Source organism: Zalophus californianus, chromosome 8 (assembly GCF_009762305.2).
Source record: "Zalophus californianus isolate mZalCal1 chromosome 8, mZalCal1.pri.v2, whole genome shotgun sequence".
Classification (NCBI taxonomy): Eukaryota; Metazoa; Chordata; class Mammalia; order Carnivora; family Otariidae; genus Zalophus; species Zalophus californianus.
The window spans coordinates 132,893,580-132,965,668 of NC_045602.1; positions in this window are offsets into that span (position 1 = coordinate 132,893,580).

The following is a 72,089-nucleotide window of genomic DNA, read 5'->3' on the forward strand; positions in this document are numbered from 1 at the left end:
TCTGCTCTGTCCCAGCCTTGAATCAGGCTTTACTCCAAGAAACTTAGGTTCCTTTTGGCAGAAAATGATATGTAAAAGTAAAATCTGGGCATGTGTGTGTGTGTGATTCAACTACATTTTTCCTTTTCCGTATGTGTAAACTTTTTCTCCAACAGTGAAAAAAACTAGCTGCTATTATTCTTAACATATTTATTCACTCGATTATTACCCCTTCTGTGTAATTTGGGGAGGATGTAATCATCCATCATCACCTTCCCTGTTTGGGTGTCCATCCTTGGTCTCTGAGGCTTTGTTCCAGACCACCACTGTCTCTCTCAAATCTCCCCTTTCAATCTCTTGGTCATCAGATATCTGTGAACCGTATTCTGTGTGGCACCACTCACTGTTCTAAAGGCAGGAGATGGTGGGGTGAACAAAATGAACCTGGTTTCTGCTCACAAGGAACCTACCTTCTAGTTGGAAAACACCAATATATTTTTTAACTTTTAATATTTTTTTAGTAGGCACAAAATTTTATCAGTCACATAAACCATATCAGAGTTAAAGGCTGACATATATGGGAACATTATAAACATTCAAACTTAGGCCAACACAAGCCAGGATTGTCCCAGAATAACAGTTCTTTGGAAAAGATTTATAAAAGATGCAGGTCAATTTGAATAATCATTATCTATCTGTGTTAATTCCTCACTACCTAGAATATTTATCAGAATTATCAAAGTACTAACCTGTTTTCATAATTTTCCTTTCTTCCAATTAGGTCTTCATTGTCAAGCTTCATTTAGATGCAAATCCTCTAAGTTAAATCTTGCCTAGAAGCCTAAATTGTAAAAGACATGTAAGAGAAGATGTTCTGTTTGAAGTGGGAGCAGGGTCCCGGAAGCTTTGCCTATTTTCTTCCCCTTTCAATGCAACCCATGGGATAACTCGGCAAATACCATTTGAAACCCTTGGTCTACGTGGCTGCCATACTTTTCCCTCAGTGAGTCTTCTGAAAGACTGCATTCTTTTTTTTTTTTTTAAAGATTTTATTTATTTAAGAAAGAGAGAGAATGAGAGATAGAAAGCACGAGATGGAAGAGGGTCAGAGGGAGAAGAAGACTCCCTGTCAAGCAGGAAGCCCGATGCGGGACTCGATCCCGGGACTCCAGGATCATGACCTGAGCCGAAGGCAGTCGCTTAACCAACTGAGCCACCCAGGCGCCCTGCATTCTTTTTTTTTTTAATTTTTTTAAGATTTTTATTTATTTGACAGAGAGAGCAGAGGGAGAGAGAGGGAGAAGCAGGCTCCCTGCTGAGCAAGGAGCCCGATGTGGGACTTGATCCCAGGACCCTGGGATCATGACCTGGGCTGAAGGCAGCTGCTTAACCAACTGAGCCACCCAGGTGTCCCTGAAAGACTGCATTCTTTTATGTGTACGACAAATAGTTATTGAGCATCTTTTCTGTGCCTCGTATTATACACAGTGCTAGAGAAACAACAAACTGGATAGATCTGCTGTCATCTCCCCCAGCTTGCGGACTACTGAGGAATAGGGACAGTGTACAGATCAACACACACCAAGTAAACAGGTATCAGGGAAACACATACCAAGATATTTCCAGGCCATTGGAAGAAATATGAAGTGAATATATGAATCTGCTAGAGAGCCCTGTGGCAAAAGGTGAGCTTTTGATGATAGCATGATGTGGAAAGGCCTCCCTAACATAGTGATATTGAAGCCAAGCCCTAAATCATGTGGATCCAGGCATGGGGAACGGTGGGCAGGAGTGCTAAGGGAATTTCAGGCAGAGGGAAAGGCATGCTTAAAGGCCCTGAGATAGGGGAGACCTATTGCACTCTCAAGAACCTAAAGAGGCCACTATGGCTAGGAAAGATCTATCAAGGGTGAGAGGAGAGGTTGCAGATATAGGAAGGGGCCACTTCTTGAAGTGCTCTGGTTAGAAGTATGGATTTTATTCTTAAAGACGTGGAAATTCAGGAAAAGATTTTATGTAGCGAAGTGGATTTAATAGATATTTGTCATGTTTTGGCCACATGATATCTCATCTACTTTCCTGTATTTGTGGTGGTGGGCGGTGGTTCTCTCTCGTGTGGATCCTGTGATCAGTGCTCTCCCCCTGCCAGCTTCCCCAGCAGATTCCTTCCTCTCTCCATCCATCGTTGTCATCGGCCACAAGCGTGGGGCACAGGATCCTGGCTTGGTCAGTCACAGGACTTTGGCCCTGGAGAAGGGGGGGGCCTCAGGACTTAGGGAATTATTTCCAACAGTATGGTCTTAATCAAATGGCTGCTTCTGGGCATGACCTTGGCAATGGGTCTTGTGGCTTGTTTTCCCTTGAGTCCTCTTTATTTCCTCCTCCTGGCTCCCCAGCCTTTGTGTTGATCTGGTGAACTCTCCAACATCTCCTAAGCAGTTTTTTTCCGCTTAGATTACTGTCTTGCTTGCAGCCAGGAACTGTGACTGATGTGTATCTGAAGAAGATCTCTTGGGTTGCTGGGGACAGGAAAGGTTAGGACAGAGGAGAAGGTGGCCTTGATTAGGTAACGAGGGTGATAGTAACAGAAAATCTTGTGCAGAGATGAATATCCAGGCATAGGTAAAGGCACCTCTCCGAATGGGGCAGGAAATCACAGCCATGAAGACCTTGCATTTTCCTTCACGCGAGAATTCCGAAGTCATCCTTTGCCTGCAACCGACGTATACTCAGTTACCATTTTGGTAAAAACAAGGCAACTGTTTAACAAGCTCCTTTGTTTTTCCATTTACAACAGATATTGAGAAAAATAGATATTGAGAAAAATAGAAGTGAGATAGGAAGAGCAGCACTCTTAGAGGCAATTAATTCTTCATACCTTTGCATCTCTTTGAAAGCAGTCCTGTAATTCAACTCAGCACAAAGATGCACATTCAGAATGATAACCCTCACCAGCAGTTATAAGTACTCTGAGAGATATGCTTTGTTTGGCTTGTAGGGCATTAAAAAATGACTAACTTGTCAATATCAACAAATGGGAAGACTAGATTTCATTGTGAAAATCCTTAGCTTTTCTGTTAAAGAATTTTGAGCAGCATCCTTTAAAAAGGAAATGAGTACTCCCCATTTTACCACAGTCCCCATCATTCCTTCTTGTCTCTTTCACCTGATATGTATTTATGTTACCTGCTTAATCCCATGAGTGTTTAATTTTGAGATTCCCCAGCAACATCAACAAAAGTTTAAATTCTGTTCCATGGATGTTTAAAAAGATGAGACCATGAATGAAAATGTTGGAGATATTGCCATTAATTTTACTAACATACTAATATGGTAGGATTTAAACTTCAGTATCTTACTCCTTAATAATACAGAGGAGATAAGTGTTGCTCTGTGGCTATATTCCCTAAATAATTATTTATGAGAAGATATTTTTTATAATCTAAAAATGCAGGGAAATGAACATGTCATCACATGAGGCAGATTTGGGGACAGGCAAACATCATTGTTTTTGCAATTTGGAAATTAAATTATTATTATTATTTCTGGAAATAATCCAAGGGTTGTTCTGGTCTTTCTTTTCTCACCAATATTTAACTCCCTTGAGGCCTGGCTGGTATGTCTTTTGATTTTTCACATTATTTTGTACTTTTCTGCATTGTTAGAAGTGTTCACATTCCTCTGAACTTTACGGATACAAGATAACTCTTTAAAACATCAAGCATCGTGGGAAAGGTGAGGTTGCTGGGAGATTTTGTGGATCACTGTAGAGGTTTCAGGTGGAAAAAATTAGATCTCTCTTTCTGATCAGCTCCTTACGTGGGCACTGGGGAGCTGAAACATTAATTTTTGGGTGGTAAGAGATTGCTTTGAAGTCAGAGTCATATTTGGTGCTATTGTGGGTGGTGGGTGGTGGCAAATGGACCAGCCACTAGTTTTCAGATTCAGGATGAAACCTCTCTTTCAATCCCTATCTAAAGGCCCTACAGGATCTAATTCTTGCCCACCTCTCTGATTCTTCTACCTTCTCCTGTCATGACTCATGAAACACAATTTTTACTTAACTCCCCACCCCCTGTTTTTAGAACATATTAATGTGTGGGACTGGGATTAGGGTGAGGCAAGTAAAGCACCACCTTAAAATTTTATTCCTCACCCCCATCCTTCACCCCTACCCCTGCCCTTGCCTTAAATTCTGTGCCTCCGTAAGTCATTTGCTTCAAGTACAAAATTTAAGTGTGTGTGTGTGTGTGGGAGGGAGGGGGGTACAGAAAGTCAGTAATCGAGAGAAATAATACTGTAATGCAATATTTAAAAAAAATTAAAGTGGAGGCAAAAGGAAAATGTGGATCCTTATACACACTTTAATGTATTTTTAACACTTAATTTTTTCCAAAACCTTAAAGTAGTTGAAAATCTATTGAATAATTGAAACGTAGGTATATTAAAACTCATAACTTTAATATAATTTTGGACACATTACTTATACTGATAACAAAATTTATTATAATTTGACTTTTCTGCTCTAATGGAAGGAAAATCATGGATGCTGTTGTCAAGGTCCACTTTATTTACCTTGTAAGAATTGGCATATTTGACAATTTCTCTTTTCCAAGTACCTCTCTTAAATAAATTTGAGTGAGCGGAATGTAAACTTAATATGGCCTCTGAGAGGGGGAAGGATACTTGCCCATCTTGGTTCTGAACAAACCAATGCAATGAGGCAGTGTTCTTGTGGCGATCAACTAGCACCTTGATTCCTATAGAGCCCATGTGGGAGGACTTGGCTTGAAGTCTGTTAGTCAAGAAGGCTTAGTGATTCTGAATTCCACAGTTGGGTAGACTAAACACAACCAGTCACAGATAACACTTTATGAGGGCAGAGTTGCCTCTGGAGAAGCCCATCAGAAGAAGGCTGCTCCCATAGAGCAGGCAGCTTGCTCCTGAGAGAAAGGGTACAAATGAGTTGAACATGAACAATTGTTCTGCCTAAATTTACCACTCAGATGTCCCTGCACTCACTCCAGGGCAAAGAGAATGGAGAATGGAGAGATGCTGAAGATGACACCAAATGAGCGGCTTTTGCAGGAAGGAATATCAAGAGTGGAGAAGAAGGAATCCCCACTAAAGCAGAGAAAGCATGTTCTACCCCAGGATATTTCTATCTGCTGGCCTCTCTGCCTGAACCCTCTTGCTCTATGTCTTCACACAGCTGGATGCTTCTCAGCATTTCAGTCAAAGCTCAGTTGTTGCTCCTCAGGGAGGCCTCATCCTCACCACTCTAATATTGATCACCTGTTCCCAGGTAGACCTTGTGTGTTTTAATTTATGGAATGTGTTTCTAAAGTTATGTTATCAGTACCAACTGAGTTCCATAGTGGCAGTAACCGTGCCTGGCTGTTGAGCACCTTAGACTGACTCTAGACCATAGTAAGCAGGCATCTTAGGTTGGGTTTTCCAGATGCAGAGTCTGGGATGAATTTTCTTGGGCAAGTGCTTCATTGAGGTGGTGTCCTGGAGAGAAGTGAGAGAACAGGGACAGTCCCAGGGAAGCCAGAACTGTTGGCCACCTAGCCTCAGGCTGATCCCATGGGGAGCTCTGGAGCATGAATGGCATCACACCGTTGTCCCACTTGGAATCCAGCAGACTGGGTTCTCACCCCACTTCCCCAGGATGAGTCAGTCATTGACAAGAGAGGAGCTCCCATGAGCTGTGGGCGATTCTCAGAGAAGGGTACAATTGTGAGCAATTAGCAGGGCATTAGTACATTTTTTGGAAAAGAGGATCTATGTGAGCCAACAACAGAGTAATGTACATGTTCCTAAGTGTGCAGTAAATCTCTGGTCAGCGGATGAATGAAATATACGAAATTTACAGTCTCATCCCAAGTTAATCAAAGTGACCCAACCGTTGTTTTCCATTTAGGATTTTGTGTGGCTGAGATGGTATCATTTCCTCAAGCTCTTCCACCATATATCTTGGTGATATTTTATGCCTTACAACCAGAACATTCCCTGCCACCACAGTTCTTCTCTCTTGTTTGTGTATATGCAAAGTTTAAGACTTGCTGATTCAGAGTCCCTCAGTCTGTTAATACACGCTGGGGGTAAGTTAGGGGCTTTGAGAGAATGCGCTAACTTCTTAATGAATCCAGAATGCCTTGTAGAAGATTTTGGTTCTATTCCAATGTGACAAATGGTATCCTGGTGGGTAATAGAGACGTTCTTGCCACAGCTCCTACACAACAGTGGAAAAGTTGTAAAGAGGCAGGTAATCAATTGGTCTTTTCTGTTTAACTCCAATTGACTTATTTTGGGCTCCTTCTACTTGCTGCTTAAATTCAAATTCCATTTAAATAACCACGTAATTCCAAATACAGAGTGTATCTATCTGCATTTGTATGTGCTATTTATACGTATATATGCGCATGTGAGTGTGTGTATATATAAATATATGTGTGGATATATAAAACCTCCCACCTTTAGACAAGATTAATGGCAGTTTAGAAACAATGTATAAAGCAACAGGATTGTAAAAGGAATAGAAAAAGGAGGAAATACTAACATCCACCGTCATCAACACAAAAGGAATGGAGTCGGTGATGAGTTTGATACAAAAATGTATATTATCAAATCCTATATACTTGTTAGATAGGATGAGGCCCAGGTTTCTCTACAGGCATCTAACATAAGGGAAACAAAGGCATCTATAAGGCATCTTATAAAGCTTCTAACAAAGGGAAATTATATTTTTTACAGCACTAGGATAAAGGCAAACTAAATTTTTATGAAAGGTACTAGCATTCTTGAATGGAAGGAAAGGCAAATGTCTCATGAGAGTCTTCATATGATCTCTGTGCAATATTGTTCATAGATATTGCTCTATTGCAATATATGTGTTCTTGAAAAACGTCACAGAATTACTCAGTAAAAATAATGGGACTTTGGGGGAAAATAATATTAGACAGACCACTCAAACCATGCAAGTATGTAATCGTGACAATAATAATCATACTAATCCTAAAAAAAGTATATGAGCACAAAGATATTACTTCTTAATAAGGAAATAGTACAGTAAGTATAGGACTTTATATCTTGGATGAATAGTAAAGAAAATTCATTGGAAGAGAGTGTGAAGGAAGGGTTGAAGCTGCAAAATTAAATGAATAAACACATAAAGAGTGGAAAGAATCATGCAAGAATCATTTTTAAGACAAACGCCAAGGTCAACCAATTATAGAGAATAACTTTAAGTGAACAGATACCATCCCCCCACCCCAACTGGCTCTTTGTAGTCCAGCTAGGGTTAAGGGGCCCCCATGCCCTGAAGGCTATGTTGACATCATCTCTTTATTTCCAGGTTGCCTAGGAGCTAATTTACATCACAGAAGCAGGCACTTAGGGAGAAGAGACTCTTTTTTTTTTTTTTTTTAATTTTTTTTAAAGATTTTATTTATTTATTTGAGAGGAGACACAGCGACAGAGGGAACACAAGCAGGGGGAGTGGGAGAGGGAGAAGCAGGCTCCCCGCTGAGCAGGGAGCCCGGGCTGGATACCAGGACTGCTTTTTTAACAGGGCATTGCATGTGGGTATTTTAAGGGCCCTGAACCAACCACCTTTCCGAAACATTTTAGAAACTTTGAATCAGCACACATTTTGTTTGTTTTTGCACAAATAACTCATAATTTAAATTACCTTGTTTGTGTTTCCTTGTGTGGTACTCAATTTGCCATTTATTGAATCTACATAATAGATATTCTACTAAATGACAAGTTCACTGATGTTTGGCAATTAGCAAAGTGAGGTGCTTTTCATAATGGAAAGTACCGTGTTTTCTGATTTTAAAAAAAATTCATCGATAGGCTTTGGCTGTTCCCGTCTGAATATGAATTGGTGAACTAGGTCGGGAGTGGAATACTATTTTTCTCAAAAACTGCACTATTTACAGTGGGGCTTTCTGAGTATTTCACACTGCTATACTTGTATCACAATATTGTTAAGATAAGTAACAGGAAATAAAACACTTTCAACTTGAGTAGGTTTATCATGAGATTTTGGATAAGAGTTTAGAATGCAGTAGGTTTTTGGCAAGTTTTCTCCCTAACAAAGATTGATCCTCAGGAAAAATCAAGGTTAGTATATTATATGGGCCATTCCGTTAACAGCTCTTGAGGAAAAACCAAAAATGGGCTAGTAGTCTAAATGTAAATGGCATACCCAATTTAGAAATAAATGGCTGAAGGATTGAAGAACTATTGGAATATATGTCTGCCTTGTGTTTGGCCATTCAATCCAATATTATGAAGTAAGTGCTAGGATTTACTAGTGGCACTTATCATTTTATGACTATGTGGGAGCTCTGCAATATTATTTTTGTGTCCCTTAGAGGGAAAAAATGCACAGAACCTGCAGAAATACAAACAGAGAGACATTACAAGAACAAAAAGAGGAGATTATCAAGCAGTGGCCAGTAACTTAAGACTGCTAGTATTTTCCTCTTGAAATCAAGTTAGTTCAGTGATGCCATGCCGCATATGTTAAATTTATAAATCTGTGTCAGTTTAAGGTTCAACAAGATTTTTATTGTTGTTTTCTTTCTCTCTTGAACAAATTTCTTCTGAGAATTTATTTCTGAGATTGCAGAGAAATAGCAATCTGCCAATCACTGGCTGACTTGATCAGTGAGGACAGCTGTGTCCTCAAGGAATTTTTAATCCACTCTGGATTGAGGAGTTGGGAGTATGGAAATTGGGGTTTGGAGTTAAGTATACCGCCCCCCTCCCCCTGCTATATTCCTTTGACATATGTCATTTAAGGAAATGATCCCGAGGTGTGACTTTTTCCTGTACATTAAAGGGTGGGGGACAAAATTATGATTGAAACCCTAGCTTCTGAAATCTGGCTGTCTGAGTTCTAATGCTGGCTTCATCTTGTAGGAATGTGCTAAATCTCTACCAGCCACAGCTCCTGCTGCAGAGCAGGGATGACTGGATAAGACAAGGCACATAATACCCCTGGATAGAGCCCTTACTGCCTCCCAGGGAACTCAATACATCTTAGCTTCCTAAATTATCACTGCTGTTATTACACTGTCTTTAAACCCAGGCTACGGCAAGATTGATTTATTCTTTCACAGCAGTGGAAGCTACCCTTTGGCATGTAGATACTAAGGGTAACAAATATCATCATTGATCTAAAGCCTAGAATTTCTTCACCACTCATTTGTGTGTATCTGAATGGGTTTGCATTACCCTGCAACCAGATGTGAGCGGGGGCAATTTGCATATGAGTTTCTGCTGTTGAAAACCATTTTGGCAGCAAATTCTATATGAAATTGTCACCATCATAGTAGGTCGAACAGAGACAGATTCACGGGATATTAGAGAGCATCTCAGAGTTTGCTTAGATGCTGCCACTGTTTTGAATGGCACAGGGAAGGATCTATGCTTGTTTGTGAATCGATTCAAATGTTTGATTCAGTAAAGACAATCAAGTGCTGATCTTTTTTGAAAAAAAATTAAACTTGTCTCCGGGTAGGATTGGTTTAATCTAGATGGAGTGCAGAGCTTCCCTGTTACTTGGTGTACAAAAGTCCAGCCTCAGTTCTAGAAACAGTACAGGCCACCAAAGTGGAAAGAGGCAATTTGGAGATAGATAAGTAGCATATTTCATTTTGATTAATTAAAAGAAATCATAGCATGGTGCTGTATATTTTAATATTTTGGAATGAATGCATTTTAAAAAATAGCCTACCTCTGTAATTGGCTGGATTGATCATTATTTCCTTTCAGATGAAGATATGTTCTGGGAGATTTATTGTTTCAAAACAAGCACATACTAGTAATTACATGTGTGAGTTAAGTATATATATTTTTTTTTTCCAAAGGAAAGGCATTAAAATTATCTTTAAATTCTTCTTTGCAGATTGCTCTCAGCCCCCCACAGTGTTTTCTTTGTATTTTCAATACCCTCAGTGGTGGCCGATTTTATCCTTTTAGTGCAGATAGCCACTGTCTTACAGAGAGCATCTGTCCCCCCTCCCCCCCCACCCCATTAAATTAACCTAGCATAGTCCAGTGTGGTTGAACTCAAACATCCACCATCTTCATGTGGCAGGCAGAGCCAACTGTTTAGCACATAATCATTCTCCATTCTTCTTTCCTAAGGGAACCCTAGTTTCACTCAGGGCAACAACATATAGCTAGAGACTCCCTTCTGCCGGCTCCCTTGCAGCTAGAGCTGGGGACATGCTGCAGGTCCACTGACATGTGAGTAGCAGTCTAGTGGACGTTTCTTGGAAATCCTTTATTTTCCTAAAAGAAACTTACAGAAGCTGGTGAAGCCCCTCTCTTCTTCTCCTTGTTATGAATGCTGCCGTGACAAGGTAAAGACAATAGGCTGAGCATGGTGGCAAAGAAAGACAGAAAGCCCCTGCATTCCTGATGACATTATTTAGCAGCTACTGAAGCAATGCCAGTAATCACATTATCTCCAGGCTTCCTATCATGTCAGAGAAAAAGAATTCCCTATTTGTTTAACCCACCATGCACCAGTTATTGTTTCTTGCAGCTTACCTAGCTAGCCACATTCCTACAAGCACAGCTATTAAGCTGAACATTGTGAGAGAAAATCAACCTTTGTGATTGGTCTCGATTTTAACTTGTGCTTATAAAGCAGACAACGTCACACTTTTCATCCTAAGATTCTTCTCTTCTCTTTTCTCTCTCCCTCCCTCCCTCCCTTCCTTCCTCCCTCCCTCCCTCCCTCCTTTCTTTCTTTCTTTCTTTCTTTCTTTCTTTCTCTTTCTTTCTTTCTTTCTTTCTTTCTTTCTTTCTTTCTTTCTTTCTTTCTTTCTTTCTTTTTCTTTCTTCTTTCTTTCTTTCTTTCTTTCTTTCTTTCTTTCTTTCTTTCTTTCTTTCTCTCTCTCTCTCTCTTTCTTTCTCTTTCTCTCTTTCTTTCTTGTCTTACACCCTTTAGTCACTATCTTCTCTCTACCACAAGAAAAAGTCACTCAAACTTCATTCAGAACATGAGACTCCTCAGGAACATTCTCTATGCCTATGTCCTCCACCACATCTGTCTCTCCCTGCATCACTACTCACCATCCTTAACTGGCCACAGGAAAAGATATGCTCCTGCATCTCTCAAAGGGAGTACTTCCGTCGTTGCTCTGCACCTGCATCATGTCTGTCCTTCACCATGACGTTGCTCCTTTCTCTTCTCTTCTTTCTTCCACATCTTCAATTTCTCTCTTGATTCTAGATCACTACATCAAAAATAAAAACATTCTAGTACTTTTCATCTTCATAAAAACTTGACTTGACTGTCTCTTTTAGCTTCTGACCCATTTCTCTGCTCCCCTTTCCAGACAAACAATTGGATGAGACTTTATTCATACTGTCTCCATTTTCCAAAGTCATTGGCAGCCCACTACAATCCTGCTTATCTTCCTACCAGCACGCTAAAACTAATCCCTCCAGGTCATCAGTCTTTGTGTAGACAAATCCATTGAACAGTATTTTTTTTTTTAAACCTATTGGCAACATTTGGTACAGCTCGCCAAACTTTCCCTGAAGTTCTTTCTAGATTGTCTGTTTGGTGGTTTTTTGTTTTTGTTTTTGCTTTGTTTTTTAACACTGTATTCTCAGATTTTCTTTCTTCCTTCCTTACTGTCTGCTTTCTGTTTTTTTCCATTCTCGCATGGTCTCTAAAAGTTACAGTTCCTTAAGACTAAATTTTGGACCATCTTTCTTGTGTGTCTATATTTCTCCCCAAATAATATCATTCCCCAAATAGTGAAAATGTACTTCTGCCTATGCCCTCTCCTCTGAGCTCCAGACACATTGAAATACCCATTTGACATTAGGTGGGTATCTAATAGGTATCCCATACATAACACATCCACCCAAAATGATGAGCCCCCCCCCCGACTCTCTTTGCTTCCCATCCTTTCTATCTCAGAAAGTGTCATCATCATCACCCAGTTATTAAAGCTAGAAATGGGGAAGTCATACTTGATATTCCCTTTTCTTAATTCTCTACATCCAGTCTATCAGCCAGTCCTCCTCGTTAGAACCTACCTTGGTTCTAACCTGCTTTACTTGGACTTATCACACAACGTCCATAACATTCTTTCAAAAATAAAGCACTCATCATAAGAGCTAAAATGGAAAAGAATGACAATACCGATTGGTGGTGAGACATAAAGCAATGAGGTATCACACACTGTTAGCACAAGTTTTAACTGGGGAAACAACTTGGGAGGGAAGAAGCATTGCCTATTAAATTGAAGGTACACCACAGTCCTATGGCTAAAGGCCTGCCAGCCAGCAAGAATGAGTGGTGTTTCCACCAGGAAACATGTACACAAATGTTTATATCAGCAGACCCAAAAAACAACCCAGTGGACATCCACAGAATGGATGCAAACATGAAATTGAAAGTAAACATTAAATGGAAGCTATAGAGAATAAGAGTGAATAACTTAAAACTACATGTAACAACAGACATGAATTTTCAAAATTATATTTAAATTGTATCAGTAATACTTCTTGTGTTTTTTTTTTAAGTTTATTTATTTTAAGTAATCTCTGTACCCAACATAGGGCTCAAACTCACAGTCCCCGAGATCGAGAGTCACATGCTCTTCCCACTGAGCCAGCCAGGCACGCCCGTACCAATAATACTTAGGAAAATAAGCCAGACACAAATTGATACAAAGAACAATTCACTGACGTTTAAAAACCTGGAGAGCTGAGCTGTAGTGTTTAGCAATTCATACTTCCGGTGGGAAAAGTATAATGGAAAGCAAGAAACTTATTATTATAAAAGTGAAACTGTCATTTACCATGGAGGGAGGGAAGGTAGCTTTGAGTGATAAGGGGTAGGCAGGGGGTTCTGGGGTGCTGGCAAGGTTCTGTTTTTTTGTCTCACATTTGATTTGACAACTGCACACCTTATACCAATCTATACCTTACACCTTTCTGTATATGCATTATATGTTACGACAAAATATACAAATAACTTCCCTGAATGAAACCAGCCTGTGCAGGACGAAATCCAGATTCCTTTGTGTCCACAAGACTCTGCAGGAGCTGGCTGGACTGCTTTGCAACCTCACCTCCCAGCTCTTGGCTGCTTGTTAACCACACGGATGCTCACCAGCTTGCTGCCAGTTCCTTGAACACACCAAGCTCTCTGATAGCTCATGGCTTCTTTACCTGCTGCTTCCTCATAAAGAAAGCCCTCCCCTGGCTTTTGTTTAGTGAGCTTCCTCTCCTTCGAAGTATCAGGTTAAAATGTCATCTCTTCACAGAAAAGATCCTCTATAAAGGTTCTCCCTTATATGCTCTGGCATACCACCCTGTTTGTTTCCTTTGTAGCTAGCACAATTTGTGTTTCTTTTGGTGCTACTAATTTGCCGACTAGATATATTTCAGCTATGCTGGAGATCCTAGGACGGCAGAGATCTTTGTTTGTTTGTTGTTTCTTTATCATTGTGATCCCAGTGCTTGGCAGGCAGTGTGCTTGGTTATGCAGGAAGAAAATCAACAGATTGGACTTGAGGAAGATAGCATATTTGTTGACCTGTTTGAGGAGTATTAACTATTAAATGAGTAAGCACTTTCTCCTCTGGTTCGTGAAGTGACTGTAAGCAATTAAAAACTTGTTTTTTTTCCATGTTCTCTTTCCACACATGCAAATACCATATTGAAAAATGACCCCATTCTAGTGACAAGTGTGTTGTCTTCCAAGGTGACTGTATGGAAGAGATGATGCCTCAGTGATTATTCAACTCTTGGTTTGAATAAGGGATGGTTAGAATTAGAAGATGCTTTAGGGACCACATAGTAAATAAGGAAACTGAGGGAGGGAGAGGTGAGATAGTTTCTTCACCACAGAAGGGAAAGGCGGGTTTTGTTTGCCTTAAGGAAAGGGCACCATTTGTCCTCAGGACCGTGTTCAGGTGACTGACACCTGCCTGAGGGGTGAGATGCTCAGAGCCCAGGATCCCTCCAAATCTTGCACATTCAGACACTGCCCTGGCCTCTTTGCCGGAGTGGTCATCTAAGTTCCCAATCTCTCCACAAATTACAAAACCACAGGAGCTTTGTCAATCTACATAAAACATCTGAATGCTAATGAAATGGCCCAGCACATTAATTAGATAGTCAATAGATCATTCAGTCTTAACAGCTCAGTTCTCTTCTCTTCATTTATTTTTCAAACAATAGAGGTGCAGCACATTAGGAATGAAATCAGAATACCAATTAATTCCAGTTCAGTACATTTCCAAACAAGTTTTTGTAACCACACACCAGAAATATTTAAAAAATACTTTCATAATATTAAACTTTACCTCTTTTACTTCTAATCCAAAACCAGGAAAAGGACATTGATGCTGTCTATGCATATACTCAAAAGAGATTTCCACAGAAGTGGATCAGCAACACTAAGCCACTAAAATATGAATCTCAGGAAGAACAAAATCATTTGCCCACGTTAACTAGTCATCAGGACTGATAACTGGTATGAAATGTCTATAAATTTAAATGGAGGGGATGCCAATTTTGTTACAAATAAGATTATAAAATGCAATGGGCAAATTTTATAGGACCTCTTTCAGGCTAGATAATGTAGTCCAAAACTCATTAAGAAAGTGTTTTTTTGTTAAAGGCAGAAAGTTTAGCGTGAAATATCAGAGTGTTAAGTTATTTATTCATTCCAGAAATCACTGGGGACCTTTTTGGAGGAAAAAATAATCACTGACATTCATTTTTTTTTCTGTTTAATCAACCTGCAATCAACTGACTATCATTAAAGGAGAGTATGAAGGATCAAAACTAAATAAAAAGTAATGTGTAAGACAAGATTTGGAGACACTTTTGAGATTGCTGGTTCATTTCATTGCTTTGCTGTTGCTGATTAGGGTAGTATTTCCAGGCTTAAGCCACATTCCTAAAGAAGCTTATATACTGACACATGTCAAAAACAAAATTACTAAAGAAGTTGTTTTGTTTGTTTTTCCTAAACTACGCACATTTGATTGTTTAATTCCTATTGAGGATCTGAACAGTGATGCAGATGTTTTTCATCATAGTATTATGATGTCGTTTTATATTGTTGGCAGATGATTTGAGAACTACAAAAAATAAAAACACAAAGAAAAACATTGCCTATAAATCTCTCACCAAACATTTTGTTATATTTCCTGTGGTCTATTTGTCCATGCCAACTTAGTGTACATATTTTATTGTATATATACATATTTGATATGATTATATAGTTTATAAATATTAGACAATCTCATATTTTAAAGATAATAGGCTTTATTGAGGTGTCATTTACATGAAATAAAATTCAGTCATTTTAAATTTTGAATCATTCTTCATTCCTTAAAGTAGCCCTGTTTGGTAATGGTTTATCATCTTTAATATACTACAAAATATAATTTGCCAAGTTTTGTTACGAGTTTTGCATCTGTATTTATAGGTGAATTGGATCTGTACTTTTCTTATTTTTTCTATGTCAGGTTTTCCATAGAGATTTTGACTGGAGAATCTTTTAAAAAATTCTGGAATAGCACATACAATTAGGATCAATATTCTTGGGAATGAGAAATTAAAACCAAAAAGAAATTAAACTCATGTGGGCCCAGAATTGTTATATTACTGTATATGTATGTACAAATCATGGGTGTGTGAATGTGCATGTGTAAAACCTTAATGAGCAGTAACTTAGAAAAAAATATTTCTTAAGTTTCCAAAATTGAGTTTTCATAAATCCATGTAAATTTTGGTTGTTTGCATTATCCTTTTAATGATTAGTGAATGAAAACACTATATTCAAATTTATTAGCACAAAGTTGCATGTTATGTTTTTTATAAATGTTTTTGTAACATTTATAAGCTCCTACATATTTAATTTTTCTTTTAACTTAAGTTCCTTTGACTTTTCTATTCCTCTCTTTTGACTGGAAAGAGAACTTCTTTAATGGTTGTCTTGAAGTCATCTCTTAAGCTTATAGGTCACGGATTTCTTTATTTAATACGCTAATCAGCCATTATTTTTATTCCTTGTTTTGTTTTCTTTAGATAGTTCATTCTTTTTCAATCATCCTCCATTTATAATACAACCATGTAAAACCATAATATACCTCTGAATATCCTGTTCATGAATTTTTTTTGTTTTTTAAAGATTTTATTTATTTGACAGAGAGAGAGACAGTGAGAGCAGGAACAGGGAGGTGGGAGAGGGAGAAGTATGCTTCCTGCCAAGCAGGGAGCCCGATGTGGGGCTCGATCCCAGGACCCTGGGATCATGACCTGAGCGGAAGGCAGACGTTTAACGACTAAGCCACAGTGCCCCCTGTTCATGAAATTTTTTAAAAAATCTTTTTTCTATGTATAAATATTATATTAAAAATTAGTCAATGACTGTCACATACTCTTCACCTAGATTCACTAGTTAATAATATTTTCCACTTCTTTCTCACTCCCTCTTGTGCTGTCTCTCCCTATTTGCTTTTGCTGAACAATTTGTAATTTGCAGACATCATGATCCTTCTTGACCTATGTCATCACCTTGTATTTTCAAAGTAAAAGGACATTCTCTTACATAAATTTAGGTACATTTATCAAATTCAGGGTATTTAACATTGTTCAAATTTCATTGTCTAACATATACTCCATATTCAAATATTTAAAATCATGTCCCAAAGCACAAATTTGTATGTTAAATTTCCATAACTTTCTGTAAGTGGTATTTTTTCTAGCTCTAAGATCTGACCCAGGGCCATGTATTTCCTTTCACTGTTGTGTCTCTTTAGTTTCTTTTAATTAATACTTTTTCAACCTTTTGTTGTTTTTCTTGATATGGGCAATGTTGAGGAATATAAGTTAGTTGTTTTGTAGAGTTCCCCTAATTTGGGTTTTTCTGATTTTTCCCTGTGATTGGATTCAGGCAGTACATTTTTAGCAGGGATACTTACAAGTGATGTTATGTTCTTCTCAGTGTATTAAATCAGGAGGTAAAAGATGTCCATTTGAGTCAATTTTTATAAGATTACATTTGCTCACTTCTAGGTAGTATCTGCCAGATTTCTGCACTATGAAGTTACCTCCTTCCTCCATGTGTAATTACTAAATAATCTATGGGAAGATACTTTAAATTGTGTGAGTATCCTGTTCACAGAAAGGGTTTTAAATCTCTACTTTTGATTTTTGCCTATTATTGCTCTAGTCCTTGCAAAATAGTGAACTTATAACTCTTTCATTACTTCATTTATTAGTTAGTGGTATGAATATTCTACTGGAAAACAAGTAGACAAACAAAAACCCAAAATCAAAAGCCCTCCCTTCTTCCTTAATGAATGTGTATATTCCCATCCCATATAGTTGCGTGGGTTCATTTTTATTTAGTATGTGACTGCTGTCATTATTTATTGAAATGCCCCCAAATTTCCAGATTTGATATGAAGCTGTCACTTACGAACTTTTGGCATGTTCTCATCAGTTTTCAACACTTCCTTACATCTTGGCACAGAAATATGTTCAAAAATTTCCTTATTTCTCTGTCCTGGCCATTTTGGGGCATACTGATATGGAGCAAATGATATAGACAGTAGTTGTCAACACATGTATACATTTATGTATATGTGGCATCTTCAATTCATGCGGATGCTTCTAATTCCAGTTCAGAACCGTAAGAATCTTTTAGGATCTAGGAAGGGAGAAAAGAACAAGACAAAATGAGATCTGCATTTTGGGTAGAGATGCCGTTCATAGGAGTGTCTGTCTACCTTTCATTGGACAGAATTGGGATGCATGCAAAGAGGGGTTAGGAAAGAATACTTTTTTGTAAATGACCATAATGCCTACTTAGACAAAATGAGGGTTCTGTTAATTTAAAAAAATAGTAACTATTGGGGTGCCTGAGTGGCTCAGTTGGTTAAGCGTCTGATTTCAGCTTGGGTCATGATCTCAGAGTCGTGAGATTGAGCCCCATGTGGGGCTCTGTGCTCAGCAGGGAGTCTGCTCGAGATTCTCTCCCCTCTGCCCCTCTCCCTGCTCACGCTCTCTCTGAATAAATAAATACATAAATACATAAAGTAAATCTTTAAAAAAATAGTAACTATGGGGCGCCTGGGTGGCTCAGTCGTTGAGTGTCTGCCTTCGGCTCAGGTCGTGATCCCAGGGTCCTGGGATCGAGCCCCACATTGGGCTCCCTGCTCGGTGGGAAGCCTGCTTCTCCCTCTCCCACTCCCCCTGCTTGTGTTCCCTCTCTCGCTGTCTCTCTCTCTCTCTCTCTGTCAAATAAATAAATAAAATTAAAAAAAATAAAAATAAAAATAAAAACATAGTAACTATAGAAATGAACATTCGGTTGGCAGCTAGCAATGGTTGCTACAATATGACATATCAATCAACCAGCAGGAGAACATGTATGTTGTTATGCTCTCTTAATTCCAGAATAACATTAGTGCTCAGCTCCTCATGCTTGAAGAGGAGCATAGTCTCCTCCTTTAGTTTCAATTTATAGTATCCTAACACTCATCTTTTTTTTTTCTTTAAATAAATATAAATACAGTGAAAACATTGAAAAGTCCCAACTGAATATTTTTGTGTTTATAAAGTAGCTGATAAGACAGTTACTGTAGCACACTCCTTTGCCTGTACAAAGGATGCGGTCTAAACCTTAAGTACACATCAGGTCCAAGAAGGTATTTTGGATAGTGTCACTATGGCTTCTGCTTCAAAGATTATCCTAACACGTGCCCTCATCCGTACTCAGTTCTCATTTTCATGTCTGGTTATGCTTTGTTCTGACTCTTTCTTGCTTTCCTGAGCCTTAATTCATCATCCTCTGAATTAGGCAATTATGCTCAAAAGAAACCTACTTTTAGGAAGAATAGCTTCATTCCTAAAAGATCTTATAAATGATCTCAATCTGACCCCTATAAAACTGCAACCGAAAGAGGTCACTATATTTCTATGAATAGAAGGGACTCTTTTCTGCTTTCCCGCCATGAAATGTCTACCAATATGTCCTCTGGGGGTCTACCATTGAGTCTTTGACTTATGGTTTGGAGAATAAGGTTAAAAAGCCAATGGGATAAAGCAGATACATGCTAGAGAACCACTTTTCAATCTTGTGAGTATTGACTTACAAACTGATCATTGGTGGAACCCCCTTTTTCTCTTGGAGAAAAATCACAACACATTTTCTGAGTCTGGGGGGAGAAGGTGCCAAGAGGAACTTGTCATATTATCTGAAGCAGACCCATCAATTATGTTCAATCCAAGACACAGTTTGTCCAATTCCCTCCCTAAACACATGTGTATTATAAGGAAGGAAATAGTGTAAAATGATTTGGACTAGATGGAAAAGCATAACTCTGCTTTCTTTTTGCCAGAAAAATAATTCCCTTTTGAGATTGTTTTTGTTTTAAGAAAATTTTGAAGATATAAAATGTCTCCACTCTGTTTGATTGGGTCTCAATTACTCAATTATATTCAGCTGTCATGGATCCTGGAACACTATTCCAGGGGCTAGTGACTCTTTTTGGTACTTTGGACTTGGCCATAATTTGCCCTGTGGTCATGGTCATCTAAAGATTAATGCCACTAGGTTCAAACACTGAAACTTTAGTTTGGCTAGATATTTGCCATATACCTATCTAGCCTAAGATGACTTCATTAAAGACAGAAAATTTAGATCCACTGTTCTAATATAGCATTAAAAATATTGCAACTTGAGACTGTTCCAAAATTGTCTTGGTTTTGCTTGTCCAAAGACTTATGATAAAATAGTATTTTGTAAATGCTTGAATTCTATATAATCCTGCATGGAGGTGAAGAGTGTTTCCCAAAGTATGTTTTGTGGAACCCTAGTTGTGTGAGATGCTCTATAGCATCTATAGGCAAGGATTCTGGAGACAAATTTGGGAAATGCCACAGACCATGTCCCTCACTCAGATATTCATATTTGCAAAGTTCTAGAGAAATCTTTATGTTTGAATTAGTCTAGTATTTGACCCCAGAGCTCTATGGTCACCAAATATTTTTTTACATTCTTTTGCAGAATAGCCTATGGAAAACGCACACATTGTGATGTTTTTAAGGCTTGTCGTTCCTACCTTAGCTCAAATAGAGACCAAGTACATTTCTGTAGCTAAATAATTATCCAAAACATTTAGACATGTAAAAAATAGCCATCATCTGTTCACACAAGCTTAACTGCTTAGTTTCCTCACTGTTCTCAAACACAACCTCTGTGTTTAATCACGTCTCGCCTACCTGAAACCATTGCTAAAATATATAGATGTTCCCTATAAGCTAATTGTGTTCAATCCAGCCTCTGAAACCTCACTTTTACATCCTGACACATATCAGTTCTCCCTCTTGCCCTACAACCAGCCAACCTAATTTCTCATTATTCTTCCAAACAGACTACTTTACTCTGCTCCATTCATCTCTTGCATATATACTGCGAATTTCCAACCCCCCAGAATTTGTTCTTTTTATCTCGAATGTTCTACTTATAACTGCCATGCCCCTTGACCTACTCAGAGCTTTCTCCTTCATTTCAGTGGCCATTTTATAGTGGATCCCTGCTCAGCATTCATCCCCTATCTTCTGATCACAGAAGTCCAGTTTTCCTTCGAAATGGACTTTCTTTCTTACGCTTGGTCCATTGTGTTTTGGGGGAGTGATCAGTTCCCAGCTCATGGGATTGTAGTTGGCTCATCGGGGTCACAGTAATTGGTTTGGTTTAACATGTGATGCTTCTGATCCAATAAGAATTACCTCCAGGCTTTTTCTGGAATTATAGGGAGGAAAAAGGTTCCCACTTCTCTTTACTCCCCACATTCAGATAGGCTTTGCTAGTCCCATAGAGTATGAGGCTGCAGATGCTTGTGAGCAGCTTACCACCACATTAAGACAATCTGTCTAAGAATGAAACCCTTGTGGAGGAAAAACAGAGTCAAGAAATGGAGACATGCCAGCAATCCTGTATCCAGCTGTGTCTAAAGGAACCCCATGTACTTTCCAGTAGCTTGAATTATGTTCAGTTAGGTTTCTGCCATTTGCAGCTAAAGGAAGACAAATTAACCTGAACATCGACTTTGGAACAGACCCTCTACTAGTTATGACTTTGGAACAGACCCTCTACTAGTTATGTTCATATCAGTGACTTACCCAAACGCTGTATTTTTAGCCTGGACAGTGATCGTGTGTGGCCAGCATGATTATATGTTGTTGGAGACTGAATGTTTCAAAGCCTGCCTATACCATCCTTCTCCCTGTGCGTAGCTTTTCTATTCTTTTACTGATAAATTTGTCTGTCTTGATTTTAAAATGCATTTTCCAATTTTTTTGTGTACCCTCATATTTATCAGTACCGCAAACCAACAGATGTGGAAAGGATCAAAATGTGTTGTATAATGTACAGCATCCTGCATGGAGATGTTTTTTGCTTGTGCACTGGCTAATGCGTTTTGCTGTCCAAACTCACAGCCCAGAACCTGATAACACTGTTAGCCTTGAGACATCATAAGCTGGAGTCCAACCGGGTTGGAGCATATTGCGGACATCACGGATAGACATCCTTCCATGCAAACGATTTTGGTCATTTTCAGCCCAGTGGAGGGAGCTGGTTTGACACTAGAGACAGAGCTAGAGCCAGTAGGATACGTCTCATAAAATAGACATTTCTCCTCCTTCGTGCCTTATGCAAAGCCAGGAAACTGGTTTTATTTCCAATTTGGTAACACAAAGGAACAAGGTGCTAATCTTTCAAATGAAGATGGAAATATTTTTCCTACTGACTGGCTTTGCAGCATGGTTTCTAAGTGAACTGTCCTCAGGGAAGCGGCCCAGGATATAATTTTGCTGTCACAAAAAAAACATTGCTTTGTATTTTAGTCAAATACATTTTACGCTTTGACAGTTCTCTCTCTCTCTCTGTCTCTATCTCTCTGTCTCCGTCTCTTGGCAATTTAAATGGAAGGGTTTCTTGGAGTGAAACTTCGCCTCTCAGTGCATGCTTTCTGCTCTTGCTCTTACTGATGAGCAGCTACAGTTGAACAGATGCTAAAGGGCATTTGACACCCCACCTCCTCCAGGCAAAGAAAACTGCTGTATGTTGTAAAGAAAATAAAATAATAGAAACAAGTATAATGATACAGAAAAGACCTCCCTTTTTTTCTTCCCCAAGGAAATAAAGAAGAGTACCTAATGATGAATACTATCTTATATAAAATAGAAGTGGAGGGGGGGGAAGAGAGAGAGAAAGTGATGGCCTTCTTTGAAGTCCTTTCATATTTTCTTTTTTTTCTTTTTTTTCATATTTCATAATATGGGAAAATTATTTGTCTGGGTTATTTTTAAGTGACATGGGGAGGGGGAAAGAACTTTGTACAATATGTATTAGATAATATTTTCTTAATTTTTGAAGGTTTTAGGTACTTTTTCTTTCCTAACAGAGAAGAATTTGATCTAAGACTCAGATTGCTTTTCTCTCAGGCTCACCTTTAATTTATGTCAACTTTTATTGGACTTGAACTATCAGGAATGATGGAATTAGCATTTCTTCACCTCATCCCTGTATCTAAGTGTATAATAATTATGTTGTCCTACAAATCTGGGTTCCTGAAGTGATTACGGGATTACTGTCATCTTAAAAGTGTAATTCTGAGTCCAGCACCTTATTTTTAGAGAGGAAAATCACTTCTCTGTGAAACTATAATATGGTGGAGGTGTAGATGGAGAAATAATATTAAATGCATTATGGATAGGCTGGACTGTAATAAAGCCAGGGAGGCTTCCTATTGTGAAAAACAGTGGGAAGTCCACCTAGATCAAAGCCTGGGTAATGGCAAACCCATTAATGGAAAAACCCACAGAGACCATAGTATAAACCTAAGCTAATACAAGGATGCTACTCACAGCCCCAGACCCTGTTTCCTGCTGTCTCTATTAGGAAGAAGTCAAAATGAGCCTTTTTCCTTCATTAGTAGATCTGACATCTAGACTGGATCCTTCCAGTTTTAAGGAGTGGGGCATGCACAGCTTATTCCCACTTTGACCTCCTCAAGGGCTCCGAACAGCTGGGGAAAAGCTGTTAGCCCCATTTCGCATTAGACATTGGACATGGTACATGGTACCTTTTTTCAGTGGCCCCTGTCTTGACTGAGAGCAGATGATTGCTCTTCTGGTTTCTCTTCTTCTTTTTTTTTTTTTTTTTAAATTTTATTTATTTGACAGAGAGAGACACAGCGAGAGAGGGAACACAAGCAGGGGGAATGGGAGAGGGAGAAGCAGGCTTCCCAACGAGCAGGGAGCCCGATGCAGGGCCGGATCCCACGGTCCTGGGATCATGACCTGAGCTGAAGGCAGACGCCTAACCACTGGGCCACCCGGGTGCTCCTTGCATGTTTTTTCTAACAACACTGCTAGGGAAGCCTTGTGATTTTTTCCTTATATAAGGACATGAGGTCTGAGGTTAAGTAAGTAACCAAAGTTCCCACAGCTGGTAAGTGGCAGACATGATCGTCTGAGGATAATTCCTTATCATTAATCCCTATGTTACCCTGCTTTACAATGGGGGTTTCATAACAAGAGGAAAAATATATGTATGGATGTCAGACATTATAAGGAAATGAAAACTTTCTTCCTGTTTTCACAACTTATGATGGATTTTAAACTCTGACCTCCAGAGCTACTTAGGGAATGACAAACACGTCAAAAGAAGGATACAGGATGTTTTCATTTTTTCTTAAGGAATCGTCCTAATTTCTGACATTGGACTCAGACACAGTATTTTATTAGAATGAGCAGGGAAGATGGATTGGTACTTGCAGAGATGCTGTTTTCATTGGGAGGGGAGATGGAGTCCCCCTGATGATCTTCTTCTTCTTCTTTTTTTAAAGATTTTATTTATTTACTTGAGAGAGAGAGAGAGAGCGCGAGCGAGAGAAAGAGCACCAGTGGGGAGGAGGGAGGGGCAGAGGGAGAGGGAGAAGCAGGCTCCCCGCTGAGCAGGGAGCCCGAAGTGGGGCTCAATCCCAGGACCCTGGGATCATGACCTGAGCCGAAGGCAAATGTTTAACAGACTGAGCCACCCAGGTGCCATACCCCACCCCCACCCAGTTAATCTTCTGGCTATATATTAGGAACACCCAGGTAAAAAGGTAATTACATTGGAGACAGGGCTGGTGTGGAGAGTCTAGCTTGCCTGGACACTGGAAAACTGAAGAGACATTATCATTCAGGTTAAGTTGGGCATAATTCTGCTTGATCTCCCCATGATGAAGATGAGGCCTCCTGGATAAGTTTAGCTCAGGAGCCAGAAGAGCCATGTAAATAGTCCCATGGCTTGGTAGCTCTTACACTTGCTCGAGCCTCACAGTCACCTGGAGAGCTCCTTAACATATGGCGGCTGTTTCTCACCCCCGAAGTTTCTGATTCTGTAGGTCTGGGCTGGGTCCCCAGAGTTTGTACTTCTAACAAGTGATATTAGATGCTGTTGGTCTGGGACGACACTTTGAGAACCACTGCTGAAGGAGATGCGGTCTGTACTCTGCACTTGACCCCTTGGATTCCTTAACCATGTTCCTGCACACCAATATCTGGTCCCATCACTAAGAACCTGTTCCGGCTGAATACAGGGAGAGTGGAATACCCCCAGGGCCAACCCTCAACCAATGACTGATGGTACCAAGGTCGGGCTGCCTTGTCCCCATTGCAGTGACTCAGATGTCCACTTCTTAGTGGATCATTTTCCCACTGATCTTCAGAGAACCCAACTTAAGACCTTAAGAGCATCATTTGTTCATGAGGGCTTTTCTGGGTGGTGACATAAGCCTGGGTATTAGAGAGATACAGTAAGAGTTAGCCTTCCTCCCCAGCTCGGGCTCAGGAGTGGGTGGCAGTTATGGTGGGAGGATGCGTGGGGCCCCCAGGGCAATCAAGAAGCCACACACAGGCCGCATCTGCTCCTTATCAGAGTCACATTTGCCAGTCTGCAAACAATTCCAGTTTTGCATCAGAATGTAAACTTGAATTCAGGGATTCTTTTTCACTGTTTTGTTAACTGTTGTATTTTTAGGACTTAGAAAGGTCCAACATAGAGATGTACTCAAATGTCTGCTGAATGAATACATTCTGACATATCAAATAGCAAAAAGTGGTTAGAAAACAAAAACCCTGTTTTCTGATGAAAAATTGGGAAGTTCTGTCATTGGGAATTTATACTAGTGCATGGGTGGCTCACCTCTAGTCAACCTCAGTGCCAGGATCCCCAAACCCTGCAACATGCTCTGATTCTGCAAAACCTACAGCACTGGTTCTCCTGGCTCTTTCCCCTCTGTCTCTCTCTTTTGGTCTTTCTCCTTAGTCAATTGAACACTCTTGACCATGCACCACCAAGCCACATTTTAGTTTTCTTAACCATTTTGCAAATATTTGATGCTTAAATTCCTATTCAATCAATAAATACTTGAATGCAATATCTGGTGAGCACCCTTAAGGTCTGGGAATATAGCAGTTAACAGACAGTAATGAAGAAACGCTGACCTCAGACAGTTTACATTCTGATGCAGAAGGAGGCCATCTACAGACTGACAAATGTGACCTTCATGTAGGAAAAAAGGACAAAACTTCAGGCTTTTAAAGATGTAAAGCTTTAGGTTAAAAAAATCAATTGAAAGTCTTTTTCTCTTATTTCAAAATAAAGGCACTTAAAGAAATAAAACACATTTCTTTCTTTTTTTTTTTGAGTTCCCTGTACCTTTATTTTTTTTAATAATTTTTTATTGTTCTGTTAATCACCATATATTACATCATTAGTTTTTGATGTAGTGTTCATTGATTCATTGTTTGTGCATAACACCCAGTGCTCCATGCAATGTGCCCTCTTTAATACCCATCACCAGGCTAACCCATCCCCCCACCCCCCTCCCCTCTAGAACCCTCAGGTTGTTTTTCAGAGTCCATCGTCTCTCATGGTTCGTCTTCCCCTCCGATTTACTCCCCTTCATTCTTCCCCTCCTGGTATCTTCTTCTTTTTTTTTTTCTTAACATATATTGCATTATTTGTTTCAGAAGTACAGATCCGTGATTCATCAGTCTTGTACAATTCACAGCGCGCACCATAGCACATACCCTCCCCAATGTCTATCACCCAGCCACCCCATCCCTCCCACCCCCCACCACTCCAGCAACCCTCAGTTTGTTTCCTGAGATTAAGAAATCCTCATATCAGTGAGGTCATAGGATACATGTCTTTCTCTGATTGACTTATTTCACTCAGCATAACACCCTCCAGTTCCATCCACGTCATTGCAAATGGCAAGATCTCATTCCTTTTGATGGCTGCATAATATTCCATTGTGTATATATACCACCTCTTCTTTATCCATTCATCTGTCGATGGACATCTTGGCTCTTTCCACAGTTTGGCTATTGTGGACATTGCTGCTATAAACATTGGGGTGCACGTACCCTTCGGATCCCTACATTTGTATCTTTGTGGTAAATACCCAGTAGTGCAATTGCTGGATTGTATGATAGCTCTATTTTCAACTGTTTGAGGAACCTCCATACTGTTTTCCAGAGTGGCTGCACCAGCTTGCATTCCCACCGACAGTGTAGGAGGGTTCCCCTTTCTCCACATCCCCACCAACATCTGTCGTTTCCTGACTTGTTAATTTTAGCCATTCTGACGGGTGTGAGGTGGTATCTCATTGAGGTTTTCATTTGGAATTCCCTGATGCTGAGCGATGTTGAGCACTTTTTCATGTGTCTGTTGGCCATTTGGATGTCTTCTTTGGAAAAATGTCTGTTCATGACTTCTGCCCATTTCTTGATTGGATTATTTGTTCTTTGGGGGTTGAGTTGGATAAGTTCTTTATAGATTTTGGATACTAGCCCTTTTCCTGAAAGGTCATTTGCAAATATTTTCTCCCATTCTGTCGGTTGTCTTTTGGTTTTGTGGACTGTTTCTTTTGCTGTGCAAAAGCTTTATATCTTGATGAAATCCCAATAGTTCATTTTTGCCCTGGCTTCCCGTGCCTTTGGCGAAGTTTCTAGGAAGAAGTTGCTGTGGCTGACATCGAAGACGTTGCTGCCTGTGTTCTCCTTTAGGATTTTGATGGACTCCTGTCTCACGTTGAGGTCTTTCAACCATTTGGAGTCTATTTTTGTGTGTGGTGTAAGGAAATGGTCCAGTTTCATTCTTCTGCCTGTGGCTGTCCAATTTTCCCAACACCATTTGTTGAAGAGACTGTCTTTTTTCCATTGGACATTCTTTCCTGCTTTGTCAAGGATGAGTTGACCATAGAGTTGAGGGTCCATTTCTGGGCTCTCGATTCTGTTCCATTGATCTATGTTTCTGTTTTTGTGCCAGTACCATACTGTCTTGATGATGACAGCTTTGTAATAGAGTTGGAAGTCTGGAATTGTGATGCCGCCAGCTTTGCTTTTCTTTTCAAGATTCCTCTGGCTATTGGGGGTCTCTTCTAGTTCCATACAAATTTTCAGATTATTTGTTCCATTTCTTTGAAAAAAGTGGATGGTATTTTGATGGGGATTGCATTGAATGTGTAGATTGCTCTAGGTAGCATTGACATCTTCACAATGTTTGTTCTTCCAATCCATGAGCATGGAACGTTTTTCCATTCCTTGTGTCTTCTTCAATTTCTTTCATGAGTATTTTATAGTTTTCTGAGTACAGATCCTTTGCCTCTTTGGTTAGATTTATTCCTAGGTGTCTTATGATTTTGGGTGCAATTGTAAATGGGATCGACTCCTTGATTTGTCTCTCTTCTGTCTTGTTGTTGGTGTATAGGAATGCCACTGATTTCTGTGCATTGATTTTATAGCCTGCTACTTGACTGAATTCCTGTATGAATTCTAGCAGTTTTAGGGTGGAGTCTTTTGGGTTTTCCACATGCAGTATCATATCATCTACAAAGAGTGAGAGTTTGACTTCCTCTTTGCCGATTTGGATGCCTTTGATTTCTTTTTGTTGTCTGATTGCTGTGGCTAGGACTTCTAATACTATGTTGAATAGCAGTGGTGAGAGTGGACATCCCTGCCGCGTTCCTGACCTTAGGGGAAAAGCTCTCAGCTTTTCCCCATTGAGAATGATATTCGCTGTGGGTTTTTCATAGATGGCTTTTATGATATTGAGGTATGTACCCTCTATCCCTATACTCTGAAGAGTTTTGATCAAGAAAGGATGCTGTCCTTTGTCAAATGCTTTTTCTGCATCTATTGAGAGGATCATATGACTCTTGTTCTTTCTTTTGTTAATGTATTGTATCACGTTGATTGATTTGCGGATATTGAACCAGCCTTGCTGCCCAGGGATAAATCCCACTTGGTCATGGTGAATAATCCTTTTAATGTACTGTTAGATCCTATTGGCTAGGATTTTGGTGAGAATTTTTGCATCCATGTTCATCAAGGATATTGGTCTGTAATTCTCCTTTTTGATGGGATTTTTGTCTGGTTTTGGGAATAAGGTAATTGTGGTCTCATAAAATGACTTTGGAAGTTTTCTTTCCATTTCTATTTTTTGGAACAGTTTCAGGAGAATAGGTATTAATTCTTCTTGAAATGTCTGATAGAATTCCCCTGGGAAGCCATCTGGCCCTGGGCTTTTGTTTTTTGGGACATTTTTGATGACTGCTTCAATTTCCTTAGTGGTTATAGGTCTGTTCAGGTTTTCTATTTCTTCCTGGTTCAATTTTGGTAGTTGACACATTGCTAGGAATGCACCCATTTCTTCCAGGTTATCTAATTTGCTGGCATAGAGTTGCTCATAATATGTTCTTATAATTGTTTGTATTTCTTTGGTGTGGGTTGTGATCTCTCCTCTTTCATTCATGATTTTGTTGATTTGGGTTATTGCTCTTTTTTTTTTGAAAAGTCTGGCCAGGGGTTTATCAATCTTGTTAATTCTTTCAAAAAACCAGCTCCTAGTTTCTTTGATCTGTTCTACTGTTTTTTGGTTTCTGTTTCATTGATTTCTGCTCTGATCTTTATTATTTCTTTTCTCCTGCTGGGTTTAGGCTTTATTTGCTGTTCTTTCTCCAGCTCCTTTAGGTACAGGGTTAGGTTGTGTATTTGAGACCTTTCTTGTTTCTTGAGAAAGGGTTGTATTGCTATATACTTTCCTCTCAGGACTGCCTTTGCTGTATCCCAAAGATTTTGAACAGTTGTGTTTTCATTTTCATTGGTGTCCATGAATTTTTTTAGTTTTTCTTTAATTTCCTGGTTGACTCATTCATTCTTTAGTAGGATGCTCTTTAGCCTCCATGTATTTGAGTTCTTTCCGACTTTCCTCTTGTGATTGAGTTCTAGTTTCAAAGCATTGTGATCTGAAAATATGCAGGCAATAATCCCAATCTTTTGGTACTGGTTGAGACCTGATTTGTGACCTAGGATGTGATCAATTCTGGAGAATGTTCCATGGACACTAGAGAAGAATGTGTATTCTGTTGCTTTGCGATGGAATATTCTGAATTTGTGAAGTCCGTTTGGTCCAGTGTTTCATTTAAAGTCTTTATTTCCTTGTTGATCTTTTGCTTAGAGGATCTGTCCATTTCAGTGAGGGGGGTGTTAAAGTCCCCCACTATTATTGTATTTTTGTCAATGTGTTTCTTTGCTTTTGTTATTAATTGCCTTATATAATTGGCTGCTCCCACGTTAGGGGCATAGATATTTACAATTGTTAGATCTTCTTGTCGGATAGACCCTTTAAGTAGGATATAGTGTCCTTCTTCATCTCTTATTACAGTCTTTGTTTTAAAATCTAATTTGTCTGATATAAGAATGCCACCCCAGCTTTCTTTTGGTGTCCATTAGCATGGTAAATGGTTTTCCACCCCCTCACTTTCAATCTGGGGGTGTCTTTGGGTCTAAAATGAGTCTCTTGCAGACAGCATATTGATGGGTCTTGTTTTTTAATCCAATCTGATTGCCTGTGTCTTTTGATTGGGGCATTGAGCCCATTTACATTCAGGGTAACTATTGAAAGATATGAATTTAGTGCCATTGTATTGCCTGTAAGGTGACTGTTACAGTGTATTGTCTGTGTTCCTCTCTGATCTATGCTGCTTTTAGGCTCTCTTTTTGCATAGAGGACCCCTTTCAATATTTTTTGGAGGGCTGGTTTCGTGTTTGCAAATTCCTTTAGTTTTTGTTTGTCCTGGAAGCTTTTTATCTCTCCTTCTATTTTCAATGATAGCCTAGCTGGATATAGTATTCTTGGCTGCATATTTTTCTCATTTAGTGCTCTGAAGATATTTTGCCAGTCCTTTCTGCCTGCCAGGTCTCTGTGGATAGGTCTGTTGCCAATCTAATGTTTCTACCATTGTAGGTTACATATCTCTTCTCCTGAGCTGCTTTCAGGATTTTCTGTTTGTCTCTGAGACTCGTAAGTTTTACTATTAGATCTCGGGGTGTTGACCTATTTTTATTGATTTTGAGAGGGGTTCTCTTTGCCTCCTGGATTTTGATGCCTGTTTCTTCCCCACACTAGGGAAGTTCTCTGCTATTATTTGCTCCAATATACCTTCTGCCCCTCTCTGTCTTTCTTCTTCTTCTGGGATCCCAATTATTCTAATGTTGTTTCGTCTTATCGTATCGCTTATCTCTCGAATTCTGCGCTCGTGATCCTATAGTTGTTTATCTCTCTTTTTCTCAGCCTCTTTATTTTCCATCATTTGGTCTTCTAAATCTCTGTTTCTTTCTTCTGCTTCATTTATCCTAGCATTTAGTGCCCCTATTTTTGATTGCACCTCATTAATAGCCTTTTTGATTTTGACTTGGTTAGATTTTAGTTCTTTTATTTCTCCAGAAAGGGTTTCTCTAATAACTTCCACGCTTTTTTCAAGCCCAGCTAGTATCTTTAAAGTCATGATTCTGAACTCTATGTCTGACATCGTACTAATGTCAATATTGAGTAGGTCCCTGGCAGACAGTACTACCTCTTGTTCTTTTTGCCGAGGTGATTTTTTTCGTCTTGTCATTTTGCCCAGAGGAGAACAGATGAATGAGAGAACAGAATGCTAAGAGGTTAACAACGTCCCCAGCAAATATACTCTATACAAATCAGAAAAGACCTGAAACCAGGGGACAAGAAAGGGAAAGAAAGAAGAGGAAAAAAAAAAAAGGAAAAAGATAAAAACAAACAAAAACAGAACAAAACAAAAACAAACAGAATATGATCAAATATGATCAGGCTAGTGCATAGATCAGTGCCACACACTAGCTCTTGGGCATATTTTGGTCTGTTAGGAGAAAGTGCCTGCTAAAATTTTAAGGAAGAAAGACTTTTATATGTACAAAATAAGGGTTGATACAATGAAGGGATGGCAGATGACTGTAAAGATGAAAATTATAAAAGATTTTATAAAAGGAATTGATAAAATAAGAAGTTGTTTTTAAAAAGAAAGAAGATTTAAAAAGAAAAGGAAAAAAGAAAAAAAAAGGGAGAGAATGTGATCAGGCAGGAGACTAGAACAAAGCCATACACTAGTGATTTAGGGTATATTTTGATCTGTTAGAAGAAATTTTATCTCAAAATTTTAAAGAGAGAACAACTTATATATATATGCCGAAAATAAGGCTACCTACTATGAAGGGATAAAAATATGACTCTAAAAATGAAAAATAAAAAATGTTTTTTTTAAAAAAGGGATTGATACTATGTTGTTTGAAAAAGGGAAAAAGAAAAATTCAAAAAAAAAAAAACAGTTAAAAAAATTAACTTTGAGAAACTAATGAATTATGGTAAAAAAGCCATGAATTCTATGTGCAGTATTCCCCTAGCGCTGGAGTTCTCCCGTTCTCCTTGATCGGTAAACTTGGTCTTGGCTTGCTGGCTGTTTGTGCTGATCTTCTGGGGGAGGGGCCTGTTGCTGTGGTTCCCACATGTCTTTGCCGGAGGTGGAATTGCCCCGCCCTTGTGAGTCCAGGCTATGCAAGGTGCTCCAGTTTGCTCTCAGGAGCTTTTGTTCCCTGCAAGCTCTCGGTACAGCTTTGGAGGACCAGGGTGAAAATGGTGGCCTCCCCATCTCTGCCCGGAGGAGCTGAGAACTCGGGGCCCCGCTCCTCAGTGTGCCCCCAGAGAAAAGCAGTCACTCCCATGTCCCCGGTCTCCGGCCGCACTCCGTACTCACCCGGCCTGTGACCGAGCGTTTCTATCTCTGGCACCTGACCCCGTGTGGAGTCTCCAAACCCAGCAGATCCATGGGGTGCGCTCCCGCGCTGCTCCTCCCGGGGGAGGACGGGGGTCTCCCCGGCTCTGCCGCTTGTTGGGTCCCTGCTGGAGGAGCAGTGGCCCGACTGGGCCGCGGATCACAGTTTATGGCCACCCCGATCTGAGAGCCCTCGCCTCGGCTCCGTCTCTGCAGCCGGCTTCCCCGCTCCGATACCTGGCAGCTCTGCCGCACTCAGGCACCCCTGGTCTTTCTGTGACCCCGAGGGTCCTGAGACCACACTGTCCCGCGAGGGTTCCACCCCCCGCTTAGCCACCGGAGCGATGTCCCTCAGCGGAGCCGACTTCTAAAAGGTCTGATTTTGTGCTCCGTGGCTCTAGCACTTGCCAGAAGCGGCCGACGGAGGCCCCCTCCCCCGCCGTCTATCCTCCCAAATATCGCCTAGGATTCACTTCTCCGCACGTCCTACCTTCCAGAAAGAGGTTGCTTTTCTGTTCAGAGTGTTGTTCCTCTTCTTCTCTTTGATCTCCTCTTGAGTTCATAGGTGTTCAGAATGGTTTGATCCCTATTCAGCTGAATTCCTGAGACCAGACGAAATCCAGGTCTCCTACTGCTCCGCCATCTTGCTAACACATTTATTTCTTTCAGCACGTTCCCCACGCAGGCCTTGGCATTTGGTCTTTTTTTTTTTTTTTTTTAAGATTTTATTTATTTATTTGACAGAAAGAACATGAGTAGGGGGAGGGGCAGAGGGAGAGGGAAAAGCAGACTCCCCGCTGAGCAGGGAGCCTGACATGGGACTCGATCCCAGATCCCCAGGATCATGACCTGAGCCACACAGGCACCCTGCCCTTTCCTTGTCTTAAGATGAGTTTGCAAACCTTCTCTTGGTTTTCTCTTCCCTTCATTCCAGCCATGCCCGCACAGAGGGTGTCCCTACTCACTAATTCTGCATTAGGTAATCTCTTCATGCCTTGCCTTTCACACAAACCTGTACATTTTTCTTCGGAGCACTTAACACTCTTTGAAGTTATCATGATGTTTGCTTTGTTATTGGTTTATCCTGAGTCTTTGTCTTATGAATGGCTAAGACTTCATGACCTGGCACACAGTAGGTACTCAATAAATACTGATTGACTACACAACAGTATGGATTTACAGGTTGAAAAGGATTGTGTATATTAACTTTTGTAAAGTTAATATTTTTGCACATATAGGTTTGACCCACTCCCTAAAAGTAGGGTGCCCACCTGTGAACCCTTGCATACCCTAGAATGGTGCAAAGCAAAGAAGCAGTTACCCTTAAGTGAAAGCCAAAATCCTTCTTGGGTTTCTTTTGATTAGCAAAATCAGGTACTGATGTAGGTCTTTTATAAAAGTTGAATTGGTGCAAAACGGACTTGAGGATAGTGGGGGATACCTGTAATTATTTTATAAAACTCATTTTTTCAGTCTGGACCAGTCATTTCTGTATTCACGGACGGGGCCATCTGTTAATTTGCAGTTGTAATTGTTTCTGCAGATGGGTGTTAAATTATAGTCGCGACCGAGAAGACATGGCTGAACTTGTTACCATCCTTAGCCAATGGCCTTTTTATTGTTCAGTTTAGAGACCAGACCAATTATTCAGCTTAGAAGCCCCCACATAAATCAAATGAATTGTCTACAAGGACCGTTTTGAAGCAGTTTTGTTATGCCATGGAGGGTTTTTTCAGGATTGAATTGTCTGAGCTTCGAGGAACCCTGGGTATCCCTTGCACTATCAGCCCCAGGTGTCTTGAAGCCAAGCTCTAGAGATTATAAAAGAGTATTTCTGGAGAAGGAATTTAGGTGTTTACTGTATACACCACGGCCGTCCACTAGTCCCATAGCTGCAGCTGCAGAATATTCATCTGACTGTCTCTTTCTTCTTCTTCTTCTTCACAGAATCATTCCTCAAGCACATCACAGATTTTGGTCAAATTGTTTTTCACTGCCAGTCAGATGGATGATAGGAATCAGTTTCAGTGATTTGTCCAGTTTTTGGCATTACGTATGTTGGCAATAAAAATCATGCCAGGCTACACTTAGAAATTGCCAACTGTGATAAATGTCTACCAATTATTTTTCTTAATTTGGAGTTTGTCATCACTCTTGATAAAAGAAGGGCATCACAGCGTTTTCGAACCTAATGAGGAATTTAAAATACCTTTGGCTTTATTAAAACAAAAACAAAAACAAAAACATGCTGCTTAACAGAAGTTTTGGTTGGTGGACAGCGTAGTGGACATCTGTTGCTTTTTCCTGCTCAGATTTTATGTCCTATTCTAGAACGCCCCTTCAGGTTTTTCTTTTGTAGACCCACCTGTCCCTCACCCGACTCCGTGTGATTCACGTGTGAATGACTCTCCTCCTCGGTCTCCAGGCGTGGTTAACCTGACCAAGCTGACCGTCCAGTTAGCATGTTCTCATCCAGGACTACCCCTTCTGGTTCAGGGATGGGCCAGTGACCCAGGCTGGTCCCGTTAGCCTGAGCGCCACCACGGTGTTTGCGGGAGCTCCTAAAAAGGAGGCATGCTCATTTTAATAGACCAAGAGCTGCGACCCTGTGAGTCTGGAGCATGGGTAGCCATAAGATAAAAGGAAATGTAACATAACAGAACAAAGAGAAAAGCTAAAGATGGAGGGAGTGGGGGGAGAAAGAAGAGTCTCTCAGATCAACTTCTAATAAGACTGTTTAAATCCTAGATCTATCCGGACTGAAGGGGAGGCCCAGCCTCCTAGACTGTTTCAATTATTTAATTTTTTAATCTATTTTAATTTACATTTCTGTCATTTGAACCCCCTAAATTGCTCCCTACTAGAGGTGGATTTACCAAACCCAGAGGAAACTTTGTAATTCTTTAGAAGTTCCACATGAGTTAGTCCTGGAATCCACCTGTCCCGGAGACCCAAAGTTTTTAGTTTAATTACACATTTTAAATGAACAATTTATGAATATGATTTTCACCGCTAAGCATGCCCATCTTTCTATAGAGAATTCCAGGAGCCGCATTTGCCAGTAGCTTTTGATATCTCTTGCTCAAAGATGGGGCAAAACCAATATTAGGGAAGCTCAAACTGAAAAGGAGTTTGTATTTTTCACATGCATTTCCAATTTATTTCCAGCTGAACTCAGAGGAGAGAAGCAGATCACCATATAATCTATTCAATTTCAATTTCAAAAGATACTGCTGCTGATCAAAGGATCCTCGTGAGTAGCACATTTCCATAAAATGAATTTTGACAACTTTCCCCCAAATGTGTGTCTTACTTTAGCTTTTGATTTGAAAGGAAAATGGAGGTTGGCAGGAAAGATAAATGAAAGTGGTACTGACAGTATTCGGGCCTCCAAACAGTCTGTCTTAGGATTTCTGCTGTTTTCTGAGGCAAGCCTTAACCTAGTATTTTTAATCTAGTATGTGGACTACTTCTTAACTCATCGTTTCTCTAGAAGAACCTTTATATTTCCCCAGAGTAATGGATGTCTCAAATGAACATCCCCTTTCCCCTCTCCCCAGTTTAATCTCAGAGAGGTCAAGCCTACTGATCTCATTGTCTGGAAATCCTTTATATGTCTACTAAAATACATAAAATGCTCTTAGGTGTGATTACGTAGAATTCTGCATGAGATTATGCTTTGGGAAATAATCTAGAGAAGTCCACTGGGTCAATATGCTTGGGCAGGCACCAACATCTGCCTTCCTTTTCAAAAGATAACACTCCAAGTAGTAGCATATTAATACCTTATTTTTTTTTATATTTTATTCTTTTAAAAATAGAACTTGATCCCTTCTTGACATCACCTGAAAGACATTCCTGGTCACCTACTTATTATCTGACACTTTCCCTCAGAAGTTCATAGCAAACTCGTCTTGGTTATATAAAAAGTCTGACTAGCTTGTGGTCCAGCTTGTGTGATTGCAAAGCAGGACAGACCACAAACTTAAATTAAAAAAAATAATAAATGCACAGTGAATCAGATATAATTTTAATTTTTGAATAGTTTACCTCTGGCATAGTATTGAACAAATAGTAAATTATTTATGATAAATTTGCTCAATAAATATTAAGTATTAGTAACAGAACATAGACTCTATCTTGCAGTAGTTCAAATCCATTTATTAACTTGAAATTTCCTGCTTTTTGACATTGCTTCTCCAAAATTCAGAACTCCTGTTCTCTGAGGCTAAGCTCAGGCAGCATGTAGAATTGATTAAAGTGATTGGTTTACTCCAAACCTTACCTCCTCCAGAGGTGTTAGACTTTCAGTAGAACATTTAATAAAATGTAGAAACGTTTAAAAATTAAATGGAAAAATATTAATGAAACACGTTATAAAACAGTATTATAATAGGATTACAATTTTTGTTTGAACAGATATAGATAATTATATTGCAAAAATGACCAAAAGCGTATGCCCAAAATATTAACAGGATGGTAGGCTGATGGTTGGTTATCCTCATGTATTTCTTATGTGATTATATAAAACTCGTAACTATTACCTTTAGAAAGAAGAATTCTGATAGAAACCTAGTGAGCCCAAATGAATACATAATATTCATTCATTTGGTTATTGGGTGCTTTGATCATTCAAAGCTGGAATTGCTCCAGAAGGGACTGAATCTAGAGCTTCTAGTAGGAAGGGATGGACACCCTGTAGAATACATTGCCTGTCCCACCTGTATCCCTTGCCCGCCCACCCCCACATGTATCAGTTATTATTTCAGTTTCTGTGTATCAGGAAGCTAGGCAGAGCTTAGCTGGTGTCTCTACTTCAGAGTGTCTCATAAAACAGTAGTCAAGGTGTTGGTTGAAGCTATGGATTTCTCAAGGCTGGCTTGGGGGAAGATCTGCTTCCAAGTTCACTTTACCTGGCAGGTCTTAGAAAATTCATTATGAAGCTGACTCTTGGGGCCCTTGGCAGGTCTCAGATTCTCTGTTAGCTGGATTCATCTATTCCAGGCATGTGAGCCTCTCCGTAGAGCTACTCACAGCATGGAAACTTGCTTCCCTCCCACCCCAAGTGAGGCGGGGAGAGGGAAAAACAAAGAAGGAGAGAGGGAAATGCAAGTCATGGTCTTTCTGCAGCGACATCCCGTAACTTTGACATGTTCAGTTTGTTAGAAGGGAATCAGCAGGTCCAGTCCACACCGGAGATGAGAGGATGACACACAGGTGTGACTCTAGGAGATGGGGATTCCTGAGGCCCATGTCAGAGGCTGTCTGCCCCACCCACTGAGAGATGAGCTTGGAATCAGACAGACCTATGTTTTCGTTCTACTTCTAGTACTGATTAGCTGTGTGCTTTCCTCAAGTTTCTTAGGATGGCAAGTAACTTAGCCTTAGTTAGCTCATGTATTAAACATGGATACAATAATTCCTCCCTCCCAAGCTTGTCGTAGTAATGATGCATAGTGACAACATCACACCGGAAGCCCCTTGCACAATGCCTAGCACATAGTAAGTGCTCAGTCACGTTAAAGTCGCATAGCATGTACCGGCCGTCCAATCTGGCCATGTCTCCTGTGTCCCATTAATAAGAGCGTAGGAGCTTTGGTGATTCTGTCTGAGTTTGAATCCAGGCTTTGAATTGATTTATTAAATGGGGAAAGTAAGGATCACAGAATGTTTGTGAGGATCAAATAAAATAAATGTATAATGAGTGTAGCCGATGCCTGGCCGATGATAAGTGATCGCTATGTGACCACTCGTATTTATATTACAATTATTATTCAATGAAAATTATTAAAGAAAGCAGCCATGAACATGATAAGTGTGGGATTTGGCAAAAGAATATGAAAACCTGCTTTGAGGAACTCATTCACCCCCAGGGTATCTTCCACTGGCTATCTCTTCCCAAAGCATTAGCTCAGAAATTGCTGGCTCCATTTAAGAAAGTGATACTGTGATTAATTTGGGAAAAACATAGACAGGAAAACTAGACTTGGACCATGAGCCATAGAGGCAGAGGGAAGTAGAGAGAAATAGTGATTGTTCGCAGGGGAAATGCAGAGTGAACAGCAGAAGGAAGGAAATAAAGGGAACAGAAGCAGTTGCTCAAGATCACAGTGTGATAGAGCTGCGTGTGGGCTAGCAGGAGAGAGAGAGGGCGTACTGAAAAGCTCTCAGTTCTTCCTGGTAATTAACCCCTAATTCTGTTTGAATTTGTCTACTTAGGGTAAAAAACAAGACAAAACAAAACCAAACCCACCTCTGCAATGGGGACGGAACTAATGTTAAATTCCTATTATCCGAGGCAAAGAAAGTGAAAAAAAAAAAAAAAGAGATGTGATTTGAAACAAGAATTGTAAATTATGTTCTTGGTTTCTTATTTATGCTTTTCCTCTCCACCTTCTGAGCCCTCAACCTTTTGTCCCACCCCATCTAAACCGCTACCTCTGAAAATGTGCTTTGTCCTAGACAACGTATTGATAAATTCACATGCGTCTTTGAAAACAATTTCTCACTTGTGCTACAGTGTCAGGCTTGTCCAGGATCAAGAAAAGACCTTCTGGTGCTCTGAAAATGAACTCAGCTAAGCTGCACCGTTTCAACCCCACCTCTTGCAATGGTCACCTGGAGGCAAGTGTGGTGGGGGTGCGGTCTGTAATATTAAGGAAGAGGGCTTCAAGCCTGTGTTTTTCTTTGCCCAGGCTTGGTGACCAGGATGGCGTCCCCTTTTGATTGTCCATGTTCACCATCCCGTTATACACAGCAGGGGCTGAGCTACTGGAAATGGGGCTCGGGAGGAGAGAGAGAGGGACAAAGTGGATTTCTGTCAACCACACTAGGGAATCACCTTAAACACAGAGAACCTGGGTTAATGTAGCCACTCAGGATAGTTGGTAAGTGGCGCGTCTGTCCTTACATCATACAACACTGGGCACAGTGGTAAGTGAGAGTAGGCCTGCGGTTTATTTATTGCTGTACTGTAGTGAGCTGGTTTCTTCGAGACTCTGAAACTCTAAATTCAACCGAGAAGGGTCATTTCTGATTCTATCCCACCTCCCTTCCCTGTGTGTATGGTTTGGCTTTGAGCTTTTCAGTCAAATGCATAAAATAAAAATGGAAGCAGCAAAGCAGAGGTGATTCACACACAGGCTCTGCAGCCGGGCTGTGGGTTTAAAGCCAGCTCCTCCACTCCCTGGAAGGGGAGCCTGGGGTCACTTTCCTGATGGTTCTGTGCCTCAGCTGTCTCATTCTGTGGTATAGGCATGCTAGTTAATAGAGTTGTGCAATTAGTGTTTTAATTAATAGAAAGAACAGTGTTGATGCCATAATAAAGGTCCAGTCAATGTTGGTTTCTGTTGTTTGGATTCGAACCACAATTTCCATTTTGTGCCATCAATAAACAGTTTGAAAATTACTCCTTAGATACCACAGGCTCTTGGCAGAATTGAATTCTAATAATAGCTCTGGTTTTCAGGGTTTTTTTTGGTGTGTGTGTGTGTGTTTTGTATTTACAAACCATTTTCTGTACATTCTGGTATGTATTAGTATATTTGGACTTGTTTCTGTCATAGTGATTTTTGGCATCAGTATGGTCCCATTTTTTTTAAGATATATTTATTTGAGAGAGAGAAAGAGAGAGAGGGAAAGCAGAGGGAGAGAAAGAATCTCAAGTAGAATGCGTTGAGCGTAGAGCCTGATGCGGGGCTCCATATCATTGACCCTGAGATCATGACCTAAGCCAAAACCAAGAGTCAGATGCTTAACAGACCATGCCCGGTCTGGTTCCAATTTTTATAAGCTTTTTCATTTTCCTTGTTTCTGCTGTTGACAAAATGTCATTATGTCATTTTTCTAATGGTTTTGTGTGTCTTTCATATTGGAAGCTCTATATTCTATTCTGATTCAAAATGTAATATCATAGTCCCTGCTAAATAATTAAAGGAATTTATAATATTTAAACTCTGATTATACTCTTACAAAAATAGGCCTTTGTTCAGGGTGTCATTTTCATCACTTACCCCAGTAAATTAGACATTATTGTCATTGCTTTACATTGAATGTTTGTTTAAATATACCTACCTTTATCCATTTTTGTATTCATTCTTTTTGCACTTCAGACCTTCCTTCTGGGAGATAATTTAAAGCATAACGTGGTGTTTTTAAGTATACTCTTTAGAATTTTCTTTAATAAAAGCCTGCTTACAGTAAAATTTCCTTGTTTTTATTTATATAAAAATGACTTTCAACTTCTGTTCTTGAAATATAATTTTACATGGTATGGGCTACCTCAGTTGAGAGTTAGCTTCTTTTTTTCTTTGTAAGATTCTGGTTGCTGTGGAGAAGCTGTCAGAATAATTCTTTCCTTGATCTGGATCTGTCTTCTTACTCTGACTGCTAAGGCAATCTTCTCTTCATGTTTAGGTTTCTTCAGTTTCTCTATACTGTGTGTAAGTGGGATTTTTTTGCATTTACTTGCTCTGATAGCTTCCATTGGTTCGAGGATACGTTATCATCTCTCAAAACACTTTTGCCCACCTTCCCTCTGTTCTGTCCTTCTGGGGCTCAGATTAAATATCTTTTATCCTCTTTTTCATATTTTTTACCCCTGGCTTGCATTTTGAGTAATTATTTCAGATTTTCCTCTTCCCTAGTCCTTTTGCTTTGTTTGTTTTAGTTCTGACTAATTTGCTGTGTAACCACTCTTTCCCCCCACTCAATTCCAATGACTTTTTTCAATTTTTTAAAAGTCTTATATTTTGGGGGCATCTGGGTGGCTCAGTCGTTAAACATCTGCCTTCAGCCCAGGTCATGATCCCGGGGTCCTGGGATCGAGCCCCGCATCGGGCTCCCTGCTCAGCGGGGAGCCTGCTTCTCCCTCTGCCTGCCACTCCCCCTGCTTATGCTCTCTCTCTCTCTGATAAAGAAATAAAATCTTTTGGGGCACCTGGGTGCCTCAGTCGTTAAGCGTTTGCCTTCGGCTCGGGTCATGATCCCAGGGTCCTGGGATCGAGCCCCACATTGGGCTCCCTGCTCTGCGGGGAGCCTGCTTCTCCCTCTCCCACTCCCCCTGCTTGTGTTCCCTCTCTCGCTGTGTCTCTCTCTGTCAAATAAATAAATAAAATCTTTAAAAAAATAAAAAATAAAAGTCTTACATTTTTTCCTTTCTATTCTGGTTCTCCTTGGCGATGTCTGATTCTCTAACTGGTCTGTTCTTTTATTATTCATATATTTAAGCTTTTAGCAAAGTTTTTTGTTTTTTACTTTTTCTTAAATTTTAATTCTAGTATAATTAATATAGAGTATTAAATTAGTTTCAGGTGGGGTGCCTGGATGGCGTAGTCGGTTAAGCCTCTGACTCTTGGTTTTGGCTTAGGTTGTAATCTCTGTGTCATGAGATTGAGTACGGGGTCGGGCTCTACACCCAATGTGGAGTCTGCTTAGGTTTCTCTCTCCCTCTCCCTCTGCCCCTACCTCCTCCAAATAAATAAGTCTTAAAAAAAAAAAAAAGGTAGTTTCAGGTTTACAATACAGTAATTAAAAAATTGAATATATTACTCAGTCCTCATCAAGGTTAAGTGTACTCTTAATCTCCTTCATCTCTTTCACTCTTTCTCCCTCCTATCTCCCCTCTGGTTACCATCAGTTTGTTCTCTATAGTTTAGAGTCTGTTTTTTGTTTTGTCTCTTTCTTCCTTTGTTTATTTGTTTTGTTTCTTAAATTCCACATATAGGTGAAATCATACAGTATTTGTCTTTCTCTGACTGATTTATATTGCTTAGCATTATACTCTCTAGACCCATCCATGTTTTTGCAAATGGCAAGATTTCATTCTTTTTTAATGGCTGAATAATATTCCATTATATATACATATATATATATACACACACACACACATCAGATTTTTTTAATCCATTCATCTATTGGTGGACACTGGACACTTGGGCTGTTTCCATAATTTGGCTATTGTAAATAAAGCTACATTAAACATAGAGGTGCATATATCCTGCAAAGTTATTTTATGGTATATTTCATAATTCTATTATGTGACATTCTTGGAGGCAAGTTCTGCTGTTTATAATTTGTACTGACATTTATCCTTGTGGTTTGTTTGTTTCATATTTTGCGGTCTTTGATTCTAAACTCATATATGATTGATCTTAAACTGTGGGAAATTTGGGCTTAATTCAAGGACATATTTTTTCAGAGAGGATTTGAGCTCCTAAGTCAGAGCTTCTCTAGCTCATCCTTTTGTTTTGTTTTTCTCTCTGCTTTCAAGCCCTGAAAATGGGAAGCAGTTCAAGGGGAAAAAAATGGAATTAATTTATGCTAAAATGAATATGACTAATAACCATGTGCTGCTTATCCATCATTCTCTCATCCATGCTTTTAGTAAATACTTGAGTATCTCCTATATAGCAGGCACTAGACCAGGTGCAGGATCCACAGTGGCAAATAAAACAGATGTGTTCTGTTGTACCGCAAGATGAATCACAAGGCATAAGCTAAAAGAGTGTTCTTTTAGGGTATGGAGAAAGTTTAATTCACAATTTCGTGATGTAAAGAATTCCTACTTTGCCTATAAGTAATAATCTGTACCATTGTGCACAATTTTATGGTCTAGAGACAAGGTCCTATCATGTTATTTTGAATAGAAGCCGTAAGTGATGGGGTACAGTGAGAAAATCTGGTTTGAGACCCACATCTCCCACTTTCTAGCTCTGAGATCTTTGGTCCATCCTTTAATCTCTCCAGTTCTGTTTTCATATCTAAACAGTAAAGATAATAAAACCTATCTTACAGGGTTGCTGCAAGGACAAAATTAGATAAGTAATGTAGTTTTATGTGACAGCATGAAAAGGTAGATGAGATTCCTTTTCTTTTCCCCCAGAGTTGTTCCCATGCATAAGAATTTCCCAGGCAAGTAGTTGGGCGTAACCCACTTCCACAAACTCCTGCAGACATCATAGGGTGATTATGTGCTTTCACCGTCAGAGTCACTGTGACTTAGAAATCTTATCATCTCTTCAGAGCCATCAGATAGACTTGAAATTGCAAATTGAATGGGGGAAAGGAGAGAGGACTTGATGGGTAAGTGCACAAAGTTTAGATACTTTATGATGAAGAAATAATCATTGAGATCTGATTTGTACTATCTTCATTTTTTCCTGCAACCAAAACAGTAACAAGAACAATAAGATAAAACAATGTGGGGCATCTGGGTGGCTTAGTCGGTTAAGCATCTGTCTTCAGCTCAGGTCATGATCCTGGGGTCCTAGGATCCAGCCCTGCGTTGAGCCCTGCATCGGACTCCCTGCTCAGCGGGGGCCTGCTTCTCCCTCTCCTTCTGCTGTTCCCCCTCCTTGTGCTCTCTCTCTGTCAAATAAATAAATAAAATAAAATAAAAAACAATTAGTTCAGCAAAAGGAACAACACGTTGCTTGGACAAGACAGGTAAACAGGATAAAAGGAAAAATATAAGTAAGATCCACTTAAAAAAAATTCCAATGCGCTAACTTAATATCTGATATATCATAGGCATACAAAGTATGTTTGCTGAGCAGAAGAGTGAAGCAAATGGGAACCACTTCTGGTCCACATCTTTTATTTTATTTTAATTTATTTTTTTTAATCATAAGGAGTCAGTGTAACATATAATTTGTTACGAGCCTGGGCTTTGGACTGGAGCGCACCTTAGGTAAACACTGGCTGTGTGAATTAGCCTCTCTAAGGCCCAGATCCCCCCTCAGGAGACACAGACACAGTACCTATTCATACACTTGTCAAGTTTAAGAGAGATCGTGCCTGGATCCTGCTTACCTTCTTGGTCTTCTTGTCTTTATTCTTTATTTCCTACCACCACCACCCTAATCATCATCACTACTGTTACTAATCCCACATTTTCTGAAATTAAGAAGACTTCTTGTATGTAGGTAGTCAGGTACTTGACTATGAGAGTATTGACTGAGTGAGAGTCATTTTTTTTAATGTTCAAGTTTATGTAAACAAGGGAAACAACATTTAGGATAGAATTTTGCCTAAGACAAAAGAGGAAAGAATAAAGGCATGCGAGTTCTGTACCCTCAAATAGTTAGAAAGACAGTTATGCCCAGTGCCATCACTGTGACTAGAACCCCAAATCATGTGCTTGAGGAAAAGAGCAGATGATGTGCTTTTAGCCAATTATTGAACTTTATTTTGCTGAATGGGGCACCGAAGAACGAAGATTAAGAGATAGATTTTTTTTCCCTAGGCCATTTTAGGAAGGGTAAGGAGAGAGATGAAGTTGTTAAAGAGAAGAAAGTCGTTGGGGGAAAAAAAAAAGATACATTTTTATGAGAAATTCAGTAATATATTTTGCCTTGGAGTGTGTATTGTAATTCTTTTCCCTGCCTCCCCACAAAATCTTTAGTAAAATACTTATTTCTGGTGCCTTATAGATTCTTATACACCTTGACCCAGTTAATTTCTTTGTCTTTCTGATAATACTTCAATAAAGAGTATAAGAATCTGACAACATTTAAAAATTAAGGCCATTAGGCATAGCATAACATACTGAGTTGTTGAATCACTATGTTATACGCTTGAAACCGATGTAACATCGTGTGTCAACTCTAATTCAATGGGAAAAAAAGGCAATTTAAAATATTAAATTGAGAATGTAATGAACTTGTAAGTTGGTGGAAACAGAGAGGTGAAGTGGAGCCCTTGAGAATTCAGGGAATCTCGAGCTCAATGGAAATTCAACCTTGATGCCAGAATCCTAAAAATGTTCCAGTACAATCTCCAAAATCTGAGCCTGAGATTTTAGTGTTAAAAATTTATGTTTGCACCATGTCATCCCTCTATCTTCCCATGCCCAAATGAAAATTCATCTCAAGACATTGACTCTAAATTGGTTAAAGTAATGATGATTGTATCAAACTTATTTTTTTAATTATTTGTTATTATGTTAATCACCATACATTACATCTTTGTAGTGTTCAATGATTCATTGTTTGTGCATAACACCCAGTGCTCCACGCAGAACGTGCCCTCTTTAATACCCATCACCAGGCTAACCCATCCTCCCACCCCCCTCCCCTCTAGAACCCTCAGTTTGTTTTTTAAGGTCCATTGTCTCTCATGGTTCATCTCCCCTTCCGATTTCCCCCCTTCATTCTTCCCCTCCTGCTATCTTCTTCTTCTTCTTTTTTAAACATATATTGTATTATTTGTTTCAGAGGTACAGGTCTGTGATTCAACAGTCTTGCACAATTCACAGCACTCATCATAGCACCCTACCAATGTCTATCACCCAGCCACCCCATCCCTCCCACCCCCCACCACTCCAGCAACCCTCAGTTTGTTTCCTGAGATTAAGAATTCCTCATATCAGTGAGGTCGTATGATACATGTTTTCCTCTGATTGACTTATTTCACTCAGCATAACACCCTCCAGTTCCATCCACGTCATTGCAAATGGCAAGATCTCATTCCTTTTGATGGCTGCATAGTATTCCATTGTATATATACCACATCTTCTTTATCCATTCTTCTGTCGAAGGACATCTTGGCTCTTTCCACAGTTTGGCTATTGTGGACATTGCTGCTATAAACATTGGGGTGCACGTACCCCTTCGGGTTCCTACATTTGTATCTTTGTGCTAAATACCCAGTAGTGCAATTGCTGGATCGAATGGTAGCTCTAATTTCAACTGTTTGAGGAACCTCCATACTGTTTTCCAGAGTGGTTGCACCAGCTTGCATTCCCACCAAGTGTAGGAGGGTTCCCCTTTCTTCACGTCCCCACCAACATCTGTCGTTCCCTGACTTGTTAATTTTAGCCATTCTGACGGGTGTGAGGTGATATCTCATTGAGGTTTTGATTTGGATTTCTCTGATGCCGAACGATGTTGAGCACTTTTTCATGTGCCTGTTGGCCATTTGGATGTCTTCGTTGGAAAAACGTCTGTTCATGTCTTCTGCCCATTTCTTGATTGGATCATTTGTTCTTTGGGTGTTGAGTTAGATAAGTTCTTTATAGATTTTGGATACTAGCCCTTTATCTGATATGTCATTTGCAAATATCTTCTCCCATTCTGTCGGTTGTCTTTTGGTTTTGTAGATTGTTTCTTTTGCCGTGCAAAAGTTTTTATCTCGATGAAGTCCCAATAGTTCATTTTTGCCCTTGCTTCCCTTGCCTTTGGTGATGTTTCTGGGAAGAAGTTGCTGCGGCTGAGGTCAAAGAGGTTTTTGCCTGTGTTCTCCTTTAGGATTTTGATGGACTTCTGTCTCACGTTTAGGTCTTTCATCTATTTGGATTCTTATTTTTGTGTGTGTTGTAGGAACATAGTCCAGTTTCATTCTTCTGCATTACTGTCCAATTTTCCCAACACCATTTGTTGAAGAGACTGTCTTTTTTCCACTGGACATTCTTTCCTGCTTTTTTTGTTTTGTTTTGGTTTCTTTTTTTTTTTAAGATTTTTATTTATTTATTGAGAGAGAGAGAGAGACAGAGAATGGTAGAGAGCATGAGAGGGAGGAAGGTCAGAGGGAGAAGCAGACTCCCTGCTGAGCAGGGAGCCCAATGCGGGACTCGATCCTGGGACTCCAGGATCATGACCTGAGCTGAAGGCAGTCGCTTAACCAACTGAGCCACCCAGGCACCCCATTCTTTCCTGCTTTATCAAATATTAGTTGACCATAGAGTTGAGGGTCCATTTCTGGGCTCTCGATTCTGTTCCTTTGATCTATGTGTCTGTTTTGGTGCCAGTACCATACTGTCTTGATGATGACAGCTTTGTAATAGAGCTGGAAGTCCGGAATTGTGATGCCGCCAGCTTTGCTTTTCTTTTTCAACATTCCTCTGGGTATTCGGGGTCTTTTCTTGTTCTATACAAATTTTAGGATATTTGTTCCATTTCTTTGAAAAAAGTGGATGGTATTTTGATGGGGATTGCATTGAATGTGTAGATTGCTCTAGGTAGCACTGACATCTTCACAATATTTGTTCTTGCAATCCAGGAGCATGGAACGTTTTTCCATTTCTTTGTGTCTTCCTCTATTTCTTTCATGAGTATTTTATAGTTTTCTGAGTACAGATTCTTTGTCTCTTTGGTTAGATTTATTCCTAAGTATCTTATGGTTTTGGGTGTAATTGTAAATGGGATCAACTCCTTAAGTACTCTTTCTTCTGTCTTGTTGTTGGTGTATAGGAATGCCACTGATTTCTGTGCATTGATTTTATATCCTGCTACTTGACTGAATTGCTGTATGAGTTCTAGCAGTTTTGGGGTGGATTCCTTTGGGTTTTCCACATAAAGTATCATATCATCTGCAAAGAGTGAGAGTTTGACTTCTTCTTTGCCGATTTGGATGCCTTTGATTTCTTTTTGTTGTCTGATTGCTGTGGCTAGGACTTCTAGTACTGTGTTGAATAGCAATGGTGATAGTGGACATCCCTGCCGTGTTCCTAACCTTAGGGGGAAAGCTCTCAGTTTCTCCCCATTGAGAATGATATTTGCTGTGGGTTTTCATAGATGGCTTTTATGATATTGAGGTATGTACTCTCTATCCCTATACTCTGAAGAGTTTTGATCAAGAAAGAATGCTGTCCTTTGTCAAATGCTTTCTCTGCATCTACTGAGAGGATCATATGATTCTTGTTCTTTCTTTTGTTAATGTATTGTATCACGTTGATTGATTTGTGGATGTTGAACCAGCCTTGCAGCCCAGGGATAAATCCCACTTGGTCTTGGTGAATAATCCTTTTAATGTACTGTTGGATCCTATTGGCTAGTATTTTGGTGAGAATTTTTGCATCCGTATTCATCAGGGATATTGGTCTGTAATTCTCCTTTTTGATGGGGTCTTTGTGTGATTTTGGGATCAAGGTAATGCTGGTCTCATAAAATGAGTTTGGAAGTTTTCCTTCCATTTCTATTTTTTGGAACAGTTTCAGGAGAATAGGTATTAATTCTTCTTTAAATGTTTGATAGAATTCCCCTGGGATGCCATCTGGCCCTGGGCTCTTGTTTGTTTGGAGATTTTTGATGACTGCTTCAAGTTCCTTAGTGGTTATGGGTCTGTTCAGGTTTTCTATTTCTTCCTGGTTCAGTTTTGGTAGTTTATACATCTCTAGGAATGCATCCATTTCTTCCAGATTATCTAATTTGCTGGCACAGAGTTGCTCATAATATGTTCTTATAATTATTTGTATTTCTTTGGTGTTGGTTGTGATCTCTCCTCTTTCATTCATGATTTTGTTGATTTGGGTCATTTCTCTTTTCTTTTGGATAAGTCTGGCCAGGGGTTTATCAATCTTGTCAATTCTTTCAAAGAACCAGCTCTTAGTTTTGTTGATCTGTTCTACTGTTCTTTTGGTTTCTAATTCATTGATTTCTGCTCTGATCTTTAGTATTTTTCTTCTCCTGCTGTGTTTAGGCTTTATTTGCTGTTCTTTCTCCAGCTCCTTTAGGTATAGGGTTAGGTTGTGTATTTGAGACCTTCCTTGTTTCTTGAGAAAGGCTTGTATTGCTATATACTTTCCTCTTAGGACTGCCTTTGCTGCATCCCAAAGATTTTGAACAGTTGTGTTTTCATTTTCATTAGTGTCCATGAATTTTTTTAATTCTTCGTTAATTTCCTGGCTGACCCATTCATTCTTTAGTAGGATGCTCTTTAGCCTCCATATATTTGAGTTCTTTCCAACTTTCCTCTTGATTGAGCTCTAGTTTCAAAGCATTGTCGTCCGAAAATATGCAGGGACTGATCCCAATCTTTTGTTCCCAGTTGAGACCTGATTTGTGACCTAGGATGTGATCAATTCTGGAGAATGTTCCATGGGCACTAGAGAAGAATGTGTATTCCGTTGCTTTGGGATGAAATGTTCTGAATATGTTTGTGAAGTCCATTTGTTCCAGTGTGTCATTTAAAGTCTTTATTTCCTTGTTGATCTTTTGCTTAGATGATCTGTCCATTTCAGTGAGGGGGTGTTAAAGTCCCCCACTATTATTGTATTGTTGTTGATGTGTTTCTTTGCTTTTGTTATTAATTGCCTTATATATTGGCTGCTCCTATATTAGGGGCATAGATATTTACAACTGCTAAGATCTTCTTGTTGGATAGACCCTTTAAGTAGGATATAGTGTCCTTCCTCATCTCTTATTACAGTCTTTGTTTCAAAATCTAATTTGTCTGATATAAGGATTGCCACCCCAGCTTTCTTTTGGTGTCCATTAGCACGGTAAATGGTTTTCCACCCCCTCACTTTCAATCTGGGGGTGTCTTTGGGTCTAAAATGAGTCTCTTGCAGATAGCCGATCGATGGGTCTTGTTTTTTAATCCAATCTGATTGCCTGTGTCTTTTGATTGGGGCATTTAGCCCATTTACCTTCAGGGTAACTGTTGAAAGATATGAATTCAGTGCCATTGTATTGCCTGTAAGGTGAGTGTTAGTGTATATTGTCTGTGTTCCTTTCTGGTCTATGCTGCTTTTAGACTCTCTCTTTGCTTAGAGGACCCCTCTCAATATTTCTTGTAGGGCTGGTTTTGTGTTTGCAAATTCCTTTAGTTTTTGTTTGTCCTGGAAGCTTTTGATCTCTCCTTCTATTTTCAATGACAGCCTAGCTGGATATAGTATTCTTGGCTGCATATTCTTCTCGTTTAGTGCTCTGAGGATATCATGCTAGTCCTTTCGGGCCTGCCAGGTCTCTGTGGATAGGTCTGTTGCCAGGCTAATGTTTCTACCATGTAGGTTACATATCTCTTCTCCCGAGCTGCTTTCAGGATTTTCTCTTTGTCTCTGAGACTCGTAAGTTTTACTATTAGATGTCGGGGTGTTGACCTATTTTTATTGATTTTGAAAGGGGTTCTCTGTGCCTCCTGGATATTGATGCCTGTTTCCTTCCCCAAATTAGGGAGGTTCTCTGGTATAATTTGCTCCAATATACCTTCTGCCCCCCTCTTCTTCTGTGATCCCAATTATTCTAATGTTGTTTCATCTTATGGTATCAGTTATCTCTTGAATTTTGCCCCTGTGGTCCAGTAGTTGTTTATCTCTCCTTTTCTCAGCTTCTTTATTTTCCCAACATCTGTTCTTCTATATCGCTAATCCTCTCTTCTGCCTCATTTATCCTAGCAGTTAGTGCCCCCATTTTTCATTGCACCTCAGTAATAGCCTTTTTGATTTCAACTTGGTTATATTTTAGTTCTTTTAATTCTCCAGAAAGGGTTTCTATAATACCTTCCATGCTTTTTTCAAGCCCAGCTAGTATCTTTAAAATCATCATTCTGAACTCTAATTCTGACATTTTACTAATGTCCGTATTGAGTAGGTCCCTGGCATTTGGTACTGCTTCTTGTTCTTTCTGTTTAGATGATTTTTTCCGTCTTGTCATTTTTGTCTAGAGGAGAATAGATGAATGAGAGAAAAAAATGCTAACAGGGTAACAATGTCCCCAGAAAATATACTCTAAACAAATCAGAAGAGACCTTCCACAAAGTAGTTGCTTTTCTGTTCAGAGGGTTGCTATTCTTTTCTTCGACCTCCTGTTGAGTTCGTAGGTGTTCAAAATGGTTTGATCCCTATCCAGCTGAATTCCTGAGACCAGGTGAAATCCAGGTTTCCTACTCCTCTGCCATCTTGTTCCTCTCCCTCTCAAACTTATCTTTTAGCAGGTGCCAGGAAATGCGCTATTTTATATGTATAACCTCATTGTCTTAAAAAAAAAAAACTATTATTATCTTCACATTATAGATGGGAAAAGAAACTGAGTCTCCGAGCAGATAAGCAATTTTCCCATAGGGAGAGTGGGAATTCAAGCCAGGTCAGTCTATTTGAAACCCCTTAAATACCATATTTCAGGGTTCCTTGGTTTCTCCATTCAAACCCAAGGGGAAAAGGATGAATTTTAAAGCAAACAGAAGAGAGGGATTTTTAATTCTGAAGGTAAAGGAGTAGGCACAAATGTCTGACGGGTTTATAGTATGACTTTGTGGAAATAGATGTAATTTGAAATGCAATTAAAGGAATCCGTGAGTGAAATGAGAAGAGAATTGGAAATGATGCTTTCTGTAGAACTCCAGTTGTGCATAACAATGTCATGGCTAAATGCCCATCTGATAAAGAGGTTTTAATTAAACTAAATAATTTATTATCCATTATACTTCAATGAATTAAAAAGGATATAATCTAAGATGCTTTATTTCTCTGAAACCGGATTGTATACCATAAATTCAGCACATCATGTGTTCTCAAGTGAGAAAATGTCCAGATTAATAAAATGTAGGGGAGATAATAATTAATTTCCATTATATTTTAACCCTTGGCAAATTCATCCAAATACTTTTCCCTGTGCCAGAGCTAGACATTGCTTTTTTTTGGACGGAAACTGCATGAACATGAGTTCTTTGTAGGGAAATTTTAAAAATTAAACATGAACTGGTGACATAATTTATTCAATGAGAGGAAATGCCCGTGGGGGCGCCTGGGTGACTCAGTTGTTAAGCATCTGCCTTCTGCTCAGGTCATGATCCCAGCGTCCTGGGATAGAGCCCCGCATTGGGCTCCCTGCTCAGCGGGAAGCCTGCTTCTCCCTCTGCCACTTACCCTGCTTGTGTTCCCTCTCTCCCTGTGTCTTTCTCTGTCAAATAAATAAATATAATCTTAAAAAAAAATACCCCTGTGTATTTCATATATATGCACATGCATACACCTTTATATATAGGTTGCCTGTGTATAATTTCTCATATATATACTCACATACATGTATTATTCACATATTTATGTAGGTAAGTGAATATATATTCATATAGACTCACCAAAACCACATATGGTTTCTCAGTTTTATACACTTCTGTTTTTAAATGCTTAAATATTTGTAGTTGTTGTATATTCAATAAAAGGCATGTATAAGAAAAGACTTAAGTGAAATATAAAGGATTAATTTAAACAGTACTGAAATTTTTCTTCCTAATTTCTCTCCTTGCCATTCCTTTTCATAAAGAAAACCACCATTAATTATTTATGGGATTCATTTCAGAAAAAAAAAATATTCAAACTAGTATACAGTGTTATATGTATTTTTATCTCTGCATATTGTATTTCTTTTAAATGCTCTTTTTAAAAAAGATTTATTTATTTATTTGAGGGAGGAAGAGAGAGAGAGAGGGAGTGAGGGGAGGAGCAGAGAGACTCTTCAAGCAGACTCCCCACGGAGCATGGAGCCTGTCGCGAGGCTCCATCTCATGAACCTGAGATCATGATGTGAGCCAAAACCAAGAGTCGGATGCTTGACCGACTGAGCACCCAGGTGCCCCTATTTCTTTTAAGTGCTCTTAAATGAGATCATATCACATACATTATTTTGACCCTTACTTTGTTCACGTACAAGTTTTCCACATCAACACCCATAAACACAGCTTGTTCTTTTTAACAATTTATTTTTTAGGAATAGAAACTCTAGTTTATAGATATCTTCTGTGGATGAGTATTTTATTTCAAATAATTTCCAGATATTTGCTATTAAAAACAGTGTTATAATGCATATCTTTGTGAGATTTATTAATAATAATTTTAAGCAGTAGAATCATTGAATGATAAGATATGGGCATTTGAAATGTTGATCATTATTGCCAACTTGCTATCCAGAAAGTGTTTACTAATTTACACTCACTGACAGTGTTTTCCTACTCCTTAATCACGAATGGGTGTATATTGCCACTGATTAACAGACAATTATTTAATCAAATTGAGTGTTGCAAAATTTTATAAGAATATTCACAACAGTGTTTTCTTAAAAGAGAAAGCCGTTTTTGAGTACTTGAGAGAAATACAATTTTGAAAAATTGATTTTCTTACAGCTTTTCAGGATTATAGTATTCTTCTGAGTATACGATTAATTAGTATCCTAGCTAGAAATATGGCTAATTGGAGGAAAGATCATTTTTAAAGGTATTTACAGCCTTTTCCCTGATAATAAAACCCAGTCTAAGTCATTACTAAAATGTAAAAAATACAAAAAAGCACAAAAGTGAAAAACACCCATAATTCTGTTTTTGAGGGGTATATATTTTTAAAAGAATAAAAGTATATTCTTTGCTTGAGTAATCATTGGCTCATAATTTTGTGTATCTTTCTGTTTTTCTTTTTTCCTGTGTCAGACCCTTTGTATCTATTTACCTATCTAGCCAAACAACAGATACAAAACAGGTATTTATATGTGTGTATACACATCTATGTTACACTTATTTGCATTTGCATAGACTAAAGGTGAAGTAAGGCAGTAAGATCTGATTTTTGTTCTGTATTGTAATTTCTAAGTGTTCTTTGATTAAATTATTTCCACTGGTAGATAGTAACACCCAAATCTTCCGATGTGTCTCAGAATTTTAATTCCAATTCAAGTGAAATGTAGGAAAACAAGATGACATCTGCGAGGTTCTCTGTGGACTTGTGTCCCTTATTTCTCAGCCTTTATTTCAGGAACATTGTCTTCTGCATTTCTTGCTAACTATTCATCATCAGGAGTACTAAGGCATCTCTGTGAAAGAAAAAGGGATGCACTCAAATAGGAATCTCGGAAGGCATGATTATTCATATCAGTTACCGTGGTGGTTTACTAGCTTATCAACATATAATATTCCTTAAAATGCAGCACCTGCCTTTCACTCTGGTTCCCTCTTCTTTCCTTGAATGATAATAGGTACATCATGAAGGAGGATCTTTAAACTCTTTACGTTTATTTCTTAATTTTTCTACACAATTTGAGGACTTTCCCGCTCATTTCACAATGGCACTCATGTCATTGCAATGAAACTAGGTTAACCTCTGTTCTAAAGTCTTTTGTTCAACCTCGTTCAAAATGTTCTGTCCCTCAGAAAATTCTCAAGACTATTTCCAAGATAACTTACTGGTTTGACCTGTCACATTTGTTGTAAATTTACTGTAGATAGACCCACTGAGAGAAAAGTAGAGGAACGGTAAATATTTTGTATTTCTCTATGAAACGTTTACTTCTAAATTTATAATTTATCAGTTGGAACAATGCCTAGGTAGGAAGAGAGGACCAGGAGGTGAGAGGTAAAAATATGGCATTTGTAAACAGGAACACTATTTCTGAAAAGTAAATGAGAGCTCAGCCTGAGAGATGCCATAGCAACAGAAAGAAAATTTGCTATTGGACAATCTGAGTCACATGACTTACGCGCTTATGTGCCCCCTCCCTTTTTCTTACTCACAGATGTAAAGAAAAAGAGGGGTTATGTTCTGTCTTGTTTATTTCATCCCTTGGTTGCTCAAAAAGTTAGAGAGTTTACTTCAAAGACTGAAAACATAAACACTGAAGGAATCTAAATTCCATGTGTAGGAGAAGAGCTTTCACCATGAAAATGCAGTCTATTCAGAATCTTCTCAAAATGTGAATTTTAGGGGACCCTGCGTGGCTCGGTCATTAAGTGTCTGCCTTCGGCTCAGGTCATGATCCTGGGGTCCTGGGATCGAGCCCTGCATTGGGCTCCCTGCTCAGCGGGAAGCCTGCTTCTCCCTCTCCCACTCCCCCTGCTTGTATTCCCCTCTCTGGCTATGTCTCTCTCTGTCAAATAAATAAATAAAATCTTAAAAAAAAAAAAGTAAATTTTAGGCTTAGCTGATAAGATAAGTGGAAAGTGTACCAAAGTTTAATTTAGATTTGTTTTGCTTTACTTTTCATCGTAATTAAAAAATAAAGTAATATGTGAATGCAGTTTCATCATTAAGATTCAAGTACTGCTATATATGATTACATATAATAATATGGTACAGTTAGTGTTTTTTTTTTATTTCTGTGACGCTGAAGATGGTGATCTCTCTTTGCACACCTAGGCTATATGACTTGGAGAGATTTTTAGAAGCAGTATTTGTCGTGGAAGGAATTAGCATAAAAATTTTGTTAGTTACTGACACATTGCCTTCCAAAAAGGCTTTACTGTTTACAATGACTCATTTGTATCAGAATAGCCAGCTTCCCCACATCATTGCCAATTTCCCATCATTTATTTTTTTGGCCAACTTGATGACAAAACACCCAGTTGTTACTCTATTTTATACATTTTAAATTATGTATGAAAGAGGATTTTTTTTCTTACATTTTCAGTTTCTTCAGTAACTAAATATTAAATTAGAGTCAGATACTGAATGCTTGGAAGTGGACACTCTGGAAGGCCAAAAAGATGGAGATAGAGCTACTCTCCCAGGGAACTGTGCCCTTGCTCCACCTTCTGTCCATCAGATGAGGTTGTGGGCTGGTTGAATTTGCTTCAAGAACCCGAAAAGCTGAAATCTATTTAGTTATCTATTTGTGTATTCCTGTACCAGTATTACACTGCTTACTTTGCTATTATTTTATAAAATGTGAAACTATCTGCATTCTTTATGCATTTCAAGTTATATTTTCTGTTCTTTGGATATTGGACTTTATAATTAGCTAAAAATGTTCAAAAATAATCTATTTTGATGTTTATTAGGTTGAATTTGAATACATAGTTTGGTGAGATAATTGACATCGATAAAATAGTGAGCCTTCCCAGGTGAAGACATGAGTTTTCTCTCTGCTTATTTAGGTCTCTTCTGGTAAAGGTTTATTGTTTTCATTGTTATAGCATAGTACAGTGCTTTCTAGATTTTGTATATGTATTTAATGTGTCTATTTGCAGTGGTAATTATTTGCATTGCCTTTTTAAATTGTTATTGCTGATATGAAGAAAATTTATAGGTATCATATATTAATCTTATATTTGGATACATTATTGAACTTATTAATTGAAAGAGTCTTTTAGTTATTTCCCTTTTATGTCAAATTAATCAAACACCTCATCTGTAAAAGTGATACCTTTATCTTTTATTTATTTTTCTTGCCTTATTGCATTTATTTTAGGTCTCTGGAAAACTGATTATTATGATACATAACACATGTGGGAAAATCTATGTAACCAAAGCTCTGGCTAGTAAGCACAATGGGTTCCAGAATCTGAGTAGACCCAAATGTTCTTATCCCCAATAACTATCCCCTTCTGTCTTCTAAAGATGATCATTATCATGACTTTTATGCAGTGGTGTGCTGATAAATGTCTAGCAACCCTTTTTCCAGAAAACAAAACAGAACAAAAACTGAGATTTGTAGCATTTGCTGATATCAATAATGTAAATATTCCTACTATCACCCATTTCATGCTATCAACACAGATTTGGGTTGAGATGCCCCCGTCAGCAATCCAGATGCAGCCTGGGCTAGCTCCAGCACACCACTGTGATTATGGTAATCCTTTCAATTATTCATGCCTTCACTGTTTAAATACACATCTCTAAAAACCTGAAGTTTAGTTGAGCTCTCTTTTCTTTATATAATTGGAATAATACAGAGATTCTTTTGATCAATATTTTGTGTGTGTATTTCATCAGTATAGTCTAGAGTAACTATAGGTTGACCATTTTCATGGATGTATAGAGTACCAATGCATAATTATATCTCAGTTCACTTGGACATTTAGATTGTTTCCACTTTAAGGATATTAAAAATAATAGGAACTAGAGGGTATTATGCTAAGCGAAATAAGTAATTCACAGAAATACAATTATCGTATGACCTCACTTATATGTGGAATTTAATAAACAAAACAGAGGATCGTAGGGGAAGGGAGGGAAAAATAAAACAAGACAAAATCAGAGAGGGAGATAAACCATAAGAGACTTAATCATAGGAAACAAACTGAGGGTTCCTGGAGGGTGTGGGGGATGGGGTAATTGGGTGATGGACATTACGGAGGGCACTTGATGGAATGAGCACTGGGTATTACATAAGACTGATGAATCACTGAACTCTGCCTCTGAAACTAATAATACACTATATGTTAACTTAAATTAAAAAATTTAAAAAAATAATAGTGAACATTCTCTTGGAGCTATACTTCTGATTGTCTTTCTAGGTAGTAGGGTAAGTTGCTCCTTAAACTTACATGGACTATGCAGAAGTTTTTTCTAAAGTAGTTTACCAAATTATATTCCCTCCCACTGTGTATGATATTTTGTTTTGCTCTGGGTTATCAGTTGTTATTGTCAGTCTAATTTTTAAGTGACAACTTAACATTTTTTTGGTTAGCAAATGAAATTGTGGACAACTGACATCTTTAATTTTTGCAGTCCTGTTGTTATTTTAATGTTGTATTGCAAAAAGGTGAGTTTTTTAAAAAATCAGGAAATAGACCAAGAAGAAGGTAATTTCCATCTATTGAACACCAGCTGTGTGTTGACATTTTTTTTACAACTCTATCAGTTTTTTTAAAAACTATTTTTTTGAGATATAACTGACTTATAAAGAGCTGTGTGTATTTAATGTATACAACCTGACAAATTTGGAGATAAGTATATACCAGTGAAACCATCAGCACAATCAGTACCATCAACTTACCCTTTATCTGTCAAAGTTTCATCCCTCCCTCTTTATATTTTTGTGATAAGAATAGTTAACATAAGATCTATTCTTTTAAAACATTTTTAAGTATACAATACAGAATTATTAACTATAGGCACGATGATGTACAGTAAATCTTTAGGACTTACTCATCTTGCTTAACTGAAACTGTACCCTTTGTCAGATAATTTAGTGTTCTCTCTTAATAGAGAGTGTATAGATAGTTCATTGTATTTTAAAGTCTATTGCCTGTTCTTAATTACATATTTTCTCTCTCTCTCTCTCTTTTTTTTTTTTTTTGACCATTTGAATTTTCTTTGTTTTTGAACTGCCTGTTCCTCTCTTCCATGTTTCTTCTTGGTTGCCTTTTTACTTATTTTGGAGATATTATCCCACAATGCAGATATGAGCCCTTTGCCAGTTATATGAATTGCTTGACTTTTAAATGTGATGCCTTTTCGTTAATATACATTCTTTTTTTAAAAGATTTATTTATTTACTTTAGAAAGAGAGAGAGTACAAGTGGGAGGATGGGCAGAGGGAGAGAATCCTCAAGTAGACTCCCCACTAAGCATGGAGCCAGACGTGGGGCTCCATCCCAGGACCCCAAGATCATGACCTGAACTGAAATCAAGGGTCAGACACTTAACCGACTGAACCACCCAGGCACCCCTCATTAATATACATTCTTAAGTTTCCCTTTATTGTTGACCATTTTTGTATTTTTAAAAGAAATCTATTTCTAATCAAAGCAGGAAAACTCAGAGTGGAAGCTGAAAATTAATATTGGAGATTCAAGAAAGGATGACTTTTCTTAGGTACAGTAGAATATTAGGTAATAACGCAGAAGCTAAACAATGTACCTAACCAATTTGTGGATACTGCTCATGAGATTTTTAACAGAATATTGAAAAAGTACCAGTTGGCTTCTTTTAGCTGCACATAATAAACATGGGAAGGAAGAGATGAAGTAAGGTAGGAATTACTTAGTTTTCAAGCAGAATTAGAGAACATATAGAAAGCCCTGGGAAGTTTCTCTGGCTGGAAGAACATCCTTATAGACTCTGGGTAAAGATCAAATCAAGATTTTAGCTCTAAGACCCTTTGTTAAGACCTCAGAAAGATTTAAAGGGGTGTCTCTCCCTTAGACAAAATAGCTCTAGAAAATCTCAAGGTATTTATAACATGAAAGCCTGATATACTCAAAGCAGAAAGACTCATCTCATAAAATGGCTGGGGGGCATATTATTGGGGCATTAAGTGGACCCCAGTAAGATTACTAAAAAAAAAAAAAAAAAAAACACAGAATTTTTAAGAGAATTATATAGGCAGTGCACTGTCAACTTGAAGTAAAAGTAATAAAGGCATTTCAAAATGAAGAGAGGCCTTCAACTTTTTTATAGGTAGCAAAAAAGCCAAAAGCTTCAGTTTAACATTTTTAAAAAAGCATTCAGGAAGCCCTGCAAGTGAGCAGAATTAGGCCATAATCAAAGAATGTTTCCTAACCCTGGAATATGGGATATTAGTGGCAAGTTCCTAGCAGATTTCAAGATTGTTATGGATTAGTTACTGTGATTTATTTTCTGTTATTTCCCATTTTGAATGGATATGTATAGTGTTACTTGGGTATGCAAGACACAGATATATTTTCAGATCTCTGGATTAAGAAGCTCTGCAATTACGGAAATTGATTTCTATCTAGACTTAATTTAGGTCAGACCCTGGACTTCAAGATTGAGCCCCATTCTGTGACAGGGGTAAGGCTCTTGGAAGTCCTGGGTATTACCCTATTTTGATGCGTAAGTGGGATAGAAATATTTTTTGGCCAAAGGGACCACAACATTAGACAGTTTAATGTCCATAAATACCTCCCCTCTGAGTCCCCATGCCCATTTGGAATGTGACCTTGCTACTCTTCTATCCAGGAGTCATTTCTTTGTCCATAACCTTAACTTTGAGTTTGGTTGTGTGATGTGGTTTGGCCAATGAACGATCAGTGTTTGACACAGATGCATGCGCATTAGGGTGTGTCCACTTGCAAACCGGCTGCTACATAACAAAGTATACTCTCTCTTGTTGGTGGGGACCTGTGGGGAAGGAGCGCTGAGGAATGATGCAGCTCCTGGAGAAGGACCAGAGTCTCTGGCTGAAAGCCGTCATTAAAGGGCAAATGTGAGAGGGATGCCAACCTTCTTGCTAAACACAGGCTGAGAAACCCCAGAAGATACTATGTGGAGCAAAATCATCACCCAGCTGTACTCATCCAACCCGTGGGAAATCATGCATTGTTACTGTTTTAAGTCACTAATTTTGGGTCGATGTGTTACACAGCAATAGCTACTGATACACATACCATTTTTGAAGTTAAGATGATTCAATATCATTGACTAATCATTCTCTTTAATCCTTTTACAAATTGATTTCAATTCAAAACAACCTTTCAAAGGAATGTTTGGCACTCAAGAAAATTATTCTAAAGTTCTTCTGAAAGGGTAGACCTGAGAGGGTATCCATTTGTGAAAAATCGTAAGTAAAAATAGTGTGCTGATGTTCTTTCTAATCATATTTATAAAGCTGTACTTATGTTCTAAAATGTACAAAATGTGAAAAAAAATCCATTTCAGAAATGCAACATAAATGATATTCAAAATGAAACCATTCATTCAACAAATATATACTGAACATCTGTTACTGTAATATAATTAAACTATATTAAAATTCTTTAAACCCATTCCTGACCTAGTTTGGAGGCCCTGGCTAGAACCTGGTTGGTTCCCTTTCTTGAGAAGCTAATTAAGGACAAACTATACGCACTTGCCCTGTGAGGCTTCCATACTCCAGGACCACGGGAGCCCTAACATCCCTGGGGCAAAACTAGGGACAGTCACTCTGCCCCAGTACTCTAAACATATTTCAAATTGGCCTGTCCCCAAGAGACAAACCTAGCTAACTCCAGTGTTTGCCATAAATAAGCTGCCTCCTAGAACTCCAGCTTAGGATTGCTCCATCTTCAGGTGCAACCCCCTGCATGGCCCTGCCTGGCAGCCTTCTTCCCTTTAGAGCGGTCAGTAATAGAGGGTTCTACTCTCCATCTACCCAAGTGTTAGCATGCTGTGTCCCTCCACCAGAAGATTTTTTCATATTTATAAAACAGGGGTGCCTGGGTGGCTCAGTGCATTAAGTGTCTGGCTCAGATCATGATCCTGGGGTCCTGGGATCGAGTCCCACATCGGGCTCCTGCTCAGCGGGGAGCTTGCTTGCCCCTCTCCCTCTGCCCCTTCACCCTGTTTGTGCTCTCTTTCTCTCATCCTCTCTCTCATGTGTGCTCTCTGTCTCTCTCTTTCAAATAAATAAAATCTTTTTAAAAAGTCCTTAAAAATAAAGTTTATAAAACTTGTTACTTGTGAGAAATTTTTGCATGTGCTGGGAATAGAATGTGAAATAAGCAAACAAAATGCCCTTCCCCAAGTAGCTTTTCTTTATGGATTTTGAGATAAGACAAAACCTGGGGTACATATTTGTATCATGTGTTACAGAAAAAAGTTTTTGATTCTTTATATGTATGCAATTTTAAACTGATCCAAAAAATATAAATATGCTAAAAGGAAATTGAAAATGCCAATGACATCATTGACAAAGTAAAATTTCAAGATTCAAAGATCACAGGGAAAAACCTTAATAAAAGTAGTGCAAGTGGAAATTTTCATGTATTTCTTTTCTATTAAGTTGGCCATTATTATAAAGAATAATACAAACCATATGCAACTTTTTTAATTAAAAAGTATTAAAGCAGAGCACAAAGGTGCATTTTAGGTCAACTGAGTCCTTTTTACCAAAAGTGGAAGAATGATAAAAATTACATAAAGGAGAATTGGGACTGCCAGCCCATTAAAACTAAGACATAAAGAACTAATAAGGTAAAAGGTTCTGTCTGCATTTTCTCTGACAGGTAAGCAGATGTAGCTGTGAGCTGCAGTATGAAACTGAACTGGAATGCATGTGCACCAATCGGTATTCTTTTTTTCACTGTTCATTTCCCTGGTAATTATAGTATTGACTGAAAGCTTAGTTTAATTTGTATCAATTATCCAAAGACCATTTCAATACACTTTTCTTTGCTTTCTTTTTTTTAAATTTTTTTTATTATTATGTTCAATTAGCCAGCATATAGTACATCAGTAGTTTTTTTTTTTAATATTTTATTTTTTTGAGAGAGAGGGAATGAGAGAGAGAAAGCACGAGAGGGAAGAGCGTCAGGGGGAGAAGCAGACTCCCCGCCGAGCAGGGAGCCCGATGCGGGACTCGATTCCGGGACTCCAGGATCATGACCCGAGCCGAAGGCAGTCGCCCAACCAACTGAGCTTTCTTGATCAAAGCTTGTTTTAAGTCATATGTCTGCCCTTGAATTTAATTGAAGTTGTTGTGAACTGAGTGCCAAGTGAATCCCGCTGATCTGATGATGGTTCTTGGTTCTCTATGCAAACGATATATTTCTTCCCCCAAGTTTCAAATGAATTTTAACTTTTCCTCAGAGTAACTTTTTTCAGAATTTAATAGATACTGTGAAAACAAGTCAATATCTTAGTAGATATATTTGGAATAACAAACTATAGTTTTTCTCTATTAAGAGCTAGCTTGTGAGAGAATTTTCAAAAAATTCTGGTTTGCTTAATTCCAAAAAGAAAGGAGAGTCAATAAAACCAACATCTTTTTATTATTTATCATCTGTCAATTTCATACTCCTTTCGCCAGAATTTATTTAAGCCTTATAGTAAACTTAAAGAAAGTAGACACATTTAATGGATGTGGAAATTAAGGCTCAGATTAGTGAAATCACTTAACCCTGGTCATTCAGTAGGTGATGGGTGGAGAATTGCATCTGATCTCAAAGCCAGTATTCCTTTGAATTTTCCATGTCATTTAAAGTATTTTACTTGGAGAGGTATTGGAATCACTCAAGTAACTAGTTAGGAGGCAGGAGATTGCATTCAAGGATTCCAGACAGTGGGCCAAACTCTTAAGAAGTAGGCAAGTTTTAGTCACAATCTAGCATGATCAGCCCAGATGCATCTGTATTGAAACCATGGAATGGAAGTGGGGTGCAAAGATGAAATTCAGTAATAGAAGCAGGTGAGTTAATGCCATTAAGCACAATTGGATATAGGCCAGTTTAGCTGGGTTTCTAGTAGGGAAAAACTGGGTGTACTTGTCAGAAGAACCATTTAGAAACAGAGATAGACTTTGGTTAGAGATTCAGTCTTGGACCAGGGTCAGTATGGTTCACAAGGCACCTGACTTATAATGGGTCTATGGACATATGTAACAGAATTTATGCCTTAATCCAAATGGATAGTGTATTAGTGTGTGTGTGTGTATGTGTGTGTGAATCCAGTGTAACAAAGTACCACAAATTTAGTGCCTTAAAGCAGCCTCCATTAATTATCTCACAGTTTGTGTGCGTCAAGAGTCCAGGCACACCTGGACATCAGGTGTCACCAGGCTGTAGTCCAAGTGTCAGCTGGGCTGTGTTCTCCTCTGGAGGCTTACCTGGAGAAGTAGCACCTTCCAAACTCACTCAAGCTGCCCCAGAATGACTTTCCTTGGCATTGTGGGAGTGAGAGCCTCACTTCTTTTGCTGGCTGTTGGCCAGTGCCACCTTCTGCTCTTAGAGGAGATTCACAGTTCCTTGACTTATGGCAGACTCCCATTGAGCAGGGAGCCCGCCTTGGGGCTTGGTCCCAGGACCTGGGGATCATGACCTGAGCCCAAGGCAGATGCTTAACTGACTGAGCCACCCAGGTGCCCAAAGAATTTTTCAGTTTAAAGATGTGTTCTAACATCATAATTTTGATATTCCATATGAGTTATTTCATGCTTTTAAGAATTCAGTTCAGCCAGTAATGATAGCTGGAAATATATTTTAGCTAATACCAAAAAAATCCACTATTTTCTTGAAGTGGTCATTTTATACTGATTAGAGTAAGTTAGCAGCTTACATGTTACCTCACTATTGAATTTGTTTCTATCCCACATCAATGTAATGTCTGAGAATGAGGAGGTAGGATATAAGAGCTTATTTATTGCAACTGGCGTTTCTTACTACTTCTTTGTTAGCCCAGTGAAATTTATAAGTAGAGAATGTTATTGTCATTGAAAATGAAAACCACCCTTAGAAAAGGTATTTTTCCACATTTATTGAGGATTGAAAATGTATACTTTCTGCACCAATGTGTACGTACTTTTACGGTGTGTGGAATCATGTGCAGTGAATTAGTTATAACTTGTGATTTCTCCCTCTGTTATTAATATGGTCAAGGGTATTGTCAAAAAGCCTATCCAAAGGGATAGCTTCTCTCTCTTCTCTTCTTCAGGAAGGACATTGCATGACACTTTCCAATTTGTGTGACAAGACCCAACTTCCAGTTCTCCCTTGTCTGTGACTTCTGATATTATTACTTGAGCACAAAATATATTTAAGGGACAAAGTGAAAATAGCCATTGTAATAAGAAGTGAAGCTTTCAAAAAAAATCAGTGAGAAAATAGGTCTGTGTGTAGAATCCAACAGCAGTTCATCTGCTTCAAATAATTTTGTCTCTACCTCTCTTGGGTCCAAACATCTACATGCAATTATACTGGATATTCTACTGATATACAAGGGTGTATGGACAGGAAAAATAAAGATCTTTCTACCAGGATATAGATTATTTTTCTGACAGCTTTTCATAGTATTTGAGCTTTTTTTAGCCATTATTTATATTGTTTCTTTTCTTTGAAAAACTGTGTGAATACTTCTAAATGATGCAGAAACTACCAAGAGGATTTTTTTAAACAGCATCATAAAACAGAATACAAAGTAACTATTACTAAAGTGTTTTTAATTAGAAAAATATATTCCAAGTGCCTTTTTGCTTTTCTTTAGAAAAACTTTTAGTGTAGGTATAAGGAGCCTAAGCAGGTATATATTCTCCTTTACTTAAGCCCTCTATTGGAGGCACTAGATGTTTTCCATTTTCCTTTCCATATTCACTCTTGACTTGGCTCCATCCTTAGAGAGAATGACATGTGGTTACATAAAAGTCTTCTAGGAAGATGGAGTAGATAAACTTTTTCCTATTTGACCTTGCTAAACACACCTAAAAACCCTGGACATTGTATATGAAACACATGTAAGAATCTGAAACATGAAAAAAGAAGACAGACTGGCTAGCAACCTTGTGTCAGGACAAACAAGGAGGTAAGTTCCATAGTTTTCCTTTTGCCTCATCTATCCCAGACTTATGACCAATATTTCTGTTGGGAAAAAAAAATAGGAGAAAATCTTTAGGAATAGGACCAGGCAAAGAATTTTTAGTCGACACCAAAAGCACACTTTCTAAAAGGAAAAAAAAAATGATAAATTGGATTTGTAAAAGTTAAAAACTTTTGTGAAATCTCCTGTTAAGAGGATAAAAAGGCAAGATACTGTGAGAACGTATTCATTGACTGTGAGAAATTACATACTGACAAAAGACTAGTGTCTAGAACACATGAATTACTCTTAAAACTCAAGAGTAAAGAACTATAAGCCCGCTAGAAAAATGGACAAGAAGAGACACGAGGAGACTGTTCTCTGAAGAGGGAATATGATAGGCACATGTGACCATGCTCAACTTCATTAGTCATTATGGTATCACAGACGATTATCCTTGTACTACATACACAGTGGAATAAAACTTTAAAAATAACACAAAATAAAACACCAAATGCTGGTGAGGATGTGGAGATATCATTCATTCATTGCTGGTGGGATGTAATTGGTACAGCCATTGTAGAAAAAAGTCTGGCAGTGGCTTAAAAAAATACTAAGTTTGAAACCATCATACAACTCAACCTCTGCACCATTGGCATTTATTCCAGAGAAATGAGCACTTACATTCACATAAAAACCTATACACAAGTGTTTATAATAGTTTTTTTTTTTAATTTTTTCATTGTTATGTTAATCACCATATATTACATCATTAGTTTTTGGTGCAGTGTTCCATGATTCATTGTTTGTTCATAACACCCAGTGCTCCATGCAGAACGTGCCCTCCTCAATACCCATCACCAGGCTAACCCATCCCCCCAACCCCCTCCCCTCTAGAACCCTCAGTTTGTTTTTCAGAGTCCATCATCTCTCATGGTTCGTCTCCCCCTCTGACATACTCCCCTTTTCTTCCTCTCCTGTTATCTTCTTTCTCTTTTTTCTTAAAATATGTTGCGTTATTTGTTTCAGAAGTACAGATCTGTGATTCAACAGTCTTGCACAATTCACAGCGCTCACCGTAGCACATACCCTCCCCAATGTCTATCACCCAGCCACCCCATCCCTCCCACCCCCAACCACTCCAGTAACACTCAGTTTCTTTCCTGAGATTAAGAATTCCTCATATCAGTGAGGTCATATGATACATGTCTTTCTCTGATTGACTTATTTCACTCAGCATAACACCCTCCAGTTCCATCCACGTCGTTGCAAATGGCAAGATCTCATTCCTTTTGATGGCTGCATAATATTCCATTGTGTATATATACCACTTCTTCTTTATCCATTCATCTGTCGATGGGCATCTTGGCTCTTTCCACAGTTTGGCTATGGTGGACATTGCTGCTATAAACATTGGGGTACACGTACCCCTTCGGGTCCCTACATTTGTATCTTTGTGGTAAATACCCAGTAGTGCAATTGCTGGATCGAACGGTAGCTCTAATTTCAACTGTTTGAGGAACCTCCATACTGTTTTCCAGAGGGGTTGCACCAGCTTGCATTCCCACCAACAGTGTAGGAGGGTTCCCCTTTCTCCACATCCCCGCCAACATCTGTCGTTCCCTGACTTGTTAATTTTAGCCATTCTGACGGGTGTGAGGTGGTATCTCATTGAGGTTTTGATTTGGATTTCCCTGATGCCAAGCGATGTTGAGCACTTTTTCATGTGCCTGTTGGCCATTTGGATGTCTTCTTTGGAGAAATGTCTGTTCATGTCTTCTGCCCATTTCTTGATTGGATTATTTGTTCTTTGGGTGTTGAGTTTGATAAGTTCTTTATAGATTTTGGATATTAGCCCTTTATCTGATATGTCATTTGCAAATATTTTCTCCCATTCTGTCGGTTGTCTTTTGGTTTTGTGGACTGTTTCTTTTGCTGTGCAGAAGCTTTTTATCTTGATGAAATCCCAACAGTTCATTTTTGCCCTGGCTTCCCGTGCCTTTGGCGATGTTTCTAGGAAGAAGTTGCTGCGGCTAAGGTCGAAAAGGTTGCTACCTGTGTTCTCCTTTAGGATTTGGATGGACTCCTGTCTCACGTTTAGGTCTTTCAACCATTTGGAGTCTATTTTTGTGTGTGGTGTAACGAAATGGTCCAGTTTCATTCTTCTGCATGTGGCTGTCCAATTTTCCCAACACCATTTGTTGAAGAGACTGTCTTTTTGCCATTGGACATTCTTTCCTGCTTTGTCAAAAATAAGTTGACCATAGAGTTGAGGGTCCATTTCTGGGCTCTTGATTCTGTTCCATTGATCTATGTGTCTATTTTTGTGCCAGTACCATACTGTCTTGATGATGACAGCTTTGTAATAGAGCTGGAAGTCCGGAATTGTGATGCCGCCAGCTTTGCTTTTCTTTTTCAGTATTCCTCTGGCTATTCTGGGTCTCTTCTGGTTCCATACAAATTTTAGGATTATTTGTTCCATTTCTTTGAAAAAAGTGGATGGTATTTTGATGGGGATTGCATTGAATGTGTAGATTGCTCTAGGTAGCATTGACATCTTCACAATGTTGATTCTCCCAATCCATGAGCATGGAACGTTTTTCCATTTCTTTGTGTCTTCTTCAATTTCTTTCCTGAGTATTTTATAGTTTTCTGAGTACAGATCCTTTGCCTCTTTGGTTAGATTTATTCCTAGGTATCTAATGGTTTTGGGTGCAATTGTAAATGGGATCGACTCCTTGATTTGTCTCTCTTCTGTCTTGTTGTTGGTGTATAGGAATGCCACTGATTTCTGTGCATTGATTTTATAGCCTGCTACTTTACTGAATTCCTGTATGAGTTCTAGCAGTTTTGGGGTGGAGTCTTTTGGGTTTTCCACATACAGTATCATATCATCTGCAAAGAGTGAGAGTTTGACTTCCTCTTTGCCGATTTGGATGCCTTTGATTTCTTTTTGTTGTCTGATTGCTGTGGCTAGGACTTCTAATACTATGTTGAATAGCAGTGGTGAGAGTGGACATCCCTGCCGCGTTCCTGACCTTAGGGGAAAAGCTCTCAGCCTTTCCCCATTGAGAATGATATTCGCTGTAGGTTTTTCATAGATGGCTTTTATGATATTGAGGTATGTACCCTCTATCCCTATACTCTGAAGAGTTTTGATCAAGAAAGGATGTTGTACTTTGTCAAATGCTTTTTCTGCATCTATTGAGAGGATCATATGATTCTTGTTCTTTCTTTTGTTAATGTATTGTATCACGTTGATTGATTTGCGGATGTTGAACCAGCCTTGCAGCCCAGGAATAAATCCCACTTGGTCGTGGTGAATAATCCTTTTAGTGTACTGTTGGATCCTATTGGCTAGTATTTTGGTGAGAATTTTTGCATCCATGTTCATCAAGGATATTGGTCTGTAATTCTCTTTTTTGATGGGGTCTTTGTCTGGTTTTGGGATCAAGGTAATGCTGGCCTCATAAAATGAGTTTGGAAGTTTCCCTTCCATTTCTATTTTTTGGAACAGTTTCAGGAGAATAGGTATTAATTCTTCTTGAAATGTCTGATAGAATTCCCCTGGGAAGCCATCTGGCACTGGGCTTTTGTTTCTTGGGAGATTTTTGATGACTGTTTCAATTTCCTTAGTGGTTATAGGTCTGTTCAGGTTTTCTATTTCTTCCTGGTTCAATTTTGGTAGTTGATACATCTCTAGGAATGCACCCATTTCTTCCAAGTTATCTAATTTGCTGGCATAGAGTTGCTCATAATATGTTCTTATAATTGTTTGTATTTCTTTGGTGTTGCTTGTGATCTCTCCTCTTTCATTCATGATTTTGTTGATTTGGGTCATTTCTCTTTTCTTTTTGATCAGTCTGGCCAGGGGTTTATCAATCTTGTGAATTCTTTCAAAGAACCAGCTCCTAGTTTCGTTGATCTGTTCTACTGTTCTTTTGGTTTCTAGTTCATTGATTTCTGCTCTGATCTTTATGATTTCTCTTCTCCTGCTGGGTTTAGGCTTTCTTTGCTGTTCTTTCTCCAGCTCCTTTAGGTGTAGGGTTAGATTGTGTATTTGAGACCTTTCTTGTTTCTTGAGAAAGCCTTGTATTGCTATATACTTTCCTCTCAGGACTGCCTTTGCTGTATCCCAAAGATTTTGAACAGTTGTGTTTTCATTTTCATTGGTTTCCATGAATTTTTTAAATTCTTCTTTAATTTCTTGGTTGACCCATTCATTCTTTAGTAGGATGCTCTTTAGCCTCCATGTATTTGAGTTCTTTCCGACTTTCCTCTTGTGGTTGAGTTCTAGTTTCAAAGCATTGTGGTCTGAAAATATGCAGGGAATGATCCCAATCTTTTGGTACCGATTGAGACCTGATTTGTGACCTAGGATGTGATCAATTCTGGAGAATGTTCCATGGGCACTAGAGAAGAATGTGTATTCCGTTGCTTTGGGATGAAATGTTCTGAATATGTCTGTGAAGTCCATTTGGTCCAGTGTGTCATTTAAAGTCTTTATTTCCTTGTTGATCTTTTGCTTAGATGATCTGTCCATTTCAGTGAGGGGGGTGTTAAAGTCCCCCACTATTATTGTATTGTTGTCAATGTGTTTCTTTGCTTTTGTTATTAATTGCCTTATATAATTGGCTGCTCCCATGTTCGGGGCATAGATATTTACAATTGTTAGATCTTCTTGTTGGATAGACCCTTTAAGTAGGATATAGTGTCCTTCCTCATCTCTTATTACAGTCTTTGTTTTAAAATCTAGTTTGTCTGATATAAGGATTGCCACCCCAGCTTTCTTTTGGTGTCCATTAGCATGGTAAATGGTCTTCCACCCCCTCACTTTCAATCTGGGGGTGTCTTTGGGTCTAAAATGAGTCTCTTGCAGACAGCATATTGATGGGTCTTGTTTTTTAATCCAATCTGATAGCCTGTGTCTTTTGATTGGGGCATTTAGCCCATTTACATTCAGGGTAACTATTGAAAGGTATGAATTTAGTGCCATTGTATTACCTGTAAGGTGACTGTTAACTATCTGTTGTCTGTGTTCGTTTCTGCTCTTTGCTGCTTTTAGGTTCTCTCTTTGCTTAGAGGACCCCTCTCAATATTTCTTGGAGGGCTGGTTTTGTGTTTGCAAATTCCTTTAGTTTTTGTTTGTTCTGGAAGCTTTTGATCTCTCCTTCTATTTTCAGTGATAGCCTAGCTGGATATAGTATTCTTGGCTGCATATTTTTCTCGTTTAGTGCTCTGAAGATATCTTGCCAGTCCTTTCTGGCCTGCCAGGTCTCTGTGGATAGGTCTGTTGCCAATCTAATGTTTCTACCATTGTAGGTTACATATCTCTTCTCCCGAGCTGCTTTCAGGATTTTCTCTTTGTCTCTGAGACTCGTAAGTTTTACTATTAGATGTCGGGGTGTTGACCTATTTTTATTGATTTTGAGAGGGGTTCTCTGTGCCTCCTGGATTTTAATGCCTGTTTCCTTCCTCACATTAGGGAAGTTCTCTGCTATAATTTGCTCCAATATACCTTCTGCCCCTCTCTCTCTCTCTTCTTCTTCTGGGATCCCAATTATTCTAATGTTGTTTCGTCTTATCGTATCACTTATCTCTCGAATTCTGCCCTCGTGATCCTGTAGTTGTTTCTCTCTCTTTTTCTCAGCCTCTTTATTTTCCATCATTTGGTCTTCTATATCGCTGATTCTCTCTTCTGCCTCATTTATCCTAGCATTTAGTGCCCCCATTTTTGATTGCACCTCATCAATAGCCTTTTTGATTTCGATTTGGTTAGATTTTAGTTCTTTTATTTCTCCAGAAAGGGTTTCTCTAATAACTTCCACGCTTTTTTCAAGCCCAGCTAGTATCTTTAAAGTCATGATTCTGAACTCTAGGTCCGACATCGTACTAATGTCCGTATTGAGTAGGTCCCTGGCTGACGGTACTACCTCTTGTTCTTTTTGCTGAGGTGATTTCTTTCGTCTTGTCATTTTGTCCAGAGGAGAATAGATGAATGAGAGAACAAAAGGCTAACAGGTTTACAACGTCCCCAGCAAATATACTGTATACAAATCAGAAAGGACCTGAAACCAGGGGAAAAGAAAGGGAAAGAAAGAAAAAAGAAAGAGAAAAAGAAAAAAAAAAAGAAAAAAAGATAAAAACAAAAACAAAACAATTCAAAAAAGGCAGAATATGATCAAATATGATCAGGTTAGTGCATAGATCAGTGCCACACACTAGATTTTGGGCGTATTTTGGTCTGTTAGAAAAAGTGCCTCCTAAAATTTTAAAGGAAGAAAGACATATATGTACAAAATAAGGGTTGGTACAATGAAGGGATGGAAGATGACTGTAAAGATGAAAATTATAAAAGATTTTATAAAAGGACTTGGTAAGATAAGTTGTTTGAAAAAAGAAAGAAGATTTAAGGAAAAAAAAAAAAAGGAAAAAGGGAGAGAATGTGATCAGGCAGGAGACTAGAACAAAGCCATACACTAGTGGTTTAGGGTATATTTTGATCTGTTAGAAGAAACTGTACCTCAAAATTTTAAAGAGAGAACAACTTATATATATATGCCAAAAACAAGGATAACTACTATGAAGGGATAAAATATGACTCTAAAAATGGAAAAAAAATAAAAATAAATTTTTTTTTTAAAAAGGGATTTATAAGATGTTGGTTGAAAAAGGGAAAAAGAAAAATAAAAAAAGTCAACAAAAATTAACTTTGATGAAATAATGAATCATGGTAAAAAAAAAAAAAAAAAAGAAGCCATGAATCTATGTGCAGTATTCCCCTAGCGCTGGAGTTCTCCTATTCTCCTTGATCGATCAACTTGGTCTTGGCTTGCTGGCTGTTTGTGCTGATCTTCTGGGGGAGGGGCCTGTTGCTGTGGTTTCCAAATGTCTTTGCCGGAGGCGGAATTGCCCCGCCCTTGTCGGTCCGGGCTAAGGAAGCTGCTCCAGTTTGCTCTCAGGAGCTTTTGTTCCCTGCAAGCTCTCGGTACAGCTTTGGAGGACCAGGGCGAAAATGGCGGCCTCCCAGTCTCCGCCCGGAGGAGCCGAGAACTCGGGGCCCCACTCCTCAGTGCGCCCCCAGAGAAAAGCAGTCACTCCCGTGTCCCCGGTCTCTGGCCGCACTCCGTGCTCACCCGGCCTGTGATCGAGCGTTGCTATCTCTGGCACCCGACCCCGCTCGGAGTCTCCAAACCCAGCAGATCCTTGCAGTGTGTTCCCGCACCGCTCCTCCCCGGGAAGGAAGGGGAGTC